Source organism: Melospiza melodia, chromosome 25, assembly GCF_035770615.1.
Source record: "Melospiza melodia melodia isolate bMelMel2 chromosome 25, bMelMel2.pri, whole genome shotgun sequence".
NCBI classification, from domain to species: Eukaryota; Metazoa; Chordata; class Aves; order Passeriformes; family Passerellidae; genus Melospiza; species Melospiza melodia.
The window spans coordinates 1848979-1921067 of record NC_086218.1 but is presented as its reverse complement, the minus strand read 5'-3'; the positions used below and the strand labels follow the sequence as shown (position 1 = coordinate 1921067).

The window sequence follows — 72089 nt, the reverse complement described above, 5'->3', positions numbered from 1 at the left end:
GATTGATTTAAAACAGAAACAAGGAGCCATTGTTTCACAGCGGGGCTATATGGGGCCAATGGACCTTTGTGACTCTGTTGGGGCTCATGAAGCCAAAAAGCCATTGTGACATTGCCAGACCTCATGGAATCAAGGAGACCATTGTGACAGTGTTAGGACCCATGAAATCAATGGAACATGGAACGGATCTGCCTGGTTTGGCCTCCTGGAGGCTGTCTGAAAAGTCCCACTGAATTTGACATGTCAAGGTCCAGTTCTCATCTGACCGTGTTGCCCGATTGATAAATGACACAAAACTCGGATAAGTTTTGTGGGTGCTTTATTAAGGGCCCGGGGAACTGGGGGACTCACGTCCCTAAAGTCTGAGCCCCCAAATTCACGTATGGGTGCTTCCCTCTTATACATGCGATTCACAACAAAGTCTCCAAGGAACAGTTTCCCCGTTCCCCTTGCCTAGCCTCCAAGAAACAGTTCCCCGTTCCCCTTGCCTGGTCACAGACCCCTTGTGATACATTCCTTGGTTCACAAACAAGATCATTAATCCTCTGCTTATCTTATTCTAAGAGCATTGTATGCTGCCTCTAGACAGGTTAGCATTCTTACTTTCTTGCACTAGTTTAATTATTTATTAAATCCCTAAGACTACCTGCTAGGTTACACACAAAACTCAACACACTTTTCAACGGCTACAAAACTGCTTTTTAACAAACCAGTTCACACACAACTCACTATAATTAAATATTTTGCTAAATTTCATTTCTTTTCCAACATTTCCCCCCTTTTGAGCATCCTTCAGTCCTGCTGCAAGGATGCTCAATCAACAGTATTGACAGTAACATCTTCATAACGAGGTGGGGAATGTTCTTCATTCTGCCGCCCACGGGTCATCGCCTTCAGCAACCGGAGAGATCGCCTCTTTTCCTTTTCGATCACACCTAAGAGGCGTCTATATACAATCCATATAGTCACTAGAAATACTAAAAACATTAGTACATACTGTATAGCAGACGTAATCCAGCCAGACAGGTGAAGCCCCAAAGAATCAAATACTGCTCCTATCCAATTATGCTGTGCTTCCCTTTCAATTTCCTTGGTTTTTGTTTCCACTTCTGCCAGTTGAGAAATATCTTTCTCAACTTCAAGTGTAACATTTGGAATGTGTACACAGCAATGATCTATTCTCCTACTCAGGTAACCACAAACTCCATGTTCCTTTAACAGTAGCAAATCCAATGCCATTCTGTTTTGTAGGGTCATTCTTGATGTAGCTTGCAATTGCAAATTTAGATCCTTAAATCCCTTCTTAGTAGCTGCTGCCAACCTTTCTGTCTGTCCTAACAAATTGTTGAGCATTTCCCTGTTTCGATATGTCGCTACTGGAGGGAATAATGACTCCAATATCCATCCAAATTGCACTCCTGAGCCAGGTTCATGCCACTGCTCCTCTAGGGATTCTTCCCTCTTTCTGAGTCCTTTCCTTTGGATCAACCTGTTCTGTTTCCAGTATGGACACAATGTGGGAACCCCTAGGGTGATTTGTGTTACTGATCCATCTAGAGGTAAATGTGTGGTCCACTGTCCGTGTCCCAACACCCAGACTAGATTTCCAGGGCTATGCACAGTAGTATATCTGCAATCTATAGGACCATCCATGGACTCTCTGCTAACCGTGTGATCATACCCCCTACACTCGCATCCCCACTTTAATGCCATTTTCACCGGTACCAATCCGATTCGGTCTTCCGGTGTATCACATGTAAAAACCTCAGTACAATTCCAATCCTCTTTCTGCGGCCTGAACTCTCGGGAAGATGTAGACGTGATAAGGGCCCTATAATGTGACTGATTCTTTACTCCTGACCATTGGATGCACCATTGTACTTCCCCAAGGTAATTATAGTGTTCCAAAACACTAGGTCCCCATAATGTCTTCCAACTATTCCAGGTGTCAAAATTCTGTGTGACATTCTGACAACTCATCTCATTTTGTTGGGATTTCGTTCTTATTCGTACTGTATTGCATGGCTCATCTATTGGGGTTGCAATTAAACACCTCCTGGTATTTTGAATCCAACCATAATGATTGGATTTCTTTTCACATTCCTCTCTAGTCATAGCCCGAGTGGTCATACACAAATCCCTCCATACATCTACTGGTTTGGGAACTGACTGGCAGGACCATGAAACATTCTTGAATGTTTCAGGCATTTTGGTTACTGGTATTATTCCCCAGGGAATTGGTTCACCTGCAGCCTGTGGCAATGGCAGGCAAGCTGTTATTTTAGTCACATTCTGCATGATCCCAAAATCTCTGATTAATCCTACCACTAAATTTTCCTGCTCAGTATTTCGTTCTATTGTATCATTAACCTCCCGCCTACTCCTACCGTGCCTCTGTAAGGATAACATCATTCTGTCATGCCTCCACCATGCATTTCCTATTCTAGGATTAGTGACACTCGACCACCCACAACCTTTGCCTTCCTTTCCCCACCAATTGGTCCAGTCCTCTATTCTGTCCCAGGTCAGTTCCCTATTTTGCTTCCACCATTTGACCCAAAGGTTCCTTTGATATCTTGATCTTACTAGGAAGGAACAATTTATTCTGAGAGGTGGCCCATCCCACATGTCCACTGCCATTGATACTGGATTAACCTTTATGTTTTCAGCACGATCCCCTGTCCATGGCAAAACCCTCATACTCACTCTTTTGTAATCAAAACTATCCCGTATTTTGACCAAACATGTATATTCTCCCGTATTGTTTGTGGTTACCTTGGTAAGATTCAGTACCGTGTTTCCTTGTTGTTTATCCTTATCCCAACCGACTCCTATCTTGCCTCGGCTTCTTTCAGCCCCCCGTTGCCATATTGCAATAACTTCACCGGCCTCAACTTTCTGGCTGTCAAAGATAACACAAGTTAATTGAACATCCATCCCTTCCATGACTGTAACCTTTGTTTCTTCAACCTGTACAAGAGTAGACCCTTGAACAGGTACTAGTCTCATGATCACTAGCAGTAATATAATTAAGAAGGCGGCTTTGCGCGGAAGATCATCCGGGTTGGAGACACTATCTGGGTTTCCCACTGGAACGGTGCCTTCTTTACCCTGGTGTAATGGATCCAAGCATCCATCCCCTGGACCTTCACCGCCGTGTAGGTCGTCATCATCACCTGGTGGGGTCCGCTCCATGATTCCCGTAGCGGATCCGTGATCCACTTCTTGACGTACACCTGGTCCCCAGGCTGGATGTCGTGGACAGAATTCTCCAGCGTGAGCGGTCTATTCCACTGTAACGTATTTCTTAAAGAATTCAAGATCTTATTAAGTGACATAACATACTCTGCAATCGCCTGGTCCCCACTCACATGTACCTCCCCTTTTAATACAGTTGCATGATATGGTTTGCCATATAATATCTCATATGGACTTACGCCTACCTTTTCCCTTGGTTTAATTCGAATCCTGAGTAGGGCCAAAGGCAAAGCTTGAGGCCAGTGCAGTTTAGCTTCCTGGCAAATCTTTTTGACTTGTCCTTTCAGGGTTTGATTCATCCTTTCCACCTGCCCACTAGACTGAGGTCTCCAGGGGGTATGCAAATTCCAGGTTATATCTAACATTCGTGCTAATTCCTGCACTACCCCGGCTATAAAATGTGGACCCCTATCTGATGACAATCCTAAAGGTACTCCAAATCTTGGTATTATTTCTTTTAACAAGGTTTTTACCACCTCCTTAGCCTGATTAGTTCTACATGGAAAAGCTTCCGGCCACCCTGAGAACGTACATACGTACACTAACAAGTATCTCTATCCCTGTGCCCTAGGCAAATTCAGAAAAATCAACTTGCCAGTAATCTCCTGGTTGTGGCCCGACTTGCAACTTTCCCATTTGTATTTGTCTCCTAACTACTGGGTTATTTTTCAAACATACTGGGCACATTGCATTAACTCTTTTTGCCATTGTTAACATCTGATTAGAGATTATCTCATTCTTCAAAAATTTTACCAATACTTCTGCCCCCCAATGACATTTATTATGTTCTGATTCCAAAATAAATTTCATTATGCGGGTAGGTACCACTATTTGTCCCATTGGTGTAACGTACCACCCAAGTTGATTCTTCTGTGCCCCTAGCAAGTTTATTAGTTTTCCATCTTCTATTGAATATTTGGGCTCCTGATTCAGGTATGGGGTAGCCGGATTTGTTCTTACCGGTACCAATGCCATTTGAGTCCATACTTCCCGTGCCACTTGCCGAGCTGTAACATCAGCAAATCGATTTCCTCTGTAAACGTCTCCTTCCGCAGTCTGATGTCCTCTAACATGCATTACTGCAACTGCTTTGGGACTGTGTACCGCATCCAGTAGCTGTAGCACTTCTTCCCGGTGCTTGATGTTGGTTCCCTGTGAATTCAAAAGCCCCCTTTCCTTCCACAACGCCCCATGTACATGAACCACACCAAAGGCATATTTAGAATCTGTCCAGATATTAACCCTTTTGTCCTTGCTCAAATACAGGGCTCTGGTGAGTCCAATCACCTCTGCCTTCTGGGCCGAAGTTCCAGGTAACAAAGCCTTTGCCTCTATTACCCGATCCAATGTTACCACTGCATACCCGGCATAGCGAGTCCCATTCTCGACAAAACTGGATCCATCAGTGTATAGTTCCCATTCAGGTTCTTCCAATGGTTCATCCTTTAGGTCGGGTCTGCTGGCATATACTTGTTCAATTACCTCTACGCAATCATGCACCAGTCCCCCAGCTTCCTGGTCACTGCGTAAAAACTCTGCTGGATTAACATGATTAGTAGTCCTTATTTCAATATCATCCTGTTCTCTCAGGATGGCCTGGTATTGCAACATTCGACTGGATGATAGCCAGTGACCCCCCTTTTGCTCCAAAACAGCCATGACCATATGGGGAACAAACACTTTCATATTTGCCCCCAAAGTCAATTTCCGGGCCTCTTGAATAAGAATTATTGTTGCCGCCACGGCTCGTAAACACGAGGGCCACCCGGAACTTACCGAATCCAGTTGTTTAGAGAAGTATCCCACTGGCCTCTTCCAGGATCCCACCTTCTGGGTGAGGACCCCCAATGCCAGTTTTTGCCTCTCATTCACGTACAACTGGAATTCTTTGGTCACGTCAGGGAGTCCTAGGGCTGGGGCCTCTTTTAGTGCCTGCTTCAATTCCTGGAAGGCCTTCTTTTGCTGTGTTGTCCACTCCAACCGATGCTGCTTCAAGGCCTCATAAAGTGGCTTGGCTAGGAGACCGAAATTCATGATCTACAGTCGACACCATCCCACCATTCCTAGAAAAGATCTCAATTCCTGATGGTTACGAGGCAAAGGAATAGCACATATTGCCTCTATTCGGTTTACTCTCAAACGTCTCTGCCCTTGTGTGATCTCACAACCGAGGTAAATAACGCTATTTTTGACCAATTGAGCTTTTTCCTTAGAAACCCGATACCCTGCTTGGCCAAGCATGTTGAGTAATTTAATTGTTAATTCCACGCACATTTCCCTTTCCTTAGTAGCCAGAAAAATGTCGTCCACGTACTGCAGGACTACATACAAGGATGGGGATATTGTTACCTGGGTTATCTTCCATTCCTCCAGCTCCTTGGCCAGTTGGTTTCCAAAAATAGTAGGGGAGCATTTAAATCCCTGTGGGAGTCTCGTCCACATGAGCTGCTTCTTTCTCCCAAAATCAGGACTCTCCCACTCGAAGGCAAAATATTTCCTACTCTCTACTGCCAGTGGGATGCAGAAGAAGGCATCTTTAAGGTCAATCACTGAGAACCATTTAAACTCCTCTGATACAGATGTTAACAAAGTATAAGGATTAGCAACAACTGGATGTATGTCTTTCACTATTTCATTAATAGCCCTTAAGTCCTGTACCAAACGGTACTTACCATTAGGTTTCTTTACTGGAAAAATTGGAGTATTATACTCCGATTCACATTCCTGTAATATTCCTTGAGCCAAAAATTGTTTAATTAACGGGGCTACTCCCCTCCTTGCCTCAAGCTTCAAGGGGTATTGCCTTATCCTCACTGGTCGGGCCCCTTCCTTTAGTTCCACCTTTACTGGCTGCGCAGCTTTAGATTTTCCGGGGACCCCTGACTCCCATACCCAGGGTACTACAGCCTGCTCAATTTCTTCTGGAATAGGAGAGGCATCCACTTCCTTGATCACAAAAATGCCTGCTATTTGTTCCTCAGGTATTTCCAATTTCACCCTTCCCCCTTCAAATATTATTTTCACATTAAGTCGGGACAACAGATCTCTGCCAAGAAGGGGTGTGGGGCAGTTTGGCATATACAAAAATTGGTGATCTAATTCCTTCCCCCCAAACCTAAGATTTAAAGGTTGTAAAAATGGTTGTTCCTCTAGTTTCCCTGTTGCCCCCACCACCTGTACCGTTGTGTCACTCAAAGGTCCCAATCGTCTATTGAGTACAGAATAAGTAGCTCCAGTGTCTACCATAAATTCTTGATCCTTTTCCATCTATTTCTAAAACTACCCTTAAATCCTTTTCTAGTCAGCTTTGATTCTGATAGTTTCCCAAAACTAGTGCTTGAGCGACTTCTGCTGGTCCTCCCGTGAATCCTCCTACAGGGGCATTTCCCACTGGGGCTGTCCTTAATCCCATGTTTCCCGTGCCCATACCTCCTCTAACCGGGCATTCATTTTTCCAGTGTCCCAATTGTCGGCAAAACGCACACTGGTTTGGATCCAACCTCCCCATGTTAGGTGCAAACCCAAATCCTCCCCGACCTCTTGGCAACCCCCTCTGTCCGTGATTAGCTCCTCCCCGACCTCGACCCCTAATGGGTCTTCCTCCTGCCCCTGCCTGTTGCATTACAGCCAGAATACTAGCTTGTTGTCTTTTTGCAGTTTCTTTTTCCCTGTTGTTGTATACCTTCTTTTCACCATCACCACCATCACTATCACTCTCACTAGATCCCGTTTTTATAGCTATATCTGCAGGGGGAGCAGGGGGCACATTAGGAGCAACCGGAACCCTCGGAGGTGCTATACAATAAGACAAATCTTCCTCGACTGAAGGATACAAATTACGCTCCTTTCTTTCTTTACATCCCACACACTCCCTTTCATCATTCACTTCTAAAACAAAATACCACATTCCTTTTGCCATTCCTCTTTCCGATATAAAACGAAAAACAAATCCAAATATGGTATTTCATCCCATTTCTCATTCCTCCTTAAAAATTGCATCAAAGATTCCATTATCCCCAATTCCAGTGTACCATTCACCGGCCATCCCGCTTCCCCAATCTCATATTCAGGCCACCAATGATTACAATAATCTATCATTTTACTTTTATCCAATTCCTGATAATACCCTTCACTTTTCCACCGTTTCAATATACAACCTAATGGTGTATTTCCAGGTATTTTACCATTGGCTTGCACTAAGGTTTTAAAAGTTTTAAAAGACATCATATTACAACCTTTAATTCCACTATTAATCCCAATAAACCAATATACCTTAAACCAATATACCTTCTCGCCGTCCTTCCCTAAAACAAACAGGAGGCGAGTTCCGGTCCTGCGTCCTTAGACGTCTTATGGCCGGAGCCTAGGCTTTTTTACCAACCACCAAATCCAAATTCAATTATCACCTTTTTTTTTTCCAATATAAAGCACCTTCGGGCTTACCTTAATGCAGTTTGTCCGACAGGCGCGGGGGGTCGGGCACGACCGAAGACTCCCCGAGAAGTGCTCGGTGCCGGCTTGGAGTGGATCGGGACGCGAACCGCCCCAGCAGCCCTCGGAGTCCTGCCGCGGTCGCCAGAAAACTGTTGCCCGATTGATAAATGACACAAAACTCGGATAAGTTTTGTGGGTGCTTTATTAAGGGCCCGGGGAACTGGGGGACTCACGTCCCTAAAGTCCGAGCCCCCAAATTCACGTATGGGTGCTTCCCTCTTATACATGCGATTCACAACAAAGTCTCCAAGGAACAGTTTCCCCGTTCCCCTTGCCTAGCCTCCAAGAAACAGTTCCCCGTTCCCCTTGCCTGGTCACAGACCCCTTGTGATACATTCCTTGGTTCACAAACAAGATCATTAATCCTCTGCTTATCTTATTCTAAGAGCATTGTATGCTGCCTCTAGACAGGTTAGCATTCTTACTTTCTTGCACTAGTTTAATTATTTATTAAATCCCTAAGACTACCTGCTAGGTTACACACAAAACTCAACACACTTTTCAACGGCTACAAAACTGCTTTTTAACAAACCAGTTCACACACAACTCACTATAATTAAATATTTTGCTAAATTTCATTTCTTTTCCAACAACCGTGAAGCAGATGTGCTTCTATTCATATGGGAAAGAACTGTTTTTCTTGTCTAGGCACCCATGGCCAAAACTGGGGTTCTGCATCTAAAATTCTCTATAACCAAGGGTTACTCCCAGACAAAATCTGCCTGTACAGTCAAGTCTGGCTAGACTTGGCCTCTAGTGACTGCCTCTCATCTGCCCCTGCACCACTGGGGCTCACTTGTTTCCTTCCTATGCAGACCACTGTGACACTGCAGAGCATTGTGGAACCAATGGGCCATGGTGACACTGCAGGCCCTTGTGGAACCTGTTACACTGTAGGAACTTGTGGAACCAAGGGGAACATTGTGGCCCTGCAGGGTACAACGGATCCCAGGGGCCGCTGTGACACTGTGGGGCCTTGTGGAACCAAGAACATCTTTGTGTCTCTGTTGGACCACATGGTCCCAAGGGGCCAGCGTGAAACAGCGGGGCTTTGTGGAACCAAGGAGAACATTGCTGCATTTCAGGGCCTTGTGGAGCCAAAGGGCCGTTGTGATCCTGCTGGGCACCGTGGATCCATGGAGAGCATTGTGGCATTGCAAGGCCCCAAGGAATCATGGAGAGTATTGTGACACCGTGGGGCCCCACGGAACCAAAGGAACACTGTGACCCTGCAGGGCCTCATGGAAGGAAGGGGCCAGTGTGACACTATGGGAAGTTGTGGAAACAAGGAGATCATTGTTGCACTACTGGGCCCCAATGGAACCAAGGGGCCATTAGACACAGCGAGGCTTCATGGAACCATTAGACCATCATGACATTATGGGGCCTTGTGGAACCATGGAGACCATTAAGATACTTAAGGACTTGTGTAACCAAGGGGCCATTATGACACCTGACGGCCTCATGGAAGCAAGGAGCCATTGTGACACTGCAGGGCCCTGTGGAAGCAAAGGAATATGAAATAGGTGTGGCTGCCTTGGCCTCCCAGGGGTCACCTGACAAGTCTGGCTGACCTTGGAATGCTGAAGGCCATTCCCATTTCCCCCTGAAACACTGGGGCTCTGGGCTTTTCTTTTTATGGAAAACAACTGTCCATTTTTTCCAGGCATCCATGGCAAAAATTAGGATTCCACCTCCAAATTTCTCTGTTTCCAAGGATTGCTGCCAGACTTAAGTTGCCAGGACAGCCAAGTCTGGCTGGTGTTTGACTCCTGAGGGGCAGCACTCACCTGTTTTCCAAACACTGGAAAGGGTTCTGTGATTTTTTTTGTATGGAAAAAAAATCCCTCTTTTCCAGGCACAAATATTTTAAATTAGGACTAGGCATTCGTAATTTCAAATATCCAAGGGTTGCTCCAAGCAAACCTGCCAGGACAGACAGGTCAGGCTTGCCTTGGCCTCTGGTGGTTGCTGTTCATCAGGTCCTGAAACATGGGACTCTGTGGTTTCCTTCCTATGGAGACCAGTGTGACATTGGGAGCCTTGTGAAATGAAGGGGCCATTGTGATACTGCAGGGCATCATGGTTCCACGGGACCATTGTGACACTGTGGGGCCTTATGGAACCAAGGACATCATTGTGGCTCTGTTGGGCTACATGGTCCCAAGGGGCCAGTGCAAAGCAGCAGTGTGTGGGAGTTAGCCCAGCTGTAACTCAGAGTCAGTCAGATTTTACCCTAAAAGAATTAGGCATGAGTTTCAAGTCATGGGAATTATTCTTTTAACTTAGGGTGAGCTTGAGAGTTCCCCTATAAGCCTTTATGTGTTGTTATGCTAAGTTGTCCAAGTTCTACTCCCCAATTTGTTTATTGGTTACTTGTTTCATCTATAGGGTTATTGTTCTAGTTTTCTACCCCCAAGTGTCCATGTTGTTGCTTCCCCTTTGTCTCAGGTCTTAGGATCCTACCCCTCGTACAATGCTCGACTTCTCCATGTTTATTGTTTTTCACCCAGGTATTAAAGTTCTTTTTGGGCAACTGCATCAAACCCCCTCCTCGCCCTGAAGTCAAGGAACCAGAGAGGTTTGTTGCCGCCAGCTTCACTGTGACTTTTGGCACCCGAACAGGGACCCTAAAACTCAGGGCTCCCTGTGTCGGTCACATCAGCTGGGGTTTGCTGATGGATAGGCCAGTGCTCCCCGGGATTTTGGATTGTTCCTGGACCGGCAGATTCATTATTGCTTCAAGGGACCTTGCCCAGGATCTGCAGGGACAACCACGGTTTCACCTGCATAGGATTGCAGGTGGGTTTGGGGAAACGCAAGACATTTATTGCCCATTTTGCCACTGTGTTTTTACAATATGCACCCACGTCTAATCATTGATTTGGGGTGTTCTGGCGGCTCTTCCCCATTAGGTAGAGAAGGAGAAAAATGGGCAGCCAGCTCTCCAAAACAGAAAGGAGCATATATGGATGCTTTAATTCTCCCTGATCATGACATATTATTTTCAAAGAATGAATTAAATCAATCATGAGGTGGATCATTAAAAGTTTTCCAGATGCCTCTACTGAGGAAATCCGTACCATTGAATTTTGGGACTCAGTGAGAGTTAAATTGTACAACCTTTTGATCAAAAGGGACCACATTGCACCCCGCATGCTCCCCATCTTCCACACCATCCTTGAGACCCTTCACCAGCAAGCAGCGTGTTGAAAACTCAATCCATTGGTCACTCCTAATACAGGACTTCCTCTCAAACTTGCCTTTTTCAGACCGTCCATGATGGTCAAAGATGCATCATACCCCAGAAACTCAAGATGGAAAGAGCCTGAATGTGGCTCTGGAGCCCGACCATCCTCCCTCCATCTTAGCTCCTCCACTTCCTGCTATCACAACCTTCTCTTCCACCCTGAATGAACCTCCAGACTCCACCCCCACAACTGCGGGTACCGCCCCCACTATCAATCATTCCACCTCCACCCTGGGCCATGCCTCCAGAACTCCACCCTGGAAGTCCGCCATCCTATATCAAGGCCCTTCCTCCCCAACACCTGACAAAATGGCAGTGCTTTTTGCCTCACCCTCCAACAAAAATATAACCCCATGATCAAAGATACTAAGCCCAACGGTCACACCATTTCTAATCTGAATGTTTCTGCTCCAAGTTATTCTTCCTCCCCAGAAGACAGAGCCGCCTCACCCCTCAATCCCAGAAGATCCCATGGAAAGGATCTGGAAAGAAGCAGTTAAGGAAGGAGACTGGCAAATAGTCTCAGAACTCCTCATTGCCCTAGGGTATTATGAAAGAAGGAGGCAGAATCTGAGGTATCACCCATTGGTTTACAAGGAAATCAAAGAATCAATGTAGGGCAGCTAAAGACCATAGGAAGGACTTACCTTGTTTTAATGGCATAATGAGGGCCATGTTTACAGCACATGCCTTAACCCCCTATGATTTAAAATATATTATGACCATGTTGTTGTCACCTACAGAATACACTTTGTGGGAAGGGGGATGGAAGTGTTTACTAAATCAATTAATAGAAGACTATGCTAATAATGAGGCAAGGGTGGAATTGACAATCAACCATCTAGCTGGAGAAGGACAACACAGCCTACCAGATGATCAAGCAGCAGGTATCCTCAGAGAAGTATTGGATGATATCAAAAAGATGGCTTTGAAAGCTTTAATCCAGGTATCGGATGGTAGCACCCCCAGTTTGGACTACCTTGGGCAGCTGCAGCTGAAGCTTTAGGACAATTAGACCATCTTGGGTGTCTGTTAAGTAAGCAAACCAATGCTAACTCCCTCACATTGAGTGGCCGGCTCTCAGATATAGGGACCATCAGACATGCCACCTTGCGGAACAGCGATAAAGTTTTTACTCTCGGCACATAGGCATGGCTGTGTAGACTCTGAGGGCATGTGTTGCATGAACCTCTCCAGCCACAGTGAGTCAAGAGCATTCAGGTACTGAAGGAAGGGTTCAAGAATCTTCAAGTGGAAAACAAAGACTGGGTGAATAAACTCTTCCAATCCAAGGGACTAAAGGGTTGGATGACGTTTAGCTGAAACAGGACCAATTATTGTCTTAGTGGTAGTTGTGACATTGTTAATTGTCCCATGTTTTTTTGGATGATTTTAGAAAGTGTTACAAAATTCTTTCAGTTCCATTTTGTTGTAAAACAGAAAGGGGGAAGATACTCAACACAGGCTCCTCATGGACTCCTTGGAGGAGAGAATTGGAGGCCAGGATGGCACAAAAACCTCTCAGAGACTCAGTGTGGGAAGAAAAACCCTTAAAAGTACCTAAAAGTATTCTTCAGTCCATAAAGTACCTTAAAAACCTTGAGTATCTCAAGGCATTAATGAGCCTCACTGAGTGTCAGTACAAAGCTCTCCAGGGACTCATTAAAGCAGATAATTGGGGCCATGATTGCACAAACCTCTCACAGAGTCTGTATCAAAAGGGAAACACCAAGTACCTTCAAATAACTCAAGTACCCTGAAGCATTAATGAGCCCCACTGAGTGTTGTTACTGACAAAGCCTCTCCAGGGACTAACTACAGCAGAGAGTTGGAGGCCATGATTGCACAAACCTCTAACAGACTCCAAGGAAAAAGCCAAACCCAAAGTCCTTTGGAAAAGCTGCAGTCCCTGCAGGGAGCATTCAGGAGTCCCCAGGGCCATTCCTGAGCAAGGCTCTCCAGGGACTCCTTCCAGCAGATCCTTGAGGCCACTGGGATGTGTGCTAGGGGGTGATGCTGAGGGCAGGACAAGAGGCTAACAGTGCCCAGCCTGGCTGGGGCTGTGCCAGGAGGCCCCAGTGCCTCAGGACAAGGTGTCGCCTCACAGCCCTTGGTGGCACAGACCCTGCTGGGGCCCAGGATACCAAGACTTGGCTTCTCTTTGTCCCCACCTGTCATCACTGCCTCCAGTTCTCTGCTCTGCCTGGGGCCTGGGGACAGGTTCTCAGTCGTGTCCCTCAGTGGGACCCATTAAAAGTCCAAGAAACTTTGGAGTTGGATTCTGCCTTGGAGTTCTGGAGAGGTTTCTTCAGCTCCCTCTCAGGGACTGATGTTCACGGCCTGAGCACAAAGCCCCAGAGGCTCATTAAAGTCCTTGTGCTGTGTCTGTGCTGATGAGCTGGGCTGGGCTGCAGGCACAGAAACAGCTCCTGGTAACCAAACAAAGCTTCAAAAGCACATTTCTCTTGATGAGCAGCTCTTCTGCCAGCCCAGCAGGGCTGGGACACTGCCTGTAGCCACCCTGGGCACAGCACAGAAGCACAGAGAGCTTCAATCTGTCAGGTCTGGGAAGGTGCTGAGAAGTGCCTGGGGCAGAATCACTGCCAGCCCTTGGCACAGGAACCTCTGGCTGCAGGACAATGCAGCTGCAGCTCCTGGAGTGATCTCCTAAAGCTGGAACATCCCAATGCATACAGACCCTGTGAGTACATTCTCTGATTGTCTCTTGTGCAGAGCAGCCAGGGGTGCCCAGGGCTGTCCTGCAGAGCAGGGTCCTGCATCCCAGGGCGCTGTGCTGGGGCAGGGACTCTGCTGCCTTCCAGGGACAGCTCTCAGCCAGCCCTGGCAGCTGCTCCCAGCAGTGGGGGACAAGATCTGGGTGGAAGGAGAGAGCTGGTAAGGCTTGGAAGTGTTCTCCTTGTGTGTTCTGAATGCTGCATTGTTCAGGACTGCTCCCAGCATGGCATTTAATTGCAGAACATTTTCCAAGCAGATTATAGAGGGAGCACAGCAAGGCAGGGGCTGCATAAAAGGGAAAATCCTGCTTTATTAATCTACTGCACTGGGTTGCCTGGATGAGAAACTGAACATAGATATTATTCTCTCAGTTCAGGCATAGAATTTATAAAAAAACCCTCTCAGATCTAAATAAACCACGAAGTGACAGACATCAGCACAGGGGCCCTCACAGGCAGCATCAGTGCTGCTTTTACAGTCTCCTCAGGATTCCTCTGAAGTTTTCATCAGAGCCTGCAGAGCCAGAGCTGCCCCTGTTCAGTGCCAGAGCTGGGAGGGGTCTGCAGGGCAGAGCTGAGCCCGCAGGGCTGGGCTGGGCTCTGACAGCATGGGCAGGGCCCAGCAGTGGGCACAGGGAAGCAGCTGATGGCAGGGACAGCTCCAGGCAGCAGAGCCCTGGGCAGGCAGTGGGGGGAAAGTGCCCCCAGGCTGTGCTGGGATAATTCAATTCCTCTCCAAACCCAATTACTCTGTCATTACTATTTTACAGATCCCCATGCGAAGGGACAGCAAATGTCCAACAACAGCTCCATCAGGCACTTCCTCCTGCTGGCACTGGCAGACACGCGGCAGCTGCAGCTCCTGCACTTCTGCCTCTTGCTGAGCATCTCCCTGGCTGCCCTCCTGGGCAATGGCCTCATCATCAGCGCTGTAGCCTGCGGCCACCACCTGCATATGCCCATGTTCTTCTTCCTGCTCAACCTGGCCCTCAGCGACCTGGGCTCCATCTGCACCACTGTCCCCAAAGCCATGCACAATTCCCTCTGGGACACCAGGGACATCTCCTACATAGGATGTGCTACACAGGTCTTTTTCTTTCTGTTCTTCATTTCAACAGAGTTTTATCTCCTGACCATCATGTGCTATGACCGTTACGTGTCCATCTGCAAACCTCTGCACTATGGGACCCTCCTGGGCAGCAGAGCTTGTGCCCACATGGCAGCAGCTGCCTGGGCCAGTGGCTTTCTCACTGCTCTGCTGCACACAGCCAATACATTTTCCCTGCCCCTGTGCCATGGAAATGCGCTGGGCCAGTTCTTCTGTGAAATCCCACAGATCCTCAAGCTCTCCTGCTCCAAATCCTACCTCAGGGAAATTTGGCTTCTTGCTGCTAGTGTCTGTTTAAATTTTGGTTGTTTTGTGTTCATTGTTTTCTCTTATGTGCAGATCTTCAGGGCAGTGCTGAGGATCCCCTCTGAGCAGGGACGACACAAAGCCTTTTCCACCTGCCTCCCTCACCTGGCCGTGCTCTCCCTTTTCCTCAGCACTGGCACATTTGCCTACGTGAAGCCCCCCTCCATCTCCACCCCATCCCTGGATCTAGCCCTTTCAGTTCCATACTCGGTGGTGCCTCCAGCCCTGAACCCCCTAATCTACAGCCTGAGGAACCAGGAGCTCAAGGCTGCTGTGAGGAGAATGATGACGGGATGGTTTCAGAAACATTAAACTGCAGGCCAATCTCTGCCAATCACTTGCAAAAAAAGTCATCTTTGATACTTTGTGTTGGTTCGGTAGTGAGAGGTTTTTTTATCTTTTTTTTTCCCTTTCCATATTGTCCAAAAAGAAATGTCATATTTGTTCCATTTCTCATTTTGTTTCTCTCCACCGTCACTGTGGCCAGAGATTGTGTCCATGAGGGGTTGTGCTCTAGGTGGCTTTAAAGGAACTAAATAATCTCCCAGCAGAGTTTTCTGCAGAGATGCCCTTTTGTTGCCTTCCGTGGAGCTGCAGCAGCAATGTCTGTGTGCAGAGCTGGGGGCAGAGCAGTGCTGACACAGCAGCTGTGCCCAGCAGCAGCAGCACTTCATGTTGCCAGTGCTGCTGCCGTGGCCCTGCCCCGCTGCCCTGGTGGCCCTGGTGTTGCTGCAGGGCCTGAGTGCTCTTGGGGCCGGGCACAGCCCTGGGGGTGGCAGTGCCGGGGCTGCAGCAGGGACAGGCCATGGGCACTACTGGGGCAGCGCTGACGTCTCAGCCCAGGCCCTGGGGGCTCCAGGCTCCTTGCCCAGACTCTCTCAAGAACACGGCCAGGCCAATGCTCAGCACAGAAAAGCCCCGTGAGCAGTCCCAGGCTGGCCGTGGGCAGGCTGGGTGCAAACAGCATGGCTGGGGCTCTGCAAGGGCCCTGGGGGAGACGGAAAGGAGCAGCAGAGCAGGGGCTGATCCACCCCCAGTGCACTGGACAGCCCAGGGAAGCGTCCCATAGCGTCCTCATGGAGCTGCCAACGACATCCCCCCTCTGCTGCCCTGGCCTCTCCCCCAGCTGACACAGGTGCCCCATCCTTGCAGGCACAGACACGGCAGCACTGGCTCAGCAGCCCCTGTTTGCATTGCACAGAGCAGGCAGGAGCACCCCCATGCTGTTGGTGTGGGGACATGAACCTGAGGGAGCACAAATGCCATCATCCCTTGGGGCCAGCAAGGGCTGGGGGACACCCAGGAAACCACTCAGCTTTGTCCTGGCCTCTGCAGTCAGCCAGAAAGTTTGTTCCCATCAGCTGGGAGTTTCCTGTCCCACTGCAGACGCTGTTGCTCAGAGCCAGGGCTGCCTGGCAGCCACCCCCAAACTGCCCTGAGCATTTTTCCTTGGCCTCACCTTTGCTTTCTATGCTCTGTATGGTACAAATTCTATCCTATTGCCAACCCCTGTCCCCTCCCCTGCAAACAGCCCATCCCTGTTTGCCCTTTCCTCTCTGGCCCCACTCCCCATTGCAGTTCCTGACTTGGCACCATGGGAACGTCTCTTGGGCAGGAGGATCATCCTACAAGTGCTGCAAGAATTGTCTGCAGGCTCCTGCAGTGCCTGGTGCTGCTCCCTTGCCAGAGGCACCCCAGGCCAGCGGGGCACATCTGGGCTGCTGTGTCTGGCTCTGGGGCTCCCTGTTCTGGGCAGTGAGGAGGAGCTGCAGAGGTTCTGCAGGACTGACAGGATGGGCTTTGGGGCTGGCAGGAGAAGCTGAGGGACCTCAGCTTCTCCTGAGTCTGGCCAGGCCTGACTCTGCCAAAGGCAGAGCTCAGCTGCCCTTGGGTGCTGCAGGAACAATCCAGAGCCCAAAGAGCCTCCATGGCTGTGCTGGAGACCAAGGCTGCAGCAGGGAAATGCAGGGCTGCTGCGGGATGGGGAGGGCATTGAATTCCAGCACACACCTCAGGTCCCTGATGATCTTGGCACCAGGCTGAGCCCTGTTTCAGACTGGAGCAAGAGTGACACAAAACTACAACTAAGATGCCTTTGTCTATATACCTTCCTATATGGCAATCCCTTGTTGATGGTGGACATGTCAGATGTTGCTGAGATGTCACAAGGAGCTGAAGGAAGAATTTGGATGTTTCCTAAATTTTATCATGTTCACATTTTTTATGTTGACCATGAAGAAAAACATTTCTGTATCTCTGAGTCTCACCAGTTCCTGGTCCCTTAAGGGACACAAACCTGATGAGTTGAGGTTCCCACTGCAGGGGCTGCACTTGGACCTCCCTCCATAGCCAGAGCAGAGCTCTCTTGTCCCAGAAAGTCCCTGGCAATGCAGGGATGAAGGAAACAGGACAGGCTGTGGGGAGCAGGGGCAGGGAAGAACCAGGGAAGAGAATAACTTTTGCATTTAATGGAGTTGTGCCTTCCCTTGCCTTTGTTGGCTGACAAGAAATGAACATCCCTCTGTTTCTCAGGCAGCTCCTTCTCCAAGGAAACCAGGTGGAATTGGAGCCAAGGAGCTGAAAGCTGCAGTTGCAGCCTGGACTAGAGGGAGCTCAGATTTGCACAACGCTGCTCTGAGTGCCAGGGCTTGGATGGGGGAAATGGTGGGGTGGGGGTAGGGACAGACTCTGATTGATTGTCTGCCATGAAGGGTCCTGATTTTCATATTTATTCAAACTGCATAAGGAGGTACTTGGATTCAGTGTCAGTTGGAGATTGCACATATCAGTTTATTAACAGGGAAAAAAATAAACAGGACCTAATAAATGGAGTGTGGAATGTGGCTGGGAAAGCTCTGCCTGGGCTGTGCCAAGCAGGACACACAAGCCTGACCCTCATTCCCCAAACAAGTCTCTCAAGGAGGCATTTAAAAGGAATTCGAGTTGTTTGTGTCCGCTGAGCTGGACTCCCTGGAGAAATACCAACAAGAGATTCTCAGGAGCTCAAAACAGCCAAACAGCCTTTACTAGCAACTTTAGAAAATCAGAGAAGCTTTGGCAAAAGGTTTAATAGGACATTCAATCAAAAAATGAAAAAACACTTCTCAAAGCATGAATTTGGCCCATTCAACTTCACAAACTCTAAGCCTGTTCAATTTTAAGTTACTCAAAATTTGCAAGAAGAGGGAATTAGAGAGAAAGACAAATAGGATACAGAGAAGCACACACGCAGCTACCAACTCCTGCATTCCAGCACTGCTCAGATGGAAATTCCAAGAGGAGGTAGGGTCAAAATGTGTGCTTACCTTGGGATCAGCCTTAAATACCCCTTGGTCTTCCTGGGCCCTTCCCCCAGGTGGGACTTGGGCTCATTTGGTCCCTCAGGAGCTGGGCTGGGGGCTGCAGAGGTGGCTGTGGAGCATTGCCTGTGCTGTACCAGGGACTGGCAGACACTGCTGGGCTGGGATAGAGGCTCTGGGGGGATTGGGGTTCCAGGGCAGGGCAGGGCTGGGGTTCCAGGGCAGGGCAAGGCTGGACCTGCCCCTTCCTCCCTCACACACAAAATGTTTCCAGCCAACAATCTCCTCCAGTCTGCCACAACAGGGAATGTTGGAGGTGGAACCCAAATTTGCCCATGGGAAGCTGGTTAAGAAGGACAGGCCTTTTCCATAGCACAGAGCCCCAGTGTTTGGAAGGCAGGTGAGAGCCTCACTAGGCCAAGGCCAGCCAGACTTGTCAGGAATGGCAGATTTTGTCAGGGTGTCATCTTTGGATTAAGGCAATTTTGAGGTGGAACCCAATCTCGGCCATGGGTGCCTGGAGCAACTGGCAGGGACTGAGTCTACACTGAGGGCAACTGGGATTGACTGGGACCATGCTGGGGGAGACTGGGATCAGAGTGAACTCATACTGGGATCATCCTTGGAGTGACTGGGTCAATGCTAGGCACCACTGAGAGCAACTGGGATCAGACTGGGACCAGCTAGGACCATGCTGGGAGTAACTGGGATCATACTGGGAGGAAATGGCACCATGCTGACGGTGACTGTGGTCATTCTGGGATGATACTGGAAGTGACTAGGTGAAGGCTGTGGGCAACTGGGATCATGCTGGGGCAACCAGGATATACAGGAAGTGACTGGAATCATGCTGGAGGTGACTGGGAGCTACTGGGAGTGAATAGAAACACATTGGGGGCAACTGGGATATACTGGGAGAGACCAGATGTGACTGGGATCACAGAGGAACCATAAAGGAAGTTAGTGGAAGAATACTGGGAGTATCTGGAAGTGACTGGAATTATACTGGCTAACTTAGAATGACTGGGACCACACTGGGGGCAAATGGCACTGTACTGAGAGTGACCAGGTTCATACTGTAATCATACTGGGAGGGACTGGAACCATACTGGGAGTGCCTGGAACGATAGTAGGGGTGAATGGGAACACCTGAGACCATGCTGGGATCATACTGGGAGTGACCGTGATGATACTGGGATCATACTGAGTGTAACTGGAAGTGACTGGGACCATCCTGGGGGTGACTGAGAGCCTCAGGTCCCATGCTGGGAGTGACCTGGGGGGAACTGGGGGAACTGGCCCAGCTGGGGCTCAGGGTTGTTCTCCCCTAGGGCTGCCCCAGGTCCTGCTGCCACCCCTGACCCCACAGAGCCGAGGGAAAAGGGACAGCTTAGGGACAGGGGACATGGACGGGGACAGCCGAAGGACAGGGGACAGCTGAGGGAAAGGGGACAGACACAGGACAGGGCACAGCCAGGGAACATGGCCTGGCCGAGGGACACTGAGCTCCAGCTCTTTGGGCTGTTCCCTTGGTCTGCCAGCACAGGCCCAGGGGCAGAATCCCCTCCAGTCACTGCTGTTTGCTTTGAGCTCTGGAATATTCCCCAGGAGCCCCTGCAGCAGCTGCAGCCCGGCCGGGTGCCCGGGGCCACCAGAGCCACTCCGGCAGTGCCCTCCTGCCCCGGGCAGGGACAGAACAGCCAAGGAAAGGCTCGTGCTAGGCTCAGGGCAGGGACAGGGCACTCCCCTGGTGCTGCCACGGGCACAGCAGAGCCGGCCTGGGCAAAGGATTGGGATTGATGTCCCATGGAATCCCAGCAGGGATTATTTCTCATTGCACTGCTGGCATTGCATTGGTCATCCATTCAAATCATTTCCCCATGGAATTCCCATGGCAGTGGGTTAGGGGGAAGAACCATCCATGGAATTCTCACCTGACTGGAATGAGAGTGAAATCTGGCCATGGAAATTCCATGGTAATTCCTGCATTCCCAAGTCTCCCATTCCTGAATCCCCCCATTCCCATAGGAATTGCCCTTCCCCTCCCACACTCACCTTTGTGCTCCAGAGCCACCCAACCCCATCTGATGTATTTCCACCCAGGTGTGTCCCAGGTAATGCTTCGTCTGCTCCACCATGATCCCTTTGCATTCCCAGCACCTCTGGCTGATCCAGGTGGCACCATCAGACACTGCAAAGCCCTTGTAGCCATACCAGTGAGATCCATGGACACTCCATTGGACAGGAGGTCACAGCTGGAAACCACTTGCAGCATGTGGAGACCTGGGAATGAGGAGAGAACAGATCCATGGAGTTGTGTCCCAGACCCAGGGTGCCCCTTGGATTCCCATCCCAGCCCCACAGTTCCCCCCCATCCCCAGAGATCCCATTCCAGCCCCTCAGAATCCTCCATTCTCACAGATCCCAGCCCAGCCCCGGCTCCCCCGAATCCCCCCATTCTGGTTCTACCGGCCCCGTCTCCAGGGAACTGTCAGTCATGGGCTGGGTCCTGTCCTTGAGCCGGGGCTGGATATCCCAATATCCCAGCTCTGGCTATCCCTATATCCCAGCTCTGGCTGTCCCAATATCCCAGCCCTGGCTATCCCAATAACCCAGCTCGGGCCGACCCAATATCCCAGTCCTGGCTATCTCAATATCACAGTCCTGGCTATCCCAATACGCCTGCTCTGGCTTTCCCAGAATCCCAGCTCTAGCTGCCTCAATATCCCAGCCCTTGCTATCCCAATATCCCAGATGTGGCTATCCAAATATCCCAGCTCTCGCTATCCCAATATCCCGGCTCAGGGTATCCCAATGTCCCAGCTCTGGCTATCTCAATATCCCAGTTCTGGCTATCCCAATATCCCAGCCCTGGCTATCCCAATATCCCAGCTCTGGCTATCCTAATATTCCAGCCGAGGTTTCTCAGTATTCCAGCCCTAGCTACCCCAATGTCCTGGCTCTGGCTATCCCAATATCCCACCTCTGGCTGTCCCGATATCCCAGCCCTGGCCATCCCAATATCCCAGCTCTGGCCATTCCAATAGCTCAGCTCAACTCAGTTCCTCCCACCATCCCTGCTTTCTGTGGCTCCATCCGGCCCCGCTCGCTGCCCCAGTGCTCCCAGGGTGTCCCATCCACATCCCCCACATTCAAGGATTTAGGACCCCTGGATTGGGCTCCAACAGTGCCACTTCCAGGCACTGCAGGGAGTGGAGAACTGGGAGGACATGGAGATTTGGGGGGGCTGGGCGGCTGAAAGTGAGAGTTTGGGATCCAGGGGGTTCCACCAGCCAAGGAAAAGGGGGACATGAAGAGCTGGCAGAGCTAGGAAGGAGGTTCAGGGGCTCAGAGTCAAGGAAAGGGGTGAAGGGACTGGGAGAGCTGGGACTGGGAAAACAAAAGAGGCTACAAAACCCCAACCAGAACAAATCTAGCCACAGCTATTAAAATCTTACCACCATGTCCCCTCCCCCCAACAGAACTAAAACCAAAAGCTCCTACATCCTACAACTCATACAAAATAACCCTACAACTAAATACAAAAAAACTCAAAAACCAACCATAAAACCAATCCTAACACAACACAACCACAACTTCCATCACAAATTACTGGCGGGTCAGATGTTAACCCTTTCAATACTTCAATCATCCCTCAAGTAAAAGAAAAAAACAAAATAGAAACATCAAAAAAACCCATAAAACCATCAAAGTCAGAAAGGAAGAAATAAATACCCAATAAAAAAGAAGAAAAAATACCTTAATCTTGAAACTAAAATCCTCTTATAATCTAAAAAGAAAAAACTCTTTTTCTTTATAACACATAAAACTATTTTAAAAAATTAAATATTCAAAACAATATCAAAAAAACCCCTCCATATTAAAATAAATTATAAAATACCTGCAATTTCATATAAAGTTCAGGCAGAAAAAAAAGTAATCTAGTACCCACAAGAGAAGATCTCTATTTCCAGAGAGAAAAATACTTTAAAAAATAGATAATAAAAACATTTACCTTTAAACAACTCACCTTTAAAACAATACCTCATAAGTCGACATGACCCATCAATAATTTGTAAAAAAGCTTGTAGCAATAAAAGAACTTCACAATAACAAAGTTCCCCAGACAACTGTTATCCATGACAAAATTAAGAACCACAAAAAAAATATTTTTTCCTCCTGTAAAAAAAACTCCATAAACTTAACAAGAAAGTCTTCTCTCCCTAAAACTAAAATAAGACAATTCTAGAAATAGTAAACTACTAGAAATTTTTAGTTTAGTTTCTTTACATTGTCAGGTTAAAAAAATAATGTAAGGGGAAAAAAAAGTGTTCTAAATAATTTAATTTTTCCTACCTTTTTTTCATTTGCTTGTAATAAAATTTTCTTATACTCTTATAAAATTTTAAGCCTACTTTACCGTTCTCATAATCCTATCTCACAAAAAAATAAATACATAAATAATTAACCGACACTAAAACCAACCACACTCATCAATACATTAATTAAGATATCTCAGTATTGGAAAAAATCTTAAATTAACAAACCAAAACCACTACAATGTCATGATAAACCATTTGCCAAAGTTTCTCTGGTTTTCTAAAGTTGACTGTAAAGGCTATTTGGTTGTTTGGAGCTCCTGAGAATCTCTTGTTGGTATTTCTCCAGTGAGTTCAACCAGAGGACACAAACAATTATAATTTCTTTTAAATGTCTCATTGAGAGAATTGTTTGGGGGATGAGAGTCAGGGCTTGTCTGTCCTGCTTGGCACAGCCCAGGCAGGGCTTTCCCAGCCACATTGCACACTCCATTGCCCAGCTGGAGCCACTGGTGCCTCTGAGTTGTGCTGCCCCAGCCCCAGGGACGCTCTCCTTGTCTGCCCATTCCCCCACGGTCTCTGGGCAGGGATGGCCTCAGTGGGGGCTGCTGACATCCTCAGCAACTTGGAGGCTGCTGCTGAATTTTCCTGCTCCAGAGGCTTGTTCAGCCTTCAGCTCTTCAGTGCAGGAATTCAGTGTCCCAAGGCTCGTTAACATTGAGAACACCTTAACAAGCCAAGCCTCTGGGAATAATTTGATTTTAATTTTCAAATCTTGTGAGGTTAGGTAGATCTCAGTAGTGATAATCAAAACAAATGCACCTCTATTGAAATAACCCCAGCAAAAATGCGTTGGGGAGGAATCGGGGAAAAACTGAAAAAATAAGGGAAAAGAGGGAGGAAAAAGAATGGGTGTATAGCTACCAAACACAGAATGGCGAAGTCCCTCGATGTCCTGCCGATGGAGTTCACCAGGTCACATCCAGGGAGATCTCAGAGGTGCAGTCCATTTGGACTCTAGTTACACTCTTTTTTGATGGGGGAAGGGGAATAGATCTTTAAACTGAATCAAAGGTAGTCTATTGTATCTTTGGGGGAAAGAATGATATTTAGAGAAGGGTACACACAGTCCATGTTCTCTTTGTGGTCCAATGCTCACACCTGCAACACCCATCTTGCTTTGATCAGCTTGCCTCCCCCATACACCTTCCCCAGGTTGGGGGTTTCAGTCCCAGTTCTTGGAAAGTGTGAGAGGGGGCCTTCTCACATAGGCATTTCATGTCTCACTTTTTCTCTGGGGAAGAGGCTTCTTAAATGTCAGTTTGTCTGTCACGGTGATTGCAAATGAGCAAGAAGGGTCTTCTTTGCAGGACCACCCAAAACTCAGTGTGCTGGTTTGACCAGGAAGAAGTGGGAATTCTGGGATGCTGTTGTCAAACCTATGGGAGCTCAGATTTTGATATTGGCACCTGATGTGGCCAGTGGGGTTTGGACACACCTCTGAGAACACATAGGGGTTAAAATAGCTTCGTGCCTGGGAGTTTCTCTTGGGACTTCAGAGGCAAAGAGGTCAGATCTCCCTCCCCCGTCCAGCTGCTGCTGCTGGGTGGGGGAGGGGCAGCCCTGCGGTAGGCCTGGGCCTGGACAGAGATGGGGGGTGAGGAGGCCCTTGAGGATGGAAGGGTGGAAGAGCACCAAGAGACATCGGGCAGCCACCCCCCACCCCCTCTCCAGGAGAGAGAGAGGGAGAGCCAGCGACGGAATGTGATAGCAGCCGGCCAAGGAGAAGAAGGGGGGGGTGCAGCGAGAAGGTGCCCGGCAGAGCAGCGTGGGAGTGCCGGAGTTCTGGGACAGGCAGAGACTGAAATTTTTAACCCTTTTTCTTACATGATTGAGACCCTGCAAAATGCTGATCCTCCTGGAGCTTAATAAGAAGAGAGATAAGAGATGACATAAAAAGGACTAGGCCTGAGGGAAGTGGAGAAGACTGGCTGGGTGGGGGGAGAGATGATTGGAGTGGCCTTTTGGCTGGACTTTTCTTGTGTGGCCATAGACTGAACCATTTTTATTCCTGTGACACAGAGACTGCACTGGGGAGGCAGTGCCTCAGAACCAGGAGGGTTCATTGTGGGGACCCCTCGGCCCCAGGGGGTGAAAAAATGGGGGGGACAGATGTCCCGAAGGAGAGACTGTGCCTCTTTTGCAGTGAGACAAGGCATCCTTAAAAGACAACCCTAAAAGCAGCTCTGGTCCATGCACAGTGGTGAGAGCACTGAGCATGGAAAGAAGATGTCACCATGGCAAAAGGACTTTGCAGGCGGTGCTGAGTGACATGGAAGCACACGAGGTTTCAGCATGTTTCCAGGGGAAGCCTATGGTGCAAGAAGGACTCCTCTCCTCTACATGAAGTGAAGATAGAGTATTCTAAAGTGTGGTGCCGGACTGGGAGTTGGTGATTTGGGGGAATGTATCGGATTGGGAAATTTTGGTGGGGGTGAGGAGGAAAGTGCTTTTTGTAAGGTTTTCAATTTTCCCTTATAGTTTTTTTTTTCCTTCTTTTCTTGTAGTTTAGTTAATAAAGTTTTCTTTATTTCTAAGCTGGAGCCTGCTTTGCTTATACCTGGTCACATCTGACAGCAGACACCAGGGAGAGGGCATTCTCATGGGGGCACTGGCTCTGTGCCAGGCCTAAGCCATGACACTCAGGAGAAGTCTGGCCAGGCTGAGAGGTGGGGGAAAAATCCCAGAGCTATTGTTGCAAAAAAGGCAGAATGTCTTTCTCTTCTTTTCATTGAGCTCAGTGTAGCAGACAGTAAACACACCTGTGAAACAATAGCTTAGCAATGCTCTCAGGTCTCGGGGCCCTTAGCATGTGACTTTGTCCCACAGGGCTAGAGATTTAAGACAGGGGGTCTTTTCTTCAGTGGTCCCCAATGATGATCGTGAGGCAGATGAGGGAAATTTTGGACAGTCTCACACCCAGTTGCACCAGTTGTGTCCTTAGTCCTCTCAGCATGGTTCCAGTACCTTCCAGTTGATCCCAGTTGCTCCCAATGTGCCACATTTTCCTCTCAACATGGGCCCAGTGGCTTCCAGTACCCCCTAGTCAGGATCCATTCTCACCTGCTGTAATCCCAGTGGCTCCCAGGATGATCCCAGGTACATCCAGTCCACACCAGTATGGTTACAAGCACCCCCAGTATGGCCCCAGTCACTCCCAGATCCTCCCAGTATGATTCCAGTCATGCTCAGAGTGACTCCCTGTCAGTCCCTGTGTGGGCCCAGTTGCTCCCAGTCACCTCCAGGATGGTTCCAGTTAGAGCCAGCACCTTTCCAGTCACTCCCAGTCTGGTTCCAGTAGGATCCCAGTCACTCTCAGATACTCCTAATGCTTTTCAAGTCACTCCCAGTATGATGCCTGTCAGTTCCAAGTATGACCCCAGCATGGGCACAGCTGCTCCCATTATCAGCCAGTGGGGTTCCAGTTGCTCCCATTTACCCCCACTGTTGTTTCAATCACTCCCAGCATATTCCAGTTACTCCCAGCAGGTTCCCAGTTAGTCCCAGTTGTCCTCAGTTGCTTCCAGCCTGATCCCAGTTGCTCACAGCCACTCCCAGTCACCCTCAGTGCAGTCCCAGTTGCTCCAAGTATGACCCAGTATGATCCCAGTTGCCCCCAGCATGGTTCCAATTGCTCCCTGTTCCTCCCAGTGTGATCCCACTTGAACCCTGTTGTCCCTTCTATAGTCCCAGTCACTCCCCATGTGATCCCAGTCCCTGCCAGCATGATGCCCAGTTGCCCCCAGTGTAGACCCAGTCACTCCCACTCACTCCAGTTGCCCCCACCATGGTCTCAGTTCTCCCCAGCATGGTCCCTCTTGTTCCCAGTCATTCCCAGTATGATTACGGACACTCCCAGTACATCCCAGTTGCCCTCAGCATGTCCATGGTCCTTCCCAGACACTCACAGTGATCCCAGGAATGTGCTTGTTATCCCAGTATGATCTCAGTCACACCCAGTATATCCCAGTTGCCTCCAGCCTGCATCCAGTCATTGCCAGTTCCTCCAGTTTGCTTGCAGCATCATCCCAGTTTCTCTCAGTTGCTCCCAGTAGCCCAAAGTGTGATCCCAGTTGCTCCCTTTCAACACCAATAGGAGCCTAGGAAGCTCCAGTTTGATCCTTGTCACATGCCAGCACTCCCAGTGTGGTCCCAGTATAATCCCAGTTGGTTCCAATCTCTCCCAGTATGGTCCCAGTTGCCTCCAGCTAGATCAACCCCGTCAGTCCCAGTATGATGCCATTTGCTCCCAGTTGCTCCCAGTTGCTCCCAGTCACCCCCAGTATGGGGGATGATGTGCAGGGTGTGTTCCCAGTCACTCTCAGATGCTCCCAGTATTAGTCCCGTCCCTCCCAGTATGGTCCAGAGATGATCCCAGTGTGCTCCCAGTCACTGCCAGTATGAACCAGTTGTGCCCCACATGGTTCCAGTTGTTCCCTTTCACCCTCACTTTTGTTCCGGTCACTCCCAGTCTCTCCCAGTGTACCCCAGTTCCTTCCAGCCCATTCCTAGTCACTCCCAGTTCCTTCCAGTATGATCCCATTTGCTCACAACCACTCCCAGTCAGCCTCAGTGTAGTGGCACTCACTGCCAGTATGATCCCAGTCACCTCCAGCATAATCCCAGTTCATCCCAGTATAAGGCCAGTGGCTTCCAATCACCCCAGCATGCATCCAGTCACTCCCAGTTCCTCCCAGTTGCTCCTTGCATGATCCCAGTTGCTCAGAGCTGCTTCTGGTCACCCTCAGAATTATCCCAGTCACTCCCAGTATATCCCATCTGTCCCCAATATGGTCTCAATTGCCCCCTGCAGGCTCCTACTCCATCCCACTATGATCCCAGTATGATCCCAGTATGATCCCAGTCTCCCTCAGTGTGATCGCAGTCTGCCCTGGCATGGGCCCAGCTGGTCCCTATGATCCCCATAGTATCCCCGTACAATCCCAGTCACTGAAGGCGTTGATCTTTGACATCCCCGAAGGTCCCTTTTGGTCCTGAAACAGACTTGCAGAATCCTGAAACAAAGAACGGCAGAAGAAAAATCACTAATAACTATTAAAAGAAATCCATTGATATTTATCAAACAATATTGAGAAAATTTCTGGAATGCCTTGGCACTGTCCTTAATTGAATCACTTGGGCTGAGTCTGACTCATGGCTTTCCAGTACTTTGAGCTGGTAGCTCTGTCCACCTTCCACAGAATGGTGCCCTGGGCCCGGGTAGGGGGATCAAAGCCCCCAAACCCAACGGTGGGCACGCCAAACAGCCCAGACCTGGCCTGCAGGGCAGGGTCTTTGTTCTCACAGCCCACCAGCACTGTGCTGCCAGTGCCTCGGCAGCAGGAGTGACCAAACGTTTTGTCCCTCTCCCCCCAGAACCACCAGTGCACACTGGCAGCTGGGAAGGAGAAGCTTTCCCAGGGATCCTCATCCTGGATCTGTGGGTCTTCTTTCCCCAGAAAAAGTGAGCAATGCTCGCTGTCCACCCCCTAGCCACCCCGTGATTCAAATTTCAGCGTTCCTGTTTTCTGCTCTTCAACATCACCCCCATCCCCTCTGGGCTTGTGGCCAGAGGCAACACCTCTGGGAGCCACATCCCCCACGCCGCTGGTGCACGTGAGGGGAGTCAGGCACCCCAAATCCCAGCGAGAAGCCCCTGACCAAACGTGAATCAGCCTGTGAAAAATGTTGTGTCCCAGAAAAACACTGAGTTTGAAAGTTTTCAGCTAGGAGGCACCAGCTGTCAGCAAATGAGCCGTGCCTCCCCTGAGGGACAGGACAGCGTGCCCTTCTTCTCTCCCAGCTCCCTCCACAGGAGTGTTATAAATGAGAAGCTTGACTAGGCCAATATTCAAGCAGCACTCAAGTCATTAATTGCTATGGTAAAGTATGAGCAATACAGCGCTGGGTACAGTGGGGGGAAGTTTTCCCTCCAACTGCACACTGATAGTTGAGGCTTACAGGCATTTATAGGGGTACTCATCAGCTTTCTCAGAAATTTCTATTCCCAAGTTTTCTATTCCCAATTCCATACCTAATGGGACTTAGTTTTTCTCAGGATGTATCCCAGAAAGGAGTATCCCCAGATGGTGGTGGTTCGGTTTCTGAAAGAAGGAAGAAATCTCCCAGATGGTAAGGTCCAGATTCCAGACTTGGGTCCACCTTTTAATTGCAGAGACTATAAATTTCATAACAGGGATGTCCAGCTTCCCTTGGTTGAAACTATTAATCCTTGAGTTGATGTTCATCTTCCTTTCTCAAGCTGCTTTTCATTGTTTTGTTAAAGTGTGAGATAAGAATGTTTCTTTTTATATATTCTAAAGCTATCGTTTCAAAGACCCTTACTACAAGCAATATTCTAAAATTATACTTCAAAAGGTTACTATTGCCAAACTCCTTAAGGCTTAGCTACAAGCAGAAAGTTCCTGTCAAAAAGCAACGTACTTAAAGCTTTAATTCAAATGCTGCTAAATCAACTTAGGACTTATAAAGGTTAATTACAAAAAAAAGGATAGGTTCAAAGGCCTTCTTCCATGCTTTACTTTCCGCAATAATTATTAGAATTCGTCTTTATACCTGTCCCATGGACAGATTCCACACATATTACAATCACAAATACCACGTTGCCTGTATGTACCTGACATGAAACACAGCTTTGTATTTCACAGGGGGGCACAAGGATGGCTCCTGTGAGAATCTGCTGGAAGCTTCCATCATGTCTGGCACAGCCAATTCCTGGTGGCTTCAAAGATGGACCTGCTGCTGGCAAAGGATGGACCAGTTACAAATGGTGGCAATGCCTCTGCAATAAGAGATTGAAAAAGAAATAAAAATAGAGATTGTGGCACAGATTTAAGTCCAGCCAGAGGAGATCAGAGGAAGAACATGTGAGAAGAACAACTCTACAGACATCCAGGTCAGTGCAGAAGGAGGGGCAGGAGGTGCTCCAGGCCCTGGAGAGCCAGGCACCCTGCAGGAGAGCCATGGAGAGAGGGGCCTTGCTCCCAGGCTGGAGCAGCCTGTCCCTGGAGGAATGCACCCCCTGGAAGAGTGACCCATGCTGCCACAGTTTGGGAAGGACTGTTGTCCCTGGCAAGGACTCACACTGCAGCAGTTTGCAGAGGGCTGTTCCCCTGGAATGGACTCACATGGGAGAAGCTCCTGCAGAACTGTCTCCCTTGGGAGGGACCCACGGTGCAGCAGGGGAACCACTCCTCTCCCTGAGCAGGGCCAGAAGCCATGGGTGATGAACTGACCATAAACCCCATTCCCTCTCTGCCTGCACTGCTGGGATGGGAGGTAGAGCTGGAGAGAGGTGAGGAGCTTATTTTATTTCCCCATTTCCTGCTCTGACCTTGTTAGTAATAAATGAATTTCACACCTCTAAGCTAAGCCTGTTTCTCCAGGACAGTATTTGATGAGTGATCTCGCCCAGTCCTTATCTCAACCCATGAACCCTTTAATAAATTCTCTTTGTCCAGCTGCAGAGGGGAGTGAGTGAGCAGCCCACATGGATGCCTGGCATTTGGCCTGGGTCAACCCACGACACCTTGGTACCACAGGGTCACACTGGACCCTTGATTCTATGGGGTCTCATTGGTTCCATCAGGCCCTGCAGGGCCACTTAATTCAACAAGGCCCCAAAGTTTCAGAGTGGTCTCCAGGAGTCCATGAGGCCCTGCAATGTCAAAATGGACCTTTGGATCCATGGGGGCCCACAGTGTCACAATGGGCTCTCTTGGTTCTACAGCTTCACAATGGCCCCTCGGTTCCATGTGTCCTGCACTGTTCCATGAATCCTTAGTTCCTTGGGGTCCTGTAGGGTCACAATGGTCTCCTTGGTTTTCTGGTGCCACAGTTGCCATAATTTCCATGGTATCACAACTGCCCTTGGATCCCAAGAGGCCCCAGAGTGTCACAATGGCCCCTTGCTTGCATGACGCACTGCAGTGTCACAATGGTGTCCATGATTCCATCAGGTCCTGCAGTGTCACCATGGACAGTTTGTTCAATGACAGTTCACAATGTCACCACGACCCCTTGGTTCCACAGAGCCCCACTGTGTCACTGTGGTCCCTTTGGTTCCAAGGCTCAGAAGTGCCAGAATGACCCTTTGGTTCCATCAGGCCTTGAAGTTTCAAAATGTTCTCCATGGTTTCATGAGTACCCCCTGTGTCACAAGAGACTCCTGGTTCCCTGAAGTTCTTCAGTGTCACAATGGGCCCTTGGTTCCAAGAGGTTTGGTAGAGTCACAATTGACTCCCTGGCTATATGAAACCCTGCTGTGTCACAATGCCCATGGTTCCATGAGTGTCCATGGTGTCACCATGGTCTCCTTGGACTCCCAGTATCACCATGGTCTCCTTGGTACCATCCAGGCCTTGTAACAAGAGATAGGGAGCCATTTTGTGCCTTAGATGAAAGGCTGCAGAACTCATGGTTGTGAGGCTGTGTCACTGATAAGAAACTAAAACCACCTGAATCTGAACGCGAAATATCATCTCATGTACCTTCAATCCCAGCCTCGACATAATTAGAAAATACAAACAGAGGTAGAATATACAAACCGAGGTTCCCCAGTAAATCAAAAGCAGGGACCATATTTTGAATGCAGGCAAAATGCATTCAAGTGCATTCAAATGCACTCGCTATGATGGGGAGGTGATGATCCCCTATTCTAAGAGTGAACTTAAGAAGGGATGACTATTGAAGGAACTGCAGAGAACCAGAATATAAGAACAGTAGGTTGCACAGGTGATTCTGGGATAGGCAGACCAGAAAGCAAGAGCAGATGAAGCAGTGCAGTCCCCACCAAGAAGATCACGCTCACATGCTGTGGGCAGCAACCCCTTCAGGCCGTGTCACAATCCCCTGGTACAAGGGGCGTCACGATGGTTCATTTCACTGATCTCAGGGTGCAAAGACACACAGCAGGAGACTTTCTGTATTAACCAAAACAAACGCACCTTTTATTGAGTGCCCACAGCAGATGCAACAGAAGGATTATAAAGGAGATAGGGATAGACAGACAGAGAAAAGGGGGGGCGGGGAATAGCTGCCAAAAGAGAGATTAAATCCTCGTGGTACAGCCAATACATCCGTCTGGTCACGTCGGGGAGAGTCTCAAAGCCTTCAGTTAACTCAAGGCTCTTTTATAATGTACCGCCGGGAGGGGAGCAGGACGGCACATGGAGGGAACAGTGGAGAGTAAATCCATTGGGAACAGGCACAGACAGTCCAGTTCTGAACAGCACAAACCGGTGCCAGCAGTGAGCGGGACCCATTGTTTCTGGACTGGTTCCTATGGGAAACCTCCTGCTTCCCATGGTAGACATCCAGCTCCAGTCAGGCCAGCACCCCTGGGTTAGAATTTGAAGGGTCTCAGTCTCAGTCCTTTGGGAGGGCTTCAATCTCTGTCCTTGACGGTGGCTGTGAGGCAGATGAGGGATCTTTGGACTGTCTCTTACAGACTGACATCCCAAAACATAAAAATAATTATTCATCTCCCCTTAAAAGAAAATAAACTGAATTTAAAAATTTGTTTATTTTTCTTATTTATAAAATTATTCTTCTGTATTTGTATTACCAAATTTTATTATTTATATTAAAAAATCCATACCATTTTAGCAAGCAAAAAATTTATTGGTCGTTGGTTCTAAGTAACATGATTCCCTTCATTAATTCACTGTCCAGTGTGGCTCTTGATTCCTCCTTAATGCTAATTAGTCCCATTTTAAATCCTTTTGTCATCTTTTTTATCATTTTCACGGACAGGGTAAAAAAGGCCACTTTGGGGTCCACGGAGACATTTCTGGGGCACATTTGGGGCAGTTCTGAGTCTGCAGAGGGAATTCAGAGAGAACTTGATGGTCTGGAGGACACTTGCAGGAGCCGGGTGGGCACTTGGAGGGGCACTCAGGGATTCCAAGAGGCAGTTCGAGGTCTGGAGCAGCATTTGGGGGTCCAGGGTGGCCCTTGGAGGTCGGGGAGGGGAATTTGGGGCCCTTCAGGGTCCGGGTGGGCCCTTGGGGGGCTCTGATTGGGATCTCTGGGGCGCGAGGGTTGATGGGAGTTGTAGGCGACGGTCGAATACAGTTAAACTGGGCCGTGGAGCATCACGGGAGTTCGAGACGCAGCTGCAATGGCTCTCAGTGGGGCGCAGGGCATGACGGGAGATAAAGTCCTGGCTGGAACAGCGCTGGACATGCACCGCAGAGCATGATGGGAGCCGTAGTCCCGGAAGTGGCTCTAACACTTTGTTTGGGAGTCCGGGAAGGCTCTTGGGGGAGACTTCTGCATCCGAGCCGCGACTTGAGATCCTCGGGTGATGTAAGTGGTTTGAGAGACCTTGCGGGGAGTTCGAGGACCTCTAACAAGGCTCTTTGGGGTGCGGGGAACGGCAGGAGTTTTAGGCGCAGGACTGTGTTCTGAGGGGCTCTGGGGCCGCGGCAGAGGAGAGGAGATGAATTCCCAGAAGTGGCTGTACCAGGCATCTGTGGGGTCGGAAGCACTCAGGGGATCCGGGGACGCTTTTCGGGGGTCCCGAATGGGTGCTGAGGGGGCACTGAGGGATCCTGGAGGGTCGGGGGGACACCTAAGGCTCAAAGGGGGGGCGGGTCTCGGGGGTTCTGTGGAGCGCAGGGCATGACGGGCGTTGTAGTGCTGGCTCCAATGGGGCTCAATTGGGCCGCGGGGCATGACGGGAGTTGTGGCTACAGTAGGCACCATCCCCGAGTCTCCGATCTCTGGCGCTGATTGGCTTCGAGTGATGAGGGTAGGAGTCTCGGCAAATGGGATGCGGTAGAGGCGGGAACAGCCCATTCAACTTCTCCAGTCCCTCCCAATACAGCCCAGTTCATCCCGAGTAGAGACCAGTACAACCCCAGTATAGACCAATACAACCCCAGTACAGCTCAGTTCATCCCAAATAGAACCCAGTACAACACAAGTGCCCCTCCAGTCCCTCCCAGTACAGCCCAGTCCCCCCCAATACACCTGAGTTTATTCCCAGTCCCTTCCAGTTCCCTCAAGTGTCATCCACAGGATACCCCAGTGTCCCCAGTCTTCTCCACAATGGCCCCAGTGTCTCCAGTATGTCCCAGTCCTCCCCAGTGTCACTCCCAGTATGTCCCAGTGTCTCCCATAGCGTTTCCAGTGTCCCCAGTATGTCCCAGTCCTCCCCAGTGTTTCCAAGGACAGTTTCATTTCTCACGGTGGCCGTGGCACCCAAACCCAGCAGTGGGGTCAGTGCAGTGCCCACGGCCACAGCCCCTTACAGGGGCCCAGTGCAGCTTGGGCTGATGATCCACCCTCACAGCTGGCCCAGGGCAGCTCTGCAGTGGCTTTGGTGGCAGCTGGGGCTGGCACACACATGAGCAGTGTGTCTGTTTGCAGTGAGGCAACTCAGCAGTTTGAGATGGCTGCAAAAACCCCAAAAAAGGGAAAACCCCTCTTAGGCTGGGTGCAGCCAGCTCTGCTAGCACAGCAGGTCCCAGGGGAGTGAGGACAGACAGGATGGGGCTAAGCAATGTGGAGCAAGGTTGTCCACACTGGGTCAGAGCTCCAGGCACAGCTTCTGTGAGTAGGCCAGAGCTGCTGAGGAGAGACCCATGGTCAATATCAATCACAGAATGCTGCAACCACCTCTGCTCTAAGGAGAAATGTAATAAAAGACACTCTTTAAAATAGGAATGTAAATTTTATTACTGCTCTTTGATATCTTTCTCCATGACTGGACTAGGAAAACTTTAATGACCCTCTCAGGGCTTTGCTGTTGTTTACATCAGACCCAGTCCTTGAGAGTGTTTTGAAAAAACTTCTCAAGAACACAAAGTTAAATTTAGACTCCAAATTTTCTTGAAGTTTTAATGGGTCCCACTGAGAGACACGACTGGAAAAGTGTCCCCAGGTTCCAGGGAGAGCAGAACAATGGAGGCAGTGATGGCATGTGGGGATGTGCAATGCCAAGGGCAGGAGCATGGAGCGGCCCCTGCCAGGCTGCTGAGCAGGGACAAGGAGGCAATGAGGCCCCAGGCCTGCAAGAGTCACTTGTCCCCTCCTCGTGGCCTCAGGCCCAGGCCCAGCAGCCATGGCCAAAGTGCTGCCCAAGTTGGCTCTGTCAGGGCTGTCTTGCAGCTGCTGCCCATCCCTGTGCCCTGTGCAGCCCAGGCTGTCCCACGGTGTCCCTGCCCTGCGCCTCTGTCCCTGCAGGCTGTCGGCATCCCCCGGCTGCCCCACCTGGCTGGGCCCTTCCTTTGCTGACAGCTCTGCCTCTTATCTGCCTCTGCCTGCCCACACAAAGCCTGGGGCTGATACTAAAAGGGTTCATTCCATTTTTACTGTGCCTGTGAACTTTCAGCAGAGGAACAAGGCATGCAGGGGCTGCTTCCCCAGCAGGAATGCTTGGAAGAGAAGATGAAGACATCTGGCTCAGGGGTGCAGGGACAGAGAAAACAAAGACTGAATCTGGGAACTTGGGGTGGGTTTTATGGAAATGGATAAATTGTAATTCACATTTAGTGACTATAGAAGCAACACGCTGGTAGAATTACATGTCCATGTGAGGTTGGGAGTTATCCCTCACTAGAGCTTAGGCCTGAGTAAATGACACCCTCTGAAACAGCAAATTCATGTACAGGGACAAAGGAGCTCTGTGCTCAGTGGAGTGGAGACTGAGGACAGCAGAGGAGACCTGGGAGGGACTGAAGGGAGGTTTCAGAGAGGGTGGATCCTTTTGGCATAATAGAGAACAGCCAGAGGAAGAAAGAATTAATGCAAAGGGCAGATAGGGAGGGCCAGACAGGACCCAAACATAAAGGAATTTCCCTGCCAGGGCAGGGCTGTGGTGCAGCATGTTCCCCAGCAGGAGGCTTTGTGTGGGCAGGCAGAGGCAGGCAGTCGTGTACCTCAGTGGGAGCCATTCAAACTTCAAGAAAATTTGGAGTCTAAATTTACCTTTGAGTTCTTGAGTTTTTTCAAGACACTCTCAAGGACTGAGTCTGATGTAAACAACAGCAAAGCCCTGAGAGGTTCATTAAAGTTTTCATAGAAAATTCATGGAGAAAGATTTCAAAGAGCAGTAATAAAATATACATTCCTGTTTTAAAGGTGTCTTTTATAAAATTTTTCCTTAGAGCAGAGGTGGTTGCAGCATTCTGTGATTGATACTGACCATGGGTCTCTCCTCAGCAGCTCTGGCCTGCTCACAGAAGCTGTGCCTGGAGCTCTGACCCAGTGTGGACAACCTTGCTCCACATTGCCCAGCCCCATCCTGTCTGTCCTCACTCCCTTGGGCCCTGCTGTGCTTGCAGAGCTGGCTGCACTCAGCCTAAGAGGGGTTTTCCTTTTTTGGGGTTTTTGCAGCCATCTCAAACTGCTGAGTTTCCTCACTGCAAACAGACACACTGCTCATGTGTGTGCCAGCCCCAGCTGCCACCAAAGCCACTGCAGAGCTGCCCTGGGCCAGCTGTGAGGGTGGATCATCAGCCCAAGCTGCACTGGGCCCCTGCAAGGGGCTGTCTCCATGGGCATTGCACTGACCCCACTGCTGGGTTTGGGTGCCACGGCCACCGTGAGAAATGAAACTGTCCTTGGAAACACTGGGGAGGACTGGGACATACTGGGAACACTGGGAACGCTGTGGGAGAGACTGGGACATACTGGGAGTGACACTGGGGAGGACTGGGACATACTGGGGAACACTGGGAACGCTGTGGGAGAGACTGGGACATACTGCGAGCAACACTGGGGAGGACTGGGACATACTGGGAGTGACACTGGGAGATATGGGTGCAAACTGGGGACACTGGGGTATCCTGTGGATGACATTGGGATGAACTGGCAGGGACTGGGAATAAACTCAGGTGTATTGGGGGGGACTGGGCTGTAGTGGGAGGGGTTGGATGGGCACTGGGGTTCCACTTGGAATGAACTGGGCTTTACTGGGGTTGTGCTGGTCTGTACTGGGGATGAACTGGGCTTTACTGGGAGGGACTGGAGAAGTTGAATGGGATGTTCCCGCCTCCACCGCATCCCATTTGCCGAGACTCCTGCCCATCACCGCCTGAAGCCAATCAGCGCCAGAGATCGGCGACTCGGGGACGGTACCTACGGTAGCCACAACTCCCGTCATGCCCTGCGGCCCAATTGAGCCCCATTGAGCCCGGACTACAAAGCCCGTCATGCCTTGCGCTCCACAGCCCCCCCCCCCCCCCCCCCGCTCCCCCTTTTTCCCTTAAGTTTCCCCCAGACCCTCCAGGATCCCTCAGTGCCCCCTCAGCGCCCATTTGGAACCCCCAAAAAGCGTCCCCGGACCCCCTGAATGCTCCCGACCCCACAAATGCCCAGTACCGCCACTTCTGGGAATTCATCTCCCCTCCTCCCCCACGGCCCCAGAGCCCCTCAGAACAGTCCTGCACCCAAAACTCCTGCTGTGCCCCCGCTCTAAAGAGCCCGGTTACAGCTTCCCGAGTTCCCCGCAAGTGCTCCCGAAGCGTTTACGTTTCCCCCAGGACCTCAAGTCACGGCTCTGACGCAGAAGGGTCCTCCAAGGGCCTCCCACACCCTTCAGAGCTGCATTGGAGCCACTTCGAGGACTACGGCTCCCATCATGCTCTGCAGTGAACGTCCAGCCCAGTTGGAGCCAGGACTTCATCTCCCGTCATGCCCCGTGCTTCCACCGAGAGCCATTGCAGCTGTGCCTGGAAAACCCATGATTCTCTACCATCCCGTTAACCTTATTGGACCCGCGTCTACAACTCCCATCATCCCCCGCGCCCCAGAGAGCCCCGTAAGGGCCTCCCAAGGGCCCTCCTGGACCCCGAAGGGCCCCAAATTCCCCTCCCTGATCTCCAAGGGCTCCCCTGGACCCTCAAGTGCTGCCCTGCACTCCGAACTGTCCCTCGGAATCCCTGAGTGCCCCTCCAAGTGCCCACCCGGTTCCCCCAAGTATCTTCCAGACCCTCAAGTTCTCTCTGAATTCCCCCCCCGCAGACCCAGAACTCCCCCAAATGTGCCCCAGAAATGTCTCCATGGACCCCAAAGTGGCCTCTTTTACCCTGTCTGAAAAATGATAAAAAAGATGACAAAAGGATTTAAAATACGACTAATTAACATAAAGAAGGAGAAATCAATAGCCACACTGCTCAATGAAATAATGTTGGGAATTCTGTTACCAATGACCAATAAATTTTTTGCTGGATAAAAAGGTATGGACTTTATAATATGAATATTATAATTTGGTAATTGAAGTATAGAATAATACTATTATAAATAGGAAAAATAATTATATTTTGTTAATTCAGTAATTTTTTTTTTAAGGGGAAATGCATAATTATTTTTATGTTTTGGGATGTCAGTCTGTAAGAGACGGTCCAAAGATCCCTCATCTGCCTCACAGACGTCGTCAAGGACGGAGATTGAAGCCCTCCCCAAGGACTAAGACTGAGACCCTTCAAACTCTAACCCAGGTGTTGGAAAAGAAATGAAATTTAGCAAAATATTTAATTATAGTTTAGTTATGAGTTGTGTGTGAATTGGTTTGTTAACTGCAGTTTTGTAGCCGTTGAAAGTGTGTGTTGGGTTTTGTGTGTAACCTAGCAGGTAGTCTTAGGGATTTAATAAATATTTAAACTAGTGTAGGAAAGTAAGAATGCTAACCTGTCTGGAGGCAGCAGACAATGCTCTTAGAATAGGATAAGCAGAAGATTTATGATTTTGTTTGTGAACTAAGGAATGTATCACAAGGGGTCTGTGGCTAGGCAAGGGGAACTGTTTCTTGGAGACCTTGATATGAATTGCATGTATAAAAAGGGAAGCACCCATATGTGAAATTGGGGGCTTGGACTTGGGACGTTAGTCCACCAGCTCCCCGGGCCCTTAATAAAGCACCCACAAAACTTATCCGAGTTTTGTGTCATTTATCAATCGGGCAACATAGGGGTGTTGGCCTGACTGGAGCGGGATATCTGCCATGGGAAGTGGGATGTTTCCCATAGGAACCAGTCCAGAAACAACGGGCCCTGCTCACTGCTGGCACCGGTTTGTGCTCTTCAGAACTGGACTGTCTGTGCCTGTCCCTAAGGGATTTATTCTCCACTGTTCCTTCCATGTGCCGTCCTGCTCCCCTCCTGGCGGTAGATTAAAAAAGAGCCCTGAGTTAACTAAAGACTTGGAGACTCTCCCCGACGTGACCAGAGGGATCTATTGGCTGGACCACAAGGATTTCATCTCTCTGTTGGCAGCTATTCCCCCGCCCCTTTTCTGTGTCTCTCTATCCTTTATCTCCTTTCTAATCCTTCTTCTGCATCTGCTGTGGGAACTCAATAAAAGGTGCATTTGTTTTGGTTAGTACTGAAAGTGCCCTGCTGTGTGTCTTTGCACCCTGAGATCAGTGAAACGAACCATCGTGACGCCCCTTGTACCAGGGGATGGTGGCACGGCCTGAGGGGTTTGCTGCCCACAGCATGCGAACGTGATCTTGGTGGCGACTGCACTGCTTCATCTGCTCTTGCTTTCTGGTCTCCCTGTCCCGGAATTACCTATGGCACCTACTTTTCTTATATTCTGGTTCTCTGCAGTTCCTTCAATAGTCAGCCCTTCTTAAGTTCACTCTTGGAATAGGGGATTATCACCTTCCCATCATATCAAGTGCATTCGAATGCACTGAATGCATTTTTCCTGCATTCAAAATATGGTCCCTGTTTTTGATTTACTGTGGAATCTCTGTTTGTATATTCTACCTCTGTTGAGGCTGGGATTGAAGATACTTGAGATGATATTTGGCATTCAGATTCAGGTGGTTTTTGTTTCTTGTCAATGACACAGCCTCACAACCATGAGTTCTGCAGCCTTTCATCTAAGGCACAAAATGGCTCCCTGTCTCTTGTTACAAGGCCTGGATGTTACCAAGGAGACCATGGAGATACTGGGAATCCAAGGAGACCATGGTGACACCATGGACGCTCATGGAACCATGGGCATTGTGACACAGCAGGGCTTCATGGAACCAAGGAGTCAATTGTGATTCTACCAAACCTCTTGGAACCAAGGGCCCATTGTGGCACTGAGGAACTTCAGGGAACCAAGAGTCTCTTGTGACACAGGGGGTACTCATGAAACCATGGAGACCATTTTGAAACTTCAAGGCCTGACGGAACTAAAGGGTCATTCTGGCACTTCTGAGCCTTGGAACCAAAGGGACCACAGTGACACAGTGGGGCTCTGTGGAACCAAGAGGCCATGGTGACATGGTGGAGTGTCATTGAACCAACTGTCCATAGTGACACTGCAGAGCCTGATGGAATCATGGACACCATTGTGATACTACAGGGCGTCATGGAAGCAAGGGGCCATTGTGACACTCTGGGGCCTCTTGGGATCCAAGGGCAGTTGTGATACAATGGAAATTATGGCAACTGTGGCACCAGAAAACCAAGGAGACCATTGTGACCCTACAGGACCCCAAGGAACTAAGGATTCATGGAACAGTGCAGGACACATGGAACCGAGGGGCCATTGTGAAGCTGTAGAACCAAGAGAGCCCATTGTGACACTGTGGGCCCCCATGGATCCAAAGGTCCATTTTGACATTGCAGGGCCTCATGGACTCCTGGAGACCACTCTGAAACTTTGGGGCCTTGTTGAATTAAGTGGCCCTGCAGGGCCTGATGGAACCAATGAGACCCCATAGAATCAAGGGTCCAGTGTGACCCTGTGGTACCAAGGTGTCGTGGGTTGACCCAGGCCAAATGCCAGGCATCCATGTGGGCTGCTCACTCACTCCCCTCTGCAGCTGGACAAAGAGAATTTAGTAAAGGGTTTGTGGGTTGAGATAAGGACTGGGTGAGATCACTCATCAAATACTGTCCTGGAAAATCAGGCTTAGCTTAGAGATATGAAATTCATTTATTACTAACAAAGTCAGAGCAGCAAAATGGGAAGTAAAATAAGCCACTCACCTCCCTCCTTCCAGCTCTACCTCCCATCCCAGCAGTGCAGGGAGACAGGGAATGGGGCTTACGGTCAGTTCATCGCCCATGGCTTCTGGCCCTGCTCAGGGACAAGAGTGGTTCCCCTGCTGCTCCATGGGTCCCTCCCAAGGGAGACAGTTCTGCAGGAGCTTCTCCCATGTGAGTCCATTTCAGGGGCAACAGTCCTCTGCAAACTGCTGCAGTGTGAGTCCTTGCCAGGGACAACAGTCCTTCCCAAACTGCTGCAGCATGGGTCACTCTTCCAGGGGGTGCATTCCTCCAGGGACAGGCTGCTCCAGCCTGGGAGCAGGGCCCCTCTCTCCATGGCTCTCCTGCAGGGTGCCTGGCTCTCCAGGGCCTGGAGCACCTCCTGCCCCTCCTTCTGCACCGACCTCGATGTCTGCAGAGTTGTTCTTCTCACATGTTCTTCCTCTGATCTCCTCTGGCTGGACTTAAATCTGTGCCACAATCTCTATTTTGATTTCTTTTTCAATCTGATATCGCACCATTTGTAACTGGCCCAGCCTTTGCCAGCAGCAGGTCCATCTTTGAAGCCACCAGGAGCTGGCTGTGCCAGGCACAGTGGAAGCTTCCAGCAGCTTCTCACAGGAGCCATCCCTGTGTCCCCCTGTGAAATACAACGCTGTGTTTTGTGTCAGGTACATATATGTGTGTATTTGTGATTGTAATATTTGTGGAAACCAACCATGGGACAGGTATAAAGACGAATTCTAATAATACCACCTGAGACAGAGTAGAGATCCATTCTGAATTAGGTGAAGTGTCTAGGAGAGGTGAAAAGTCTGTGAGGCCAAAGCTGAAGGAAAAACTTACATGCTGAGACAGCAAGGAGACAGAGAAAGAAAAATAGAAAAGACCACGAGGTCAATTTGCCCCCGATCAAGGAATTCCTTTGATAAAGAAGAACTGGTGATAAATGTCACGCGGAATGAATATGTACGAACCTATTGTGAAACTGTATGCATATGCATTTGGAAGGGGGATAAAAGGAGACCTGAGGTCTTCAAGGGCACGCATGTCTTTTGAGGAGAATTTTCTCTGCATGCGTCCGGTGCCGTAAATAAACATACCGAGCTTTACAACTATTATAAAGTTGTGAGGTTTCTTCTTTTCTCCGCAAAACATTTTGGCAAGCCAGCCAGAAGTTCTCTGTCCCTGCAGGGGCAGGGGGGATACACGGGCCTCCAAGACGCGCCCTAGGATTTTTTTCCTGGTGGGGTGTCGCCCTGGTTTTTTAAGATTTTCTAAGACTTCTGATGTTGACATTCTTGTAGTGAACTTTCTCACACACTTTCTGTAAATAACTCATTGTTTTTCATTCCTTTATGGAGGAGGAGAGAGTTGATGGACTGTTGGCTTGACCTGTGTCATTGCAGAGGTGTCACTGTCACCTTCCAATCCACTGCCACTTTTGTAAAACTATAAATATTGGAGCCAGAGAATAAAACTGCCCTTTTTTCCCTTCACTTGAAAGAGGTGGTGTGCTTGTGTTCTTTCGTGTCGGTCAGCGACAGTGGGGCTCCGCTCGTCTCAACTTGCCACCTGCGAGGACAGAAAATGACCTGCTGGCCTGATGAGGAGAATACGGTATGTACTGAGGGGCCCCCGGGGATGGGAAAGGAGAGCAAGGAAGTAAACCACCCCGAGATGTCTGGGTATAGCTGATAGAGCAGCTGTATTAGAGACGGGGTTCATCGTCCTGATAGAGCAGACTGCTAGTGGCTCTGGGGGTAAGCCGGGTGAACCCATGTATGTGTGTATTGGGGGTTCATTGTTCTGATAGAGCAGAACGTCTGAGCCCGTGTGTGTTTTGTTTGTGTGTGTGTGTGTGTGATGTCCAGACACTGTGTCGCTGTATGGTCAATGCTTTGTGTGGTCAGTGCACTGTATTTCTAATCGTGCAAGTGTATAAGTGTATGGTATATAAAAGAGAGTAAATCTACAGTGCCCTACAGTGCGGGGGGTGAGTACTACCCATGTTTGAAGCAGCCGAGTGAGGCCTGAGGCACCGGCTGCAGCAGGCTGCAGGGGCAGGGAGAGAAGTGCCCCTCGGAGAAGCGAGTAGAGGAACGACAGTGATAGTATTTATTGTGTTTAAATGTAGTGATTTGTGTAGATTTGGTACATTTTAACCATGAGTATGAGCTCAGAGAGTTCCTTTGCCTTGGATGTTTGGACTTGATCTCTAGACTGTGTGCTGTTATTTTGATTGTGTCCAGGAAAAATTGATGTGAGTAAATGCCAAATTATGGTATGCTGTGTTGTGTTGAGAAAAGTGAGCACTTCGACCCTTTCCCAATGATTTTGTGTGGTGATTTTCTTCCACTGCATTGTGGTAATTTGATTCTCAGATTGTATAGTGGTGTTTGTGAAGATTTTAAGATTTTGTTGCAACAAGAGTAGCATTTTACACAGGAGAACTATAGTACGGTGATTTATGCTTAACTACGATAAAGCAAGTTAAAGGAATTCCAAGAATTCTCCCCCTCACAGCAATTCAAGCCTTGGCTCTAGCGAATTTGAGATAAAGGATGGGGGGGGGGGGGGGTGCGTGTGTCTGTGTCTGTGGGCATATCAGAGTTTCGGCTGTGACTAGCCCAGCCTTTTTGCAAGGCAGTAAAACAAGTGTAAGTAGACACACTGCTTAATTAGATTGTGCAAGAAGAGAACTAGAAAAGACTGATATTTTGTAAAACAGAGTTTATATAGAAGAGATGAATGAGATTAATTAGTTAATGAGACTTATGAGGTTTATGGGACTTCTGTTGGTACTGCAGTAAGTCTGGACTGGAAACAATCTGCTGTAGGGATTTAAAGTTCTCTGTAACAAACAGAATAGCCTGCCTTTGTGGGCAGTTTTGGGGAGCCTTTGGTGCATCAAGAGGCTAGCATGCTGTGTGAGGTGACAGTGGCTGTCCCCTGGGCACAGGGACAGCTCTGACTGCCCTGTCTCCCCAGGGAACACGGGAATGGCCTGTGGGCTAAAGCTGGATGTACAGGTATTATTGCAGTGCGGTGTTTGTGAGAAACACTGGTATTGCTGTTTTGCTGTTCTAATAAGTGTCAGGGCACATGCCCCAAGTGTAAATTAGAGGTTTCTGGTCAAGCGGATTCAGAACCTAAGGTCTTAGAGCTTGTGTGTGGGAATCACATCTGATACCTGCCACCTGGAGCTGTGTGTATAGGAGGAAAACTGAGAAACTACTGTCAAGGTCTGTAAAAAGGTTTGAGTGGAAGTGAGATAGGGCAAGGAGAAATAAATAATGAGAACTGACCAGAGCAAAGAGGTTCCTAAATTAGCCCCTTTTAGGAGGGGCTCACTGGGAGGAGGTTGCCAGTTAGAGCAGCTCAGAAAATAAAAATATTTATAATACTTCATTGCTGTTAGTACTGTTTTAAAATAGGAAGATAAATGGGATAGAGTTTTTGTATGCTGAAATGTCTTTCTGTTTTAAGAAATCACCCAGAATGGCAAAGAGACTGTGTCGATGGAAGGAGACCTGGACACCAATTGGTTCATCGCAGGTCCGATTTATTGATCGATACAGCGGGTTAAATACAGTTCATAATAAGCTTCATACATATTGCAAAAGCTGAGCTCAGGATTGGTTAGTTACATATCAGCAACTACGCCTACTTCTGCATTCTTGTGGTTATTCTTTTGATACTTTCTGCATATTTTCAGCAAGAATCTCTCTTCCCTATCCTCATGTTGCGGCAAGGGCAACATGTCCTTGGCTGTCATTGGTCACTGACTGCTGACTTCCCTTTTCAGCTTAACCAGCGGCATTATGTCAACATGACCTTTCTCAGCTAACCAACTGTTAACAAAACTCTCCACATTTCCCCCGTTTTCTTCTTGAGCAAGAAGACTAGTCTGCCAGGTTTTTGCTATCATATGGCTGACCATGTTTTGAATACAATTAAAGACATAAGGCAAAAGAAGCAAAAACATTAAAATTACACCCAGTAGCCCTATAGCATATGTCACAAGGTTCCTCAGCCATGGTCCAGTAGGGGAGTATGGAATACCTGTCACATGCTTAACGGACCACTGATTCAAAAATTTCCGGACCCTAGCACTTACATAAGCTGGACCATTATCCATTTTGATACTCTTTGGGACGCCCATGACAGCGAAGCAACTTAACAGGTGCCTGATAACATCTATAGCTTTCTCTCCTGCCTGAGCTGTAGCCCATATGTAATGACTATATGTATCTATAGTGACATGCACATACTTGACTCTACCAAATCTAGCTACATGCGTAACATCCATTTGCCATTTCTCATTTATTTCTAAACCTCGAGGATTAACTCCGACGCCTAAACCTATTCCCCCATTATGATAACTACATGTTGGACATGCTCTAACAATGGCCTTAGCTTCTGACAAACTCAGCTCAAAGTGCCTTGCTAATCCTTTTGCATTTTGATGATATCTACTATGTGCTTCTCTGGCCAATGTATGCTTATCAACAGGACAAGAGTTATCAATGGGTAAGGTAACCAATTTGTCTGCAAGTTCATTCCCTTCTCCTAAACCTTCAGACCATTTATGGCTCCTAATATGAATCACAGAATAGGCTGCATTTCTCTCCCGTAAAGCTTTCCTTAATTGTACCAGTAACTCATATAATCGTTTATTATTCACTTCCTTAATTGTTGCTTCCTCTATTCGTCTGACTACTCCTGCGACATACATAGAGTCTGTGATCACATTTAAAGGCTCCTGTAAGTTGGACACTGCCCATACTACTGCTAACAATTCCAGGGTTTGTAAGCTATCTGCAGGGTCTGCTGTGAGAAGTTGATGCTTCCATTGTCCTTTTTCTTGCCAGGTGAGTGGAATGGGGAAAGTCCAAGCAATGGCAATCACCCCAAAGGGTGATGGTTAGTTAACACCACTCCCAATTGTGTTAAAATGTCCCTTCCAATTAAGCAAGAAACTGTAGAAGGCAACTGAACCATTGAAAACACAGCAGATACTTGTTGATTATCAATGCACACCGACAAAGGCGGCGATCTGCTGGCTAATGTAAATCCTCCTACTCCTGTGAGCATGTTTGATGATGGGAATAGGGGCAATGTTGTGGCCACGCTTCTGGAGAAATGATGCTGTTATCTGCTCCTGTATCCAATAATTCATAAAGGGTTATGCTTTGATGTCCATGGGTAATCTCAACTTTTTGTTTTGGTCTATTTTGTAAATCCACAGTCAAAAGTGTAACACCAGTAGAGCCAAAACCCTTCTCATTCCGTGTTTGCCCAGTAAATGATGGTATACCCGATGTCATTTGTGATAGCGGTACCAATTGTGCGATGCGTTGTCCTTTTGTTATTTTAATCGGGGGATAAAGGGTGTAAACCATGATTTGTATTTCTCCTGTATAGTCCGCATCAATAACACCAGTCAAAACAAATAATCCCAGCATGGTTGTTGAGGAACGTCCTAGTAACAGTGCTCCACATCTTTGTCCATTTAATATAAGAGGATCTTTTACTCCAGTTGGTATCCTCTCAGGCCAGTTCGTCATCAGCATGATGTCTACTGCTGCTGCTAAGTCCAAACCGAGGCTGCCTGCTGTTGCTGGTTGCAGACAGGAGGTGGCAGTGATGTTACGGCAGCAGCTGGTGTCTCCGATGTCACAGCGGCAACTTGCGTCTGGGCGCGGCCCCCATTCGCGCTCCTCCAATCGTTTAATTGTGGGAGCTGGATCGGCAGCTTTGACACCAAATACCAGTTGCCCGACATGCTCGGCGTGTATGTCCCTCATTGCCGCATTGGTAACCCTTGATGAATGGTCTTGAGCTTCATTGCGTGACTGCCAGTGAGCCACTTCGGAGAGGAGCAAGAGCAGCTAACACCTGATTCTGAGTAGACTCTGCTTGCTTTTGCAACCCTAATCCTAATTCCTTTAAAGCTTCTGCTATAAATGCCTGTGAAGCTGTTGGCAGTAGTGCCATTCGCTCTAATGCCTCCTCAATGGTCCAATTTGCTCCTAAAGTAGCTAACACTCTTTGTGTTGCTGGATTGCTATTTTGTAACTCACACTGCTTTAATAGCGCCCCTTTCATGTATTCCGCAACACCAGCCCGATCTATGGCAGCAGCTGCCCTATCGATAAAACTTCCAAATGATTCTTCTCTACCCTGCTTAATACCCATATAAGCCGGTAACCCTCCTGGCTCTTTAACAATGTCTATTGCAGCACGCACTAACCGCATAGACTCTCTAAGCTTATCTGCTCCCGATATCATCTGCGCCTCTGTACGCAAATATGCCCCTAAGCCCATCAGCTCCTCTACTGTTACTCCATGTAATGGATCTCCCTGAGCTCGTTGTACAGCAACCGACTCATTAACCATAGCTTGCCAATGTGCATTAAACAATAACTGCTGATGCTGAGTGCATATCAAACGCACTATTCCTCTTAAATCATTTGGGCATAAAACCTGCGTATTAAAAAGGTAATCTAGCATTTGCCTAACAGGTTCACTTTTTACTCCAAACTGACTAACCGTGGAACGTAACTGAGCTAACAACTTCCAATCTAAGGGAGTATATTCCGCTATATTATGCGTAAGGTTCCCCTGTGCATCATACTGTGGTGTGTATGTGACCGGACATGCAAGACTAGAAGATACTTCCACCGCCTCGCCATCTCCCATTTGCATTACTTCTTTTGCCAAAGCAGCCCAAGCTGCCCTCCTCTGTTTAGCCATCTCCCCCCATAGGTCACTGTGTGCCCCTGGGATAGGGTCTGACTCTTTAAGGGTGCTATGCTGCTGGCACTTTGGTACAGACACCGAGCTTTCGCGGAGGGAAAGCGGCCCCCCCGCCGGAGCTGGCTCGTGCGGGGGAAGCGGCGGAGGCAAAGCTGGCGATGGAGGCGAAGCTGGCTTGCTCCCACCCCCACCATCCAACCCACCTGAAGCTGGCGGCGGAGGCAAAGCTGGCTTGCTCTTACCTCCACCATCCAACTAGCCCTCCCCCCCCTAACAGGAAGGGTGCAGACGGTTCCACTGTGTCTATAGGAAAATCCTCCACACCACTTTGCTGGGGACTCTTAGGCATAAGTATCTTAGTTACAGAAGGTGCCAGGGGATCATCCTCACGACCATACCCTATATTCCTCTTATGAGCTTCTGTCGCTCTTTCTGCTGCCTTTATCTCAGAGACATGCTGAAGCAACGTGTTATACACCACACGCCATAGCTTGCCTAATTTCTTTGCTGATTTATCATCGTCTAACACTGTATCCCACAGGATATCCCCAAACTTCTTCCACTCTGCTAGCTCATGAACTGTATGTGGGTTAGCGAAAATGCCTTTAGCATGGCCGTAAGCCAGTAACCCTGGTAATTCCTTTTTTAAATCTATCCCCTTTACTCCTCGCCGTTCTAAATACGCGGCGAAAATATCATATGCTGCTTGCCTATCCATACCTATTCGTCAGTGCGCGCTGTTGCAGCTCTCCAGTCTCCTGCAGCACATATTGGCTCGATTCACCGTTGTGAACCTCGAGGGTGCTTCAAATTCCTGCACCATCCCGGCTGCAAGGACCCAAACCCAACTTCCTCGACCATGGCATGTTCCCCCCTTTTTCTTTTAATCTGAGACAAGAGGGCAGACGTTCGGGGTCACCATTTGTTGATGGAAGGAGACCCGGACACCAATTGGTTCATCGCAGGTCCGATTTATTGATCGATACAGCGGGTTAAATACAGTTCATAATAAGCTTCATACATATTGCAAAAGCTGAGCTCAGGATTGGTTAGTTACATATCAGCAACTACGCCTACTTCTGCATTCTTGTGGTTATTCTTTTGATACTTTCTGCATATTTTCAGCAAGAATCTCTCTTCCCTATCCTCATGTTGCGGCAAGGGCAACATGTCCTTGGCTGTCATTGGTCACTGACTGCTGACTTCCCTTTTCAGCTTAACCAGCGGCATTATGTCAACACGGTCTTTCTCAGCTAACCAACTGTTAACAAAACTCCCCACAAGATCAGAGATCAGACCGCCCTCTGGTCTTGGCCCTTGAAAAGGAGAACAAGGCAAAGAGAAAGTAAATCAAACATTTTGTTTAGCATACAGCATAAGATAGCAATGTATGAAATCAAGCAAAGATTATCATGCTGAAATGCAAAGCAATCACAGTTCACAAAATGAGTACATATGATTTGTTAAAGGCTCCTCCCAAGGTAAGGGAGGAAGGGTAAAGATGACCTCCCCAAAAGGGAAGAATTTTAGTCGATACAAGGGCCAAATATTCAGTTTTAAATAAAGCTTTAGTACCTGTGGACAATGTTTATGTTGTAGTGTGGGGAACAACTGAACAACTGGCCAGTCTGAGAAGGCATCCTTGTGCAAACCTTTTAAGTAATATGTGTACTATGTGTACCTAAAAGCTTTTGTACAATTCGCTCAATTTGCTAAACATTCTCAAATGAGAAATGTTACTCTGGAGGCAAATGATATGAAGAGGTAAGGCTTAACATTAACAGACACTGAAATTAAAGACATTAGTAAGGAGATATTAGAATAAGTAAATAAGTGTTTTCAAGGGTATGGGCCTCTGCTGTACCAGGGAGAATGAAAGATGCCCCCCCATGGTAATCAAGCTTAAGGAAAGAACATAACCAGTGAGAGTTGAGTAGCACCCTCAAAAGGAAGATAAAGAAGGAATCAGCCCAATAATTGATAGTACTGGATTAAGGACTGTTAAAAAGATAACACAGAATTTGTACCCTGTGGTAGCAAATACATATACTTTACTAACTTGTTTAACACCTGAGCTAACCTGGTTCACTGTTTTAGGCCTAAGAGATGCCTTCTTTTGCCTCCCTATCCATGAAGCCAGCCAGGAAATTTTTGCATTCAAACTCAAGCTCACATAGTCCATGTGCCTAAAGGCTTCAAAATTCCCCACTCCACTTGGAGAACAGCTTGCAAAGACCCAGAGTCCCGGGAAGCTCCACAAGAGGAAAGGAGGCTGTTGCAGTACATGGACGATCTTCTAGTAGCCACTCGGACAAGGGAAGCGAGAGAAGCCTGGACGGTAAGCCTTTTGAATTTCCTAGGACTCCATGGACGCAGAGTCTCAAAGAAAAAGGCACAGGTAGTGAAACAGAAGGTAGTCTACCTGGGGTAAGAAGTGAGTGCTGAGCAGCAGACTTTAAGGCAGGGAAGCCATATGCCAAACCCTGAAACCCCAGACAATGAAAGAACTCCGAACCTTCTTAGGCATGGCAGGGTGGTGCCAGCTGTGAGTTTATAGTTATGGACTGTTCGCCAGACCCCTCTATGCTCTTATTTCCAATGGAAACTGAGATCTCCAGTGGACAGAAGACACCACATGGGCCTTTCACCAGCTAGAGCGTGCCCTCATGTCGGCTCCAGCTTTGAAACTTCCAGATGTAAGTAAACCATTCTTTCTGTTTTTCCACGCAAGGAATTGCCCTGGGAATATTGGCTCAAAACTTGGGTCCATACCAGAGGGTAGTTGCTTACTTCTCTAAGCAACTAGACGCAACAGCCAAAGGATGGCCAGTTTTCCTCAGAGCTGTAGCAGCAGTTGTGCTGAACATTCAAGAGGCACGCAAGTTTACCCTGGGACAAAAATGACTGTGCTAGTGTCCCAAACAGTGTCCGCAGTACTGGAAGTAAAGTGTGGCCACTGGCTTTCACCACAGAGGTTTCTGAAATACCAGGCCATCATGGTAGAGCAAGATGATGTAGAGATCGTGGTGACTAATATTGTCAACCCAGCTTCTTTTCTCAGAGGAAATCAAGGAGAAGCAGTACACCATGATTGCCTAGAGACCATTGAAGCTACCTACTCCAGGTGCCCAGACCTAAAGGACGCTCCTTTGGATGATGCAGAGGCCTGGTTCACTGACAGGGGCAGCTACGTTGCCAATGGGAAGCGACATGATGGGTATGCAGTGACCACCTACACAGAAGTAATGGAGTCTGGACCCTTACCAACAGGGACCTCTGCACAGAAGGCTGAGATAATTGCCCTGACCCGTGCCCTGGAAAGGGCAAATGGGAGGAGAATAACCATCTATACAGACTCGAGGTATGCATTTGGAGTCATACATGCACATGGAGCCATCTGGAAGGAGAGGGGACTGCTGACCTCACAGGGAAAGAAGAGACAATCCAGCTGCTGGAAGCAGTTCAGCTACCTGAAAAAGCATATTAAGGCACACCAGAGAGTGAGCTTAAAATTGGAGGAAAGAAATGAGCTGGCGGATGGAGAGGCAAAGAAAGCAGCAAAGGGTGAGGCACAGATTTTCCTCGAAGGTAAGCCATAATACAATAATACTAACCAAAAGAGACGTACAACTGCAAGGGGTGGGCTACCATTGAAAGAGAGCTAGTAATCCCTTCCCATTTTCATGGTTACTAGTGAAGGAAGAGCAACAGAAAACACAGTAGGGCCTAACTACTTAAAAGCCTTTTATAAAGTGTGGCTCCTCTCTCAAAATGATCAAGGCTGCCAGTGATACAGAGTGCATTGAAATGAAGTGTTGTCTTTGAAGCAGTAATTTCCACAGGCTTTCTAGAACACACATCTGATTGAAACAATCGTTGTATCGTTGTCAGGAATTTATATGCCACTATCACTCAGGTAAGCCGACAATGTGATCCTTGCCTCCAGACTAACCCCAAAATACCCCCCGGCCTAAACTCGGTCAGACTGGGAGAGGCCATGGGCCTGTACAGCAGTGGCAAATTAACTTTTCAGAACTCCCAAAGAAAGGGGGGGTATCAGTATTTACTGGTATTGATAGATACATTTTCAGGGTGGCTAGAAACATTCCCCACCAGAACTGTCAAAGCTCAAGAGGTAACCAGATTATTTTTACAAGAAATAATACCACGCTTCAGAGTTCCAGCCACGATATCCTCAGATAAAGAAACATATTTCATTTCCAAAGCAGTGCAACAGATTAGTAGCCATCTGGGCATAGATCAGGAACTTCACACCCCATACCGCCCCCAATCAAGCGGCCAGGTGGAGAGAATGAATCATTTGATTAAGCAGCAAATCATAAGACTGAGGCAAGAAGTTAATCTACCCTAGCCCAAGCTCTTCCACTAGCACTATTGCAAATTCAAACTAAACCTTGAGCTAAAGGAATGCTGAATCCTTTTGGAATGCCTTATAGAAGACCATATAGAATACAAAGGGAATGTCCAGAATGTCCACCTACATGTTGGCATTAGGCAAACAGCTCAGAGTAATTGAGAAACATGTGGCTGGAACTCGGAGCAGGGAGTTAGATAGCCTGGGGATGATGTATATGTTAAGTCTCTTACAGAGAAGACTTCGGAACCACAGTGGGAGAGACCACTGCAAGTACTTCTCACCACCTTCACTGCAATCAAAATCAAGGAGCAGAATGACTGGATCCATCAATCTCGGGTGAAGAAGGCCCAGAAGCCCCTTCAGGAGTGACACCAGGAGACAATGAACTGAGACTAAAACTTACTCGGGCAAAATGAGTATACTGCGGTCAGGAGTAGGTCATACTTTAGTGTACAGAATTGTTTTGTATGTAATTATAACTGAAGTTTTAGAACTAGAGAGTACCTCTATCCAAAGCAATGCTGAATGGCCTTGGTCCCTGGCATTTAATCAGTATACTAGATCCATGAGAAAACCTTCTGAGATAAAAGATTTAAACATATCTACTGTAGTAATCCACGAGAATCAGGTATATGAGGAGCAAGAATGGCAGGAACGGGAACTGTGGACACTTCAAGGAATCTGAGGAGAAGAAATCAAAGCAAAGTGCTGGGTCATCAATAGGATGGCTTATGGGAGACCAGATGTAATTACTGTCTGAACCTCCCCTGGTGTATATGAACACCAGGAAGTCTGTGATAGCCTAAGTGAATCAGACTGTTGGTGTAATTTCACCTTGATACAGCCTGTAGAAGTGACCAGCCTTTGAGCTCGAGTTGCTATCAGACTTTCATTTAAATTCAAAGCAGACACTGCACCTTTTACCACAGCAGGGCCTTATACACCCCATACTAGTTCAGACTCTACCCAAACTTAAACCCAAAGTGTATGAAATATGCCTCTACGTAGTAAAGAATGCGAGTGAACAACAGCTATTATTCAACCCAGAATGGTCTCTCAAACGTGTAGAGTTGATAATGCAAATTAACATCTCAAAAATCCAACCAGCCTGCCCATCCTTCCTAAAAACTTCCTTTGAGGGCTGGACAACATGGTTACAAAAACAGGCATATCTCAGAAGCAGAACAAGAAAGGAAGGAGCCAGCTCTCCTGGTGCCTAAAACCAGGAACACCAAAAAATCAGTTTCCTTAAGTCATTTTCTAAGCTGGTTGGCTGAACACCAAGGCAATGGCTGGTAAAGGGTGCTGAACTTCAGGTGGTGAATTAACCCAAGCAAGGAAGGTGATTTTCTTTATTTATAGCTATCCCTTTTCCTACTGAGATTTGGATCAGTGATTGTCCCAGTCTGAGGCAGTTGGATTCTGCTTAAAAAAGGTAGAGAGAGACCCCCCCTCAGAGCTCAGCAGCAGGCTGTAGGATTTTGAGCATCACTTTTGTGCTGAGTGTTTCAAGTAGCAGAAACCTGATCCCAGTTTCTTCTGAGGCACTGCAATGAATTTAGGCTCTTCTCTCAGATTTCCCCTTCATCATTTACTTGGGGCTTGGACCTGCCCTGAACACAGTCCACAGCTTGATCTTAGCTAGGGGCAAGGTGGGTGAAGTTTTGTAGACCAGGAGAGACATTCCTGCTTGCCACACATCTGGGAAATCAGGTGCTTTGGAGGGGGAAGGAGAGGTTAGATTCCCTGAGGTCTCTACATTTCAGAACAAACATCTGCTTCAAGTATGACCTAAACTTCTGTCAGATACACTTGTGAAGTGTGTCTGAATTTGCAGTGTGAGCCCAGCACATCCCTCTGGCAGGGATGGTCATGGACAGAAAGCAGTTCCTGTTCCCCATAACAAACATCTAACTGGCATATTTGGGACAGGATTAGGAGTTTTAAATGGAATTGATTCAGAAATACTGATTAATAGACTGGTCACTGCAGCAGGTAGCCTAACAAAATTGAAGCAGCCTTTACAGTCATCTCTATTGGCATTAGGAACTAGCCAATGACAGATTTCAAAGTACTGCCAAAGTAAGGAAGTATGAAAAGGCCGGGGACCAAGACCACAAGTTGATAGTAGAAGCACTTAGTACAGTTCAAGATAATGTGTATTTAGCTATCAGTTGTATACAAGCACAGTTATGGATGCAAGCAACAGCAGCTCTGATAATATGGCAAAGGGGTGAAGGTAATTTTCCAGCTGAAATTCAGAAAATTGTGTGGGACAATACAATTGATTTTGAAAGGAAGTTTCAATTCTGGTGGACTATGGTGAATTTCACCTATTGGTGCACAGGCTTCCTGCTGCCTGTGCAGGCAAGCTGGGCTGCTGGGCATTCCTGCCTGCAGCCAGCAGGCCAGGTTCGGCCCTCTGGGGTACTACATGCACAGCACACATGCATTTTCTAGCACACTGATCTCATCAACCCCTGAGCACCAAAATGCTCTCCAAAAGTCTAAACCAGGTGATTTGGACTCCCTCCTGTCTCCTCCCACCAGCCCACTCTTGGCACATGCCTCACTTGAGAAAATGTTTCCCGGACTGAAATTCAAATGGTCTCAAGTTTTCCTCTTTACAGTGGAACACAATTGACATTTTTCAACTTTTTCCCTCTCAGCTCTCTTGGGAAACTGCAAAACAATGCCAATTTCTTCAGGTGAAGGTGGAAACCTCCAGGAGCACATGGCTTTGGATGTGCTGTGCTTCTGCAAAGGGAAAGCAGAGCACCATGTTACTTTTGGAAAAGCTGAGCAGAGCTGGATGAAGCTGAGCAGGAGCCTCAAGTGGCACCTAAAGGCCTCTCACTGCTTCTGCTCCATCACTCTGATTGCAGGGATCTTGCAGAACACGGTTCCTGCAGGGCCAATGCCATTAATGAGAAGTGATTCCAGCATAAAGTGCAGAAGGCTCAGCCCCTCAGCTTTGGCTGTGAGTTGCACAAAGGGAGCCAAACTGGCTGAGAGATGCAGAGATTCCTACCAGGAGCCAAGATTAACCAAGGACACACAGGGTGTGCTATAGACCCAAGGCAAAGCATGAGAGCAGGGAAGAACTGTACAGCCCTCAACATTCCAGTCAATCCAGAGCTTTCAAGAGAAGGAAACTCCTTTGGGATAGACACCATCAACGCCTGGCCAAAATCTGGGGACAATTCCCAGCACAGGAAGATTTCCACCATCTTGCAGAAGAAGGTGCTGAGACATTTTCTTCTGCATGTGCTGCAGCAGATAACTTGCTTTGCTGTACACTCAGGGAATGAGAGCACTCTCCTCTTCCAGCACAGCGTTAAAGCTCTGGGTGCCAGCACTTACCTTGTCCTTATTCATGAGAGACAGCACCATTTCCGAGACCTCCCGAGCGACAAAGTTCTGAAATACCAGCTCTGGTGGGGAAACCCCAAACCAGCTCTGTTTCAGGGCAGCTGACGGCAGCTGGAGAGGAGAGAGAGCAGGGAGAGCTTCAGCTGCTGGGAGGAAGGTTCATGCAGGAGAATCTTCCTCTGATCCCCAGTGAAGTACAGACTCTGAGGGAGCACGTCTGCCCAGCCCACACTGGGCAAACAGTGGCTCACCCACCTCTGCTCTGAGCTCATCCACAGCTGCTGGGCCACACAGAGCAGGCTCAAGCCAAGCTGCTCTTTCGGCATGGATTTCTCCAGGTTTCTTTCTCCAGAAGGCCAGGCAGCACTTTCCTACAACACAGCCCTGTGCCCATGCGGTCACAGAGCTCTGGGGCACTGACTGAGCACTCATGGAGTAAGTAAAACCCATGAATTTACAGGAGACTCCATGGGAAAGGATTTGGGATGTCTTTTACTCTGAGACAGGGAAACCGAGGCCCACACAACTGCAAATATCTTTTTTTGCTCTAGAACTTAGACATCAGTAAGAAGAGCACAGGACCAGAGCAGGTGTGAGAGATGAGGTGACATTTGACTGAAGCCAAAAGGTTATTAAGCAAAAGAATGGAATTTGTTGGTTCTGTGTGTTATTTGTGGTTTGGATTTGTTCAGGTTGGTTTGTTGAGTGTCACAGTGAGAGGGACAGGCTTGAAGACCTGACCAAAAGGAAGGAGGACGAGAAGGGAGCGGACAGAAAAGTTGGTGCTCAGCATAGAATGGAAGCTCCTGAGTACCCATCCAATGGCAAAGGTCACAGGCACCGCCCCAGCCGGGTACAAAGGGGATAAAAAGATTGCCATTTTCTCAGAGGGTGTGTGTGCGCGCTTGGCTCTCAGGGAGGGAGACACCCTCAGCTCAGCTGAATCGTTACTAAGAAACACTTTCCTTTTGCTTTGATGATTTTGTTCCTTTTCATTGTATTTAAAAGTTAGTGTGTTCCAAAGAGAGGAAAAGGCAAAAATAAAAAGACAAATGAGATGAAAAGAAAAAGACAAGTGAGGTGAATGCTGAATGAGGATAAGTTTCAGTTATTTTCTCAGCAACTTGGGTAAAAGCAGAGTTGGTATCTCCTTTTTCAATGGCCTTTAAATGGGTGCTTTCTTGTCATTACTGACACCTTATTTCATGCCATTGTAGAGGCACGTCTGGAATGACACAACAACAGCAAATGCTTCTGGAGCAGAGACATTGCTTGGAGAAAACTCTGCCCTGCTTTGTCTGCCTTCTCCAGCCACACTGCTGTCACTGCAGAGACACAAGCAGGTCTCCTCTGTGACTTCACAGCAGACACATTCTGCTGAAGGGAGTGGCTGCAGCACACTGTCCCTTAGCTGTGCCCTTCCCTGAGGTGTTCCCAAGGCTCCTCTCCAGGACAATCCTTAACCTGGATTGTGTTCTGTGTCTCTTGCTGCCAATTTCCTGCTCAACAGCCCACCTCAGTCACCTACCCGTTTGGACTGTGCTTTCTACTGAGCTAGTCCTGCCAGAAAAGCAGCTTTAAACACACCTCTGAGTAGGCACTGATCCAGACAAAGCACATCCATTCCCCTCTGCCCAGGGCCAGTCCCCTGTACATCTGGCAGCCTGCAAAATCTAACACCCCGTCAGGGTCCAACACATTGTTCCAGCCCAAAGCAGTAATGACATTTGCTTTGTTCAATCTGAAGTAATTCCTGCAGATCCTTGGCCTTCAAAGTCCAAGGCTGCCACTCTGCAGGCAATCCTGTGACCCCGAGCATTTGATGGTGACCACACCAAAGCAAGAGGTGGCTCCTTCAGCAGGAGAATGGCAAAGGGCAATTTTGGGCCTCTGTGTCCCCAGCCTTCCTCCCATTGTTTTAGCAATGGCAGCTGCACTCCAGCACACCCCAGCAGCTTCAGCAGAGGGTATTTGTGTTGGCTTAGTGCAGATCAGGACTCCCAGTCCACCACTCCCAGCACCTTGCAATGACAGCAGGACCTGGACACTGAGGCATTGTGCTGGAGGCAAGCCTGTCACAAACACACACCCTCTTCAAACTTCATGTGAAACAGAAAGGAAAAGAGCAGGAAAAGGCTACCTTTGGGCGAGTCTCACTCCTGTCTAGAAATGGGCCAAGTCTGGGCAGAATACTCCCCCCAGTGCTGGCCTCCTTCTTCCTGCTGAGAAACTTCTCCCTCTGGAACTTACAGGGAAGCACCTGAAAGGCAAAAGTAAACCAGCTAGAGCCTCAGAGTTGTGCTTGTTCAGAAAGGCTTTTCTTCAACAAGTGACACTGGTGTATAACTTGTGATCACAGCCACTAGGACATTCCTGGAAGCCCTGGGAGTTTCCTGCTGAAATACTTAGCAGAATTAATAATACAGAGTGGAACACACATACTCCAGCCATATGGCTCTGTCCCATTGGCTTCTCCATGACTGGATGGGACATGGTTGGGGATTTCTGCTCTTTGGGCATTTGTTTCCTCTTACGTTCCATTGGATTGAGGCAGTGACCTTTCCAGAGAATGGGGAGGAGCTCTCAGAACTGCCTGAACTCCATCCCTGCACAACGCTCAGAACTCACAGCAAGGAGATATCGCTGCTGGATGAGTCCAAGAGATGCAAGAAAGGAGGACTGTACCAAAAGTCAGGTGCACAGGAATGTCTCTAGGTTTTAGTTCTCCCTGTGAACTGTTTTCTCTGTCTGGGCTGACAGAGCCCTCCACAGAAGAAAACAGAGGCATCTCCTTGACAGAGCCTCAGCAGTGGGGCATCTTCAGCCAAGTGAGCTGCAGACAGCAAGGGACCTTTGTGGCCCTGGCTCCAGCGCTGCCTGCAGGCCTGCATCTGTGCCCACACAGGAGCTGGGAGAGAGCAGCTGCTTTGGAAGCTCTTCCAGCTGGGACCAGCCGTGGCTCTCAAGGCTTTGGGCAGAGTTTGAGCTTCCCCCCGCCCCAACACGCCCAGGTGCCCAAGGGCAGCATGGTCAGAGCAGCACAGGTGAGTGGTGCCCAGCCTGACAGAAGGAATTCCTGTGGCACAGGGAAAGGGACAGAACACATGCTCAGGGCTTCAGCTGTACATTGGTTTCACTTGGCTCTGCTGGCACAGCCAGGCAAGACACAGCTGAAGCATCCCACAGTGTTCCCTATTGCACCAGGACAGCCCCAGCAACAGCAGCACAGCACAAAGGGCTGGGCAGGGGCTCTGCAGCTTCACAGCACTGCTGGACAACAGGGGCAGGGAGAGCAGGCACACCAGGGCAGTGCCAGCCTTAACACAGCCCCAGGGGGTACTCACAGCATTAGGCTTCAGCCCTTCCCTGGACAAAAGACGAGGTGTCGGTGTCTTCTTTGGCAATCCAGACGCCATTTCCAAGGGACGGTGTCGCAGGTGAGCGACAATGCCTCAACAAAACTGGAAGGAGCAACAATGGAACTCTGAAAATCCACAACCCAATTCATGGCAGATTTAAGGCATATTCTGGTGCTAAAAATGTTACATTAATTGAAAGTAGCTAAGTGCTTGTTTGGTGTAAGCAGCTAGTATAGTTAGGCCTCTAGTTGGACTTTATTTGAACTCTATGGCTACCTTGTGCAATTCAAAGTTAGATCATACTGAAACCTGGAGCTAAAAATCTGAACATTAATAACAGTTCAAACAGACAAAGCTGTAGCTTAAATATTACCCAAAAATAGCTAGAGTGGGCCTCCTCTTCTTTAGGCTAAAGCACCCTTGCTCTCTCAGCTGCTCCTCACAGCTGAGAGACTAATGAGAGACTGGAATGTTATGGCTAATGGCTTAAATATCATTATAAAGGACTTTCTGCCCATTGTGACAAAACTCGATAAAGAAGCTACGACCACCCAAGCCCACCCTTCCCTGAAAATGCCTCCTGACTGGAACTTGGCACTGTGAGCTAAGCTGCCTAAGGGAACTTGAGACAAGATCAAGGTGACACTATTGTCCCATTAGCTCAGGTCTGGGGAGAAGTAAACAAGGCTGAGGAGAAAAACCTATCCACAACAAAGCCAAACCCAGCAGCTGTCCTGAAAATCAGCTCTGTCTGCGTTCAGCCTGGGGAAGTCACAGCCACAAACTCTTCTGCTGAGACCAGCTTTGCACACAAACCTCCCAGCAAAGACCTCCGCAGTGCCTCCAGACCCATCCCTGAGGCCTCGCACCAGACGACTGCAGGGCATGCAAGCCAACAGAACAAATCTGAAAATCCAGAACCCAACTCATTGCAGACTCAAAGGATATACGGGTGCTAAAGATTTTATATGATTTGAAAGTAGCAAGAGACAGAGTCCAACTTCCCCCACTCCTGGGAGGTACCTGGACAAGGTATCACCTTGCCCAAATCTGCATTAATCCATTGGAGTCTTACATTTTGCCAGACCTCACCACAGAGAAGACCAGAAGACGATTTAATGGTAGGCCAATGGGATCCATGGAATGGTGATATTTTCTACTAAATCTCTCTCTGTCACTCTCTTTCTCCTCCCCCCCCTTCCCAACCTCCATTCCCCTCCCACTTTTTCTTTTCATTCTCTCTCTTTCTCCCTCACATTTACTGTTCTATAAAATCCAGACCATTGACTTTGGCATATGCTCTCCTTTGCACCTCAATACAGAAGCATCTCCCTAAAAATTTTAAAACCCAGATGATAAAAACCCACTGAAACTTGAACAGAACTCATTCACCTTTAAGCAGTTTAAGCACTTACCACAGGAAAAAAGTGTATAGACTACTATCTTTAGAAAATGTTGCATTTCTTCAGTAAAAAAAGCACAATCAGTTGTCCATTTATTGTTCATCCCCTCAGGCGTACATGTCAGTGAACTACTGCGCCAGAAGACTGGCATGATCACATCCTCTATTTCCCTTTGGCGTTGTCTTTCAGAGCACAGATGAAACAAAACCAAAAAGTTCAACTTTAGTCGGTCTTTACCTTCAAATGAAATTCAGGACTCCCTAGCAGACACCAGTGTTCTGCACGCTGCGGAGCTTTTCGCAGAGGCCAATGCTCTGCACCTTTCGCAATTCTCTACGCCGACAATTCACCTGGCGAATGGCCCGGTGCAGCCGCCTGCAGGAGCCCGGGCTGCGCACACCCAGCCAGGGCCGCGCTCTCAGGCAGCTGAGGCCGCGCCGCTGTCACAGGCGCTGAGGGCCCGGCCGCGGTTACCGGGCAACCGCGGCGCCGAGTGCGGGGCCGGGCGGGGCCGGGCCGGGCCGCAGGGCTTTGCAAAGGACATTGGCACTGCAGCGACTGACTGCAGTTTGGGGCTTCCCAAGAGTCTTTCTGTAACTAATGAAAGGTTAAAATGTGGTGACAAAGGCACCTATGCCAGGGCTGTACATTGCTCTTTGCAGCACTAGTATCCGACCCTGTCTGGAACAGCAGGAGGGGCTGAGGCAGCAGGGAAGGGGGCTCAGCCTGGAGAAAAGGAGGCTCAGGGGGGACCTTCTGGCTCTGCACAACTCCCTGACAGGAGGGGACAAGAGGCTGCTGCAAGTTCAGGCAGCGCCGGAGCCGCCTGCCTCCCCCTCTCCTCCCCCGCTCCGCCTCTTCCTCCCTCCTCCTCCTCCTCCTCCTCCGCTCCCGCAGCCCTCGCAGCCCCCGGCAGGGGCGGGGATGGAGCCGGGACAGGCCGGAACGCAGAGGGGCCTGGGGGGATGCCAGGACTGAGAGTGACTGGGCTGTACTGGGATCATCCTGGGAGCAGCTGCTGGGTGACTCAGTTCTACTGGGATCATCCTGGGATCACACTGGCAGTGAGGAGGAGCAGCGCGATGGCTCCAGCGCTGGGGCTGAGGGCGCTCCTGGGGGGCCAGGGGCGAGTGGGACCCCCGGCACCGGGACCCTGAACCGCCACTGCCCGCACCGGGACCCCCCTGCTCCCCTTAGCTTGCACAGGGACCCCCTGAATCGCTCTGTTCTGGACATCTGCTCCCCTTTTCCCGGCCATCCCATGGCTCCCAGCCTCCAGACTTGGCGTAGGCCTGACTCTGGGACAACCTGGAACGCCTTGGTCTCCCATTCCTGCCTTTCCCAGGCACACCTTTCTGCAAAACCAGAGACAGGCTGAACTCCCCCTTTCCGAACATCCCTGGTGTCCCCACTCTGGTCCCCCCTTTCTGGGAAACCCTGGACTCCCCTTTCCTGGGCTCAAGGACCCCCTGGAACTCTCTTCTACCTCTCCACGTCCCTGCCCACCCCCCCCATTCCCATGACCCTGAGACCCCCCTGGCACCCCCATTCCTGAGAACCCAGATACCATTTTACCCCTTTGCTCAGTACTGAGACCCCCCTACACCCCTTTATCCGGCACCAACTCAACCTTTTCCCAGCCCCTTCTTCGTTTTTTGAAGCACAAGACTACTCTTTCTCTGTTCGAACTTCTCATGGAATTACAGCTATTTTAACGTCTGCTTACTTTAACATAGAAGCCTTTTTTTTATATCAATTTGAACACTTTAATCTCCTTATAGTTTTATGCATTATGAAGAAAAAGAGTATTTTCTTGTTGTTAGGAAAATTAATCCAGAAACACCCGAAGTTTATGTTCACAAAGAAGACAGAGGAGTCCTTTCTGGCTTTATTCCAATAAAGGGAGAGGCCATGGGGCATTCCCCTGGGATCTTTGAATTTTTGGAGGATGCAGCCTTCTTTTTATCCTAATTTCCTGGCCACATTTCCCTTCTCTCTTTCCCCTTGGCTGAGGTGCTTGAGAGGTACAGATGCCCTGATATGCCTGACACCGAAGATTTCCCAAAGATTTCCCTCTAATGTATAACCCTCCCTTTTAGTTTTTAATTCTTACGGAGTTTAGGGGTTTTTCTTCCCCATTGTTTCTTTCATTTCTCAATGGCTTATTTTGTTTATCTGCAAACCTAAAGTGTATTTGTAAAAGCAAATATCTTTTTCCCTTCATCGATCAGTGGAATCCTTCCCATTGTTTCTTTTATCTTCCAGAGCTAGTTTTATCTACGAGCAGACCCACAGATTTTTAGTAAAAACAAATCCACTATTCCTCTCCTTTACAGCTTACAAGAAGATTTCAGCTCTAAAAACAAAGCATCTTCTCAGCCCTCTCATCTAAGACTTAACTTCTTCTTTATTGACTTTGGTGTCTTTATATTGTTTTTTATATACTTGCATTTTGTTCTTTTCTCTCACTCAGAAGAAGACTGAAGTACTGAAAAACTTAACATCACGCATGAGGCCTACCTAACCCACCAATAACTTGTAACAGAAAGCTGTGGCTCAGTTGTGTTCAGATCAGCTTTATAGTTAGTGTTTAGTTTTCTACACCAGCCACAGAAGTCTCTGGTCTCAGCCATGCTAAGAAGAAGAAGAAGCAGCAGCCTGACAGCAAGATCTTCACAGCCACAGCCAGCCCTGCTCTGGCTAAAGCTCCGCAGCCTCCCCTGTCTCCTTGCCCGGCAGCTGCTGAAGCCCAGCCCAGCCAAACCAGAGCCCATGGAGAGAGAAGCCAGCAAGCAGCCCAGGAAATAGAAAAGAAGCCCAGCCTGCAGCAAGACTGCCAGCCCAGCCCAGACACAGAGCAGAAGCCAAACCCAGCAGCTCCCTGCCGACCAACAAAGAAAAAAAGTTTCTGAATTTTTTCATCTTTACCATGTGTGTTTCACAAAAGCGTGTCTAGCTTTTCAGTAGCTCAACAGACTGTCAGATACACAAAAAACTTTGCATCACTTCCCTAAATTTCCTCCCACTCCAAAGCATAACACAGGGCCGCTGGGAGCAACTGGGATCAGACTGGGAGCAACTGGGAGCAACCAGGACCATACTAGGAGCAACTGGCATTATCATGGCATCAGAGTAGGATCATACTGAGAGGGACTGGGTCAGTGCTAGAGGCAACTGGGATCACACTGGGAGGAAATGGGGACATGCTGGGGACAAATGGGATCATACTGGGAGCAACTGGCACCATACTGAGGGTGACTGGGATCCTTCTGGAATCATACTGGAAGTGATTGGGAGCAGGCTGAGGGCAACTGGGACCATGCTGGGGCAACTGGGATATACAGGAAGTGACAGGAATCATGTTGGAGGTGACTGGGAGTGGTTATGAGCAACTGGAATAATGCTAGAAACTACTGGGAGCAACTGGGAGTGAGTGGAAACACATTAAGGACAACTGGGATGTACTGGGGGAGACCAGGAGTGACTGGGACCACAGAGGAAGCTTAAAGTTACTGGAATAATACTGGGAGTATCTGGGAGTGACTGGAATCATACTGGGGGCAAATGGCACTGTACTGAGAGTGACTGGGTTCATATTGGAATCATACTGGGAAGGACTGGAACCATACTGGGAGTGCCTGGAACTATGGTAGGGGTGAATGGGAAGAGCTGGGACTGTGCTGGGACCATGCTGGGATCATACTGGGATCATACTGGGAGTGACTGGGATGATACTGGGATCACACTGAGTGTAACTGGAAGTGACTGGGACCATGCTGGGGGTGACTGGGAGCCACAGGGCCCATGCTGGGAGTGACCTGGGGGGAACTGGCCCAGCTGGGGCTCAGGGTTGTTCTCCCCCAGGGCTGCCCTGGGTCCTGCTGCTGTCCCTGGCCCCACAGAGCCGAGGGACAGGGGACAGCTGAGGGACAGGAGACAGGGGCAGGGACGTGGAGAGGTAGAAGGGAGTTCCAGGGGGTCCTTGAGCCCAGGAAAGGGGAGTCCGGGGTTTCCCAAAAAGGGGGAACCAGGGTGGGAACACTCGGGATGTTCGGGAAGGGGGAGTTCAGGGGGTCTCTGGTTTTGCAGAAAGTGGGGCTGGGGGCTGGGAAAGGCAAGAATGGGGATCCAAGGTGCTCCAGGGCATCCTAGGGTGACGCCCATGGCAAGTCTGGAGGCTGGGAGCCATGGGAAGGCCAGGAAAAGGGGAGCAGGGGGTCCTGATGTCCAGAATGGGGGATTCAGGGGGTCCCTGTGCAGGATAAGAGGAGTAGGGGGGTGCCGGTGCCGGGGGTCCCACTCCCCCCTGGCCCCCCAGGAGCGCCCCCCGCCCCAGCGCTGGAGCCATCGCACTGCTCCTCCTCACTCCCAGGATGATCCCAGGATGATCCCAGTAGAACTCAGTCACCCAGGAGCTGCTCCTAGTATGATCCCAGTTGCTCCCAGTCATTCTTTATTGTGATGGAATTTGCCTCTGGCACAGTTCCAGTTGGTCTCAGTTGCTCCCCCTTTGATCCAGTGTGTTCCCAGTTCTCCCAGTTGCCCCTAGTGTAGCCCCAAGTGACTCCCAGTATGATGCCAGTCTCTCCCAGCAGGGCCGCAGTCATTCACACTTGCCCCCAGTTGCCCCCAGCATGGTCCCAGTTCCCCGCAGCACGCTCCCAGTGGCTCCCAGTCGCTCCCAGTCCAGTCCCAGTCATCGCCTGCATGGTCTCAGGCACTCCCAGTATATCCCAGCTGCCCTGAACATTCTCGTAGTCATTGCCAGGCACTCCCAGTTACCTCAGCATGGTTCAGCTGCCCCCAGTTTTATCCCAGTCACTGCCAGGACATCCCAGTTGTCACTAGCATGCATCCTGTCATTCCCAGTTGCTCCCAGTGTGTGCACAGAGAGCTCCCAGCATGGGCCTGGTAGCTCCCAGTAACCCCAGCGTCACGATCCGTCCTTATGAACGGGTTTCGTGATCGTTCAAGGATTGATCTCATGGATTGATTATTACTGCAAATAATAATCAGGATTGATTATTATTTGCAGTAATAATCAAAACAAACGCACCTTTATTGAATGACCACAACAAAATGCGATAGAGGGATTAAGGGAGAGAAAAATACAGAGAAAGAGAGAGAAAAGAGAGAGAGAGAGAGAGGGATATAGCTACCAAACGTAAAGATGAAGTCCTTTGGTCCAGTCCACTTGAGGATCCGCCTGTTACGTCGGGGAGATCTCAGAGGCGCAGTTCATCTGGACCCCAATTGTACTCTTATCCAATGGGGGAAGGGAGAATGAATTTTGCAACCGAATCAAAGGTAGTTTTGGGGAAAGAATGGTGCTTCCAAAGGGTACACACAGTCCATGTTCAGCAGTGGGCCTGAGCCATTGTTTTTGTGGCCCAATGCTCACACCTGCAACATCCATCTCGCTTTGGTCAGCTTGCCTGTCCCCACACACCTCCCCCAGGTTGGGGGTCTCAGTCCCAGTCCTTGGAAAGTATAAGAGGGGGACTTCTCACATGGGGGTTTGATGTCTTGGTCTCTTGATGAAGAGGCTTCTTACATCTCAGTCTGTGTGTCACGGTGGTTGCAAACGAGTGAGAGGGGTCTTCTGCAGGGTTCCACCACTCAGGAGAAGTCCAGCCAGACCGAGAGGTGGGGCAGCTTCCAAGGCTGTTGTTGCAAAAAGGGCACGGTGCCCCCTTCTTCTCATTGGGCTCAGTGTAGCATACAGCAAACAACACTTGTGGAAACAGTAGCTTAGCAATGCTCTCAGGTCTCAGGGCCTTGTGGCATATGACTTTCTCCTACAGAGGAGGGGGGGGGGGGATCTTTTCTTCAGTGGTCCTCAAATGATGATCGTGAATCAGATGAGGGAAAATTCAGACAGACTCTTACACCTGCTCAAGGGGAGGTCTCTGTCCCTGTCACTCCCTTGCTCTCCCCCCCTTTTCTCTTTCTTTCCAGCTCTCTCTCTACCCCACATTTACTGTTCAATAAAATCCACTTTTGGATTTGGTCTCGTTAGCGCCTTAATTGGGGCTGAGGCATCTCTCTAACAATTTTCTTAACCAGATTGCCACATGATTTTAGCACAGTGAGTTCAGGGCACTGTTGTCTGTCCCCAGGTGCCTTTGACAACAGCATGGTTCCCGTCCTCTGAGGAGGTTGTGGTTCTCTCTGGAGGAACTCTTGGAAACTTGGACACAGCTTCCTCTGAGCAACTTATGGGAGAACTGATGAGGAAAATGGCTGTTGTGGGTGGCCAGTGAAAAGAAAATATTTTGTTGTCCTTCCTTGAAAAGTGTGTTAAAATCATTGGAGGAAAGGGAGCAAATGTTACCAGCGAGACTGACAAGGTTCATTCACCCCACGGTGAGGAACATAAGGCTGCTGAAAGTCCTACAAGAAGCCCAGCTCAAGTACCTAAATTCCTGAATATCTCCTGAATTCCCAGGCTTGGGTTCTTTGCCAAATGTGAGAATCATTTTTCTCTTGATCCCTGTCACCTTTGTGACAGCTACACAGAGCTTCCCCTTCCTTTTAATAATCTGTATTGGGCCAATTTTTCTCTTTTCTTCTATCAGAACCTGCCAGCAGCTGAGCTGGAGCTGTGCAGGAACCAATGAAACTTGGAATTGCCACATCACTGCTTGGATTGTCGGTTTATTCATATTTGGGATTTGTTTGCATTTCCATCACAAGTTACTTGTGGGAAGAGCAAATATTCTTCAAAGTGATTTATGCAGAGTTAAGTTTGATTTCTGCCAAGTTTATTTTGTCCAGTGCCCAGGAGATGCTCAAGGGGTCTCTGTGCCTCTCGCCCTGGGGGATGCTTGGGAGGGGCTTGGGAGGGTTGTCCCTGTCCCTGTCACCCCAGGCCATTCCCCAGGGGACAATAAAACCTCGCTGAAAGTGGAGCAAATTTTGCAAAAGTGGCAGTTAATGGAACAGTCAGCGCTACCTTGAGAGCTCAGTAACAAATCAAGGCAGCCCAAGGTAATTCTGGGGCTCTGTGGACACCTAAAGTAGAACGTTTAGTAAATGGCAGGTATTGAAGGGAAGAACTTGATCTGTCTTCCCCAACAGTCTTGGGGACATTGGCAGGAGAAATTATGTCATTGTCTTCTTTATGGACTGTCAAGCTGACATAAAACCTGACTTGAAGGAAAATGTCCAAAGGCTTCACCCACAGAGACTTTTTGCCCGAACTCCTGAGAAGAAAGGATTCTGAGCCCCAACAACCCCATAGTTCAGCCAGGGGCTCATGCACAGCCCCCCTGGCAAAGGCTGATCCCAATGGATGCTCCAAACCAGGCTGAGGGTTTGCAGCAGTGGGGGAACTGGCTCAGATTTGACGCACATCCTAAACTGATCAAAAGAAAAACAATGAGGCTGTACTCTCCTGGGAGAACTTTGAGCACTTTATGGGAATTAAAAGGACTATCAAAGGGCTGGAGATGGACTTTGTACAAGGGCTTGGCATGGAAATGGCGTCACAATGACAGAGGGGAGAGATAGGTGGGATATTGGGAAGAAATTCTTCCTTGTGAGCATGGTGATGCCTTAACAGAGCCTGCCCCATTCCTGGAAGTGTCTAAGACCAGCTTAGATGGGATCTTGCTGCAACCAGGTCTAGTGGAAAATGTTCCTTTACCTGTCCCTGACAGGGGGTGAAACGAGATGATCTTTTAGGTCCCTTCCAGCCCATGCCATTCCAAGGCTCCATTAATCTATGACTTCATGGGCCCCACTGGCTCCCAGGAGTGGAGTGGGGTGCATTGCCTGGCAACAGGAGTTGTGTTGAGGAGGGCCTCAGTCCTGCAAGGGATGTGGAAGGAGAAGGAGCCTGCTGGCTGCTCGTCCTTTTTATCATTGCTTTGCTCATTGCTTCTATCACCCTTTTGCTCACCCTGTTTTTCGTCCATTTTGCTCGTCTCTGACAGACCCAACTGGGCAGAAGGCTTGTGACAAATCAGGGAAAGAGTGTGTGCAGACAGGGGGAGAGACACTCCTACATCCTGGGGTGTGCCCCAACCTTGCTGTGGTGTCATGGGTTCCTTTCTGTGCTGAAAGATGCTGTCCCAGTTCCTGGAGAAGCTGCAGAAGGACAAAGCAGATCAGCAGGACATGATGGCTGCCATGGACATGGTACAGTCTAAGGGGCCTCTGTGCCAGCCCAGGGCTTCCCAGGCAAGCTGACAAATGCCCCTTGTCCCTTGGGGGCTGGGTGGCAGAAATTGTCCCCTTGGGAGGGGGAATTTCCTGAGCTCATGGGGTCCCTCACCCTTCACATGGTGGGACCAAGCTCACCAGGGTGATGGGGCAAATGGGGCCACAGCAGCCTGAAAGGGGCATGATGGCCTGGAGGAAGCACTCCTCCCTCTGCCCCTCACACGCTGGCCCTGCCTGGCTGTCGTTGGTTGACAGCCTTTATCCCAATATCCTGTGTTGTGTCTGGCAGCTGTGCCTTTTCTCTCTTCCCCCCCCACCCCCCCCCCCCGGCCGTCTTGCTGCGGCGGGGCGGGGAAGAAAGGGGGGGAGTGTTTGACCAGGTCCCTTTTTTTTGCTTTTGGCTTTTGCCTGCTTGGCTTGGCTAGCCGCTTTGCTTGTTTGCTTTCTGCTTTTTGCGCTGTTTTTTTTTTCCTTTTCTTTTGTTCCCTCTTTCTTACCCTCCCCTGAAGATACTGGACCGGCTCCGGACCTGACCTGAGACGTCCAGAACACCCGGAGCTTGTGAGAGAAGCTTGGCGCCCTCACAACACAGTCTCTTTTCTTTTCTTGTGTTGGGGAGTGTTCTTTTGTTACTGGTAAATAAATAGGTTTTGTTTTCCACTTTGCTCCTCCGAGAAATTCCTTCCCGAACCCGGTGTTGGGGGAGGGGTGGTTGGAGGTTTGTTTTCTTTGGGGGACTCCCTTTTGGAGATTTCCCCTAATTTGTCTTAAACCAGGACACTAGCATTCCTCATCCCTTTCCCCGCCACTCTCCTGCCGTTCCCCTCTGCTAGAAGGCGGACAAAGCTGCCTTGGACAGCAAAGTCAATTGCAGCCAGTTTGAAGAGAACATGGAGGAGCTGGATGAGAGAATGCAGGAGTTGCAGAGCCAGATTTCAGGCCAGGAGCAGCACTGGAACAATATGCAGCAGCAGTTCAGCAATGCAATTGAAGACAAGGTGAGGGGTATTTCGTCCCCACCATGAGGAACTGGCACCTTTGGGACTTGACAGCCTGCGGCAGCATCCCTCTGAGGATCCCGCTCCAGGCTTTTCCCTGGAGAGCTCCATGTCACATCCTGGAGCAGCTGGCTGAGGCTGTGCACCTGTTCACAGCTGGATCGCCTGGAGCTGAAGACTTTCCGTAAACACCTGGAGGACTCCTGGAACAGGAACATGGAGGAAGTCGAGGATAGGCTGTTGCATGAAAACGCCACTGGGATTAAGAAGTGAGTGCGATGGAGATTCTGATGGCTTTGGGAACAGAGATGGCAACTGCTCCTCCCAGGCAGGGCTGTCACACACTATGTCCCTGAGCTGGGCCGTGCCCTGCCCTCCTGGCCATGCACACGGGGGGACTTTGGTGCCAGAGAGGGGCTGAAAGCGCTGCAGGGGCTGCTTGAGATGGTGGCATGGGTGCCTGTGCCCTTCACCTGGCATCAGCCAGCACCTTGGGGATGGGGAGAAACAGGCTCAACAGCCCACGGTTCACCCTGCAATGGCCGTGACCCTGTGCAGTGACCTGCCCAGCTGCTGGCTGCTGCAGGGAGCTGCTGCGTGTGTGCTGCAGGCCTGTGGCCCCAGGAGCTCAGCCGGCCCTCTTCCCTCACCCTCCTTAGGCAGCTGCCAGTCCCTTTCACGTGCCTGTCCTGTGACCGCATGCTCAGCGTGCAGGTTCCTGGCCAGTGAGTAGCACCCGTGCATGGGGGGCAGCGAGGCTGGCATGGGGGGAGATGGGTGCCAGCGGTGACCCGCTGTGCTGGGCACATGGGTGACAGTGTCGGCTTGGGAGGGGCTGATGTGGGGAGCCCCCTCTGCAGCCCTGCCCATCACCAGGGCCTGTGGGGGCTCATCCCAAGGGCTACAGGCCGTGAGATGCCATGGGCTACAATCCCATGGCTTTGGGGGTGCTGTTGTTGTCCCCTGCCACACCCCTGTGACTCCTGCCCTCCCCAGGTACCCCAAAAAACTCCCGTATTTGCAGCCGATGCCCCCTAGCAAGGAGCCACCGCCCAGCCAAAGGTAAGGGCTCTGAGGACACATTCCCCGCGCCTGGGGTGCAGGGTAGCCCTGACACAGCAAGGAGGGCTCTGCACCTGGGCTGGGGCAGAGGAGCCTGGGGGGACGGGGCGGGGTAGGGGAGCAGAAGGCAGCTGTGGAGGGCCAGTGCTTGCCCCAGGGCTGGGGGCTTTTGCATTCCTTGCCTTGCACTGCCCTGTCTGGCCCACCTCTCTGTCCCAAGGTTGCTGAAAGCACATCTGATGAGCTGTGTCTGTTTTCAGTCTGAGCTCAGGCTTGGTGGGGAGCTGTGTGCCTCCTGTGAAAGGAGTTCCCAAAACCAATCCCTGCAGCTGGGACAGCGCAGCTCCTGCCAGCTGGTGTCCTGTGCACAGGGACCTGCCATGGCCATGGCCAGCAAACCTTGCTGTGGGGACAGAGCCAGCAGATCAAGCCTGGTGGGATGGGCTTGGGGCTCCTGCAGCAGGTGGACAGGAGCTGGCAGGGACATGCCCCTGCAAGCAGCACTGCTAGTGCCCTCCCTGGCACAGCAGGGTGATGCCCTGCATGCCACAGGGCTGGGCACTGAGCCTCCTGTGTCCCATCCCACAGGAGGCCGCTGGTCTGTGCCAGTGTCCCCCGTATGCCTCAGATCTCTGGGGACCATCAAAGCAGCAGTTTCACGATGCAGAACGTCAAGGCTTCCCCACATACAAGTGCACAGCTGCAGTGTCTCCTGGTACACTACAACAAGGTAGGTGTGATGAAGGTAGAGACACAGAATGGTGACTGAGGCTTTAAGCATTGCTGACTATCCAGGAGGAATCTGTGCCTTCAGTCCCCAGGGAGACCTGGGTTAGGAGGATTATTGGGGGGTGCTGGATTGGGCCCTGCATTGCAACCAGCTGGCCTCTCCTCCTCAGCCTAGTGTGACCCTGCTGCACGGTGATGGACACATCTCGAGGGGCCGTAATGACCAGCATCGCACGGCGATCAGGACACAGGATGCGTCAGACACGGCCCTGTCGGGGCAAGGGGGTCAGTGACGACAGGGGGCTGATTATCTGCAGGGTGCTAGCTGGGGGATAAGTGGGGCTCTGTGTAGTGAGCTGGGTAATGTGGCATGGGTATTTTGTGTCTGGGGTAAGAAGGAAGGGGCAGAATGGAGCAGGAGGACTGGCACATGGGGCAACTGAGCTTGGAGCCAGAGTTACGTGGGAGAATGGCCATGCCCAGTGTGGGACAAGGCCTTGAGCCCTGGTGCGCTGGGGCCAGCACCTGTGGCAGCTCACCCTTGTCCTTCACCGCCCAGGCCCTGCTGCCTCAGGAGAGCACCGGCCAGGCACAGCTCCTTGACAGGTCTCATGGGCCCCAGGGCTCGAGCAGCCTCTCCAGCCCCGCCAGACATCAACAGCCCCCAGCCAGCTGGAAAGGACTCAGCGCCCAATGCTCGGCCTGGGACATCTTGTCCGAAGCGAGAAACACCTGTGACAACTGTCATAAGGAACTTGACTTTTTACTTGTATATAAGAACTAAGTTAGTTGTATATAGTTATTAGGGTAATAAAAACTGTTAAAATTACGGGCAGTGCCTTGTCTCACAGCCTGTCTCTCCCTGGGCTCCCTGGTGTTATGAACAAAAATTCGGTTAATATTTTTTTGTGAGAAAAAGTTACAGAGAGGCAGCCAGATCACTGGCCCTGCCCAAGTTCTGCGTGTTTTGTTATTGTAATCACGGGTTGTTGTGGCTAATTGCTCCTTTTGTATTAGCAGAGCCTTGCCCGAGGCTAAGTTTTACCTTTCTCAGAATAGGGAAGACACCTGAGA

General features: G+C 49.4%; 1 protein-coding gene across 1 annotated transcript; it reads left to right on the top strand.

The window, feature by feature from the left end:
* Positions 1-14911: 14911 nt before the first annotated feature.
* Positions 14912-60213, top strand: LOC134429050 (olfactory receptor 14J1-like; the record flags this gene model as incomplete). The annotated part of the gene is made up of 2 exons (XM_063176149.1): positions 14912-15373; positions 60172-60213. Coding segments are annotated over 2 exons (504 nt in total), but the record flags the coding sequence as incomplete, so codon positions are not given.
* Between the last annotated feature and the right edge of the window lie 11876 nt (positions 60214-72089).